This window comes from Arachis ipaensis, chromosome B7 (assembly GCF_059453495.1).
Source record: "Arachis ipaensis isolate K30076 ecotype BB chromosome B7, ASM5945349v1, whole genome shotgun sequence".
In the NCBI taxonomy this organism is placed as follows: domain Eukaryota; kingdom Viridiplantae; phylum Streptophyta; class Magnoliopsida; order Fabales; family Fabaceae; genus Arachis; species Arachis ipaensis.
Window position 1 is genome coordinate 124,016,543 of NC_142442.1, and position 70,367 is coordinate 124,086,909.

The window sequence follows — 70,367 nt, forward strand, 5'->3', positions numbered from 1 at the left end:
ATGAGAACCTGAAGGAACAAGTTCGGGTTATTGCTCCCGAGGCCGTCCTGACCCTCTTTAGCCTAGATAACGTTGTCAGGGATGGCAAGATTGTCCCTGATGACGAGGATGATGATGATGTTGAACCTCCCCCTGTGTCCTCTGCCAAGGTGTCAACTCCTGCTGTTCCTGCCGAGGTCGGCCCTCCCGCTTCTGATCCTGACTGTCAGATCTTAAACCGGGATGATGGTACTGTAGATGTTGTTCCTCTCCAGACTCGCCCTCCGTCTCCTCGGACTGATGCTGCTAGAAAGTCTTCTGACCCTTAGCCCATTTATTCTGGATATTTACGTAGTTGGCCCGGCTTGTGGGCTTTTTAAACTCTTTATGTTTTGTTAACTGCTGGTACTTTCTCGTTGCTTGCCTAGCAACTTTTTGTTTTGACAAACAAAAGTAACTTTCCAGCTTTTGAGGTAGATTTTGGTGGCCTCTGAAGCTTTATAACTTTGTAGATTATATCATGCTTTTGCACTTAACTTGGTATCTTTTTGTTTTCTGAGGATGTTGGAACCCTGCCGCTCGTCCTCTTCGGATTTGCTTTATTGTTTGTAACTTGGATCTTTTGAGGTTATGGCTATGTGGGTCCAACTTGTTTTTTGGTTTTCTCGCTTTTGCTCGTATTTCTGACGATTTATAACCGATTTCTTCAAGTTGGTCCTCCAAGTTGTTTTGGTAGTCCTTTGTCCCGTCTTTCTCAGGGGTTACCTTTGTAACTTGCTTTATAGTAGGGCAACTTCTTTACATCGTCCTTTTCTAAGTTATTTTTGTAATCCTCTTTCTTGGATCTTTGTCAGATCTCTTTCAGGAATTGCTTTTATAACTTTTTAGTAGTAGGAGTTCGATTTCGTTATGTCGATCTCCTTTAAGTTATTTTTGTAGTCCTCTTTTTTGGACCTTTGTCAGGTCTCTTTCAGGGATTACTTTTATAACTTCTTAGTAGTAGGAGTCCGACTTCGTTATGTCGGTCTCCTTTAAGTTATTTTTGTAGTCCTTTTTTTGGACCTTTGTCAGGTCTCTTTCAGGGATTACTTTTATAACTCCTTAGTAGTAGGAGTCCGACTTCGTTATGTCGGTCTCCTTTAAGTTATTTTTGTAGTCCTCTTTTTTGGACCTTTGTCAGGTCTCTTTCAGGGATTACTTTTATAACTCCTTAGTAGTAGGAGTCCGACTTCGTTATGTCGGTCTCCTTTAAGTAATTTTTGTAGTCCTCTTTTTTGGACCTTTGTTAGGTCTTTCAGGGACTACTTGTATAACTTTTTCATTTTGGGCCGACTTTGTTATGTCGGGCCCTTCTAAGTTAAAGTAATTCTCTTTAATAGGGTTGGCCAGACCTCTTTCCAGGGTTTACTTATAACTTGGGTTGACTTGGTCCAACTTCCTAACGTCGGCCAGTCTTTAAGTTATTATTTTAGCAATCCGTAAGACCTCGTCAGGTTCTTTTTTAGATCACTTTCGATAACTTCTTACATTATTCTGTGTTCATCTTTGCCGATTTGTAGAAAGTGGTTGTCATCTCTATATCGTCTTTTGGGTGAATCGCGTTTTCACCTTTATCGGACGGTTATCTTTATCGTGATCGTGCAGTGAAATTGTTTTTCACTTTCTGCCGATCTGTTGCTTTATAATCGGACGATGAATGCTTCAAATTAATGCGTCTTGAAATCTTGTAGAATATCTAAAATATATATTTTATTCAAAGGAAAGTGCAAATATATACATGTGGGAATTTGTCATCCTTTTACGTCGAATAGTGTTTGAGTCTCAACTTGGTGCCTCATTAAAAAACCTTTTCAGGAAAAAGAGTGCATCTAATAGTGAGATCTTTTACTTTTCTAGCTGTAGTACCTTCTTAGGTTGCAGGCGTGCCATGATCTGGGAAGCTCTCGTCCATCGAGTTCGGACAGTCTGTAATAGCCCTTCCCAAGTACTTTTACAACTCGGTAGGGTCCTTTCCAGTTTGTTGCCAACTTTCCTTCTCCTGGTCGAGTTGTTCCAATATCATTTCGGATTAGGATGAGATCATTCTCCGTGAAACTTCTTGGCACTACCTTTTGATTATATCTGGAAGCCATTCGACATTTTAGTGCTTCTTCCCTGATCCGAGCTCTTTCCTGGATTTCAGGTAGTAGGTCGAGTTCTTCCTTCTGAAGTTGAGAGTTGGCTTCTTCATTGTAGTGGACTACTCTGGGTGACCCTTCCTCAATCTCTACTGGGATCATTGCCTCCACTCCGTATACTATTCGAAAGGGTGATTCATTTGTCGTGGAGTATGGCGTTGTTCGATATTCCCATAGGACTTGCGGAAGTTCTTCGGCCCAAGCTCCATTTTCATCTTGTAGTCTCCATTTTAACCCAGCCAATATGACTTTGTTGGCAGCTTCGGCCTGTCCATTGGCTTGAGGGTGTTCGACGGAGGTGAACTGGTGCTTTATATTCAAGTCGGCTACTAGTCTCCTGAAACCTGCGTCTGTGAATTGAGTGCCATTGTCTGTGGTGATGGAGTATGAAACCCCGAACCTCGTGACAATGTTCCTGTATAGGAATTTCTGGCTTCTTTGAGCGGTGGCATTGGCTAGGGGTTCTGCCTCAATCCATTTTGTAAAATAGTCTACTCCGACTATGAGGAATTTTACTTGTCCTGATCCCTGGGAAAAGGGTCCGAGAAGATCAAGTCCCCATTTTGTAAATGGCCAGGGCGAGGTTACACTGATGAGCTCTTCTGGCGGGGCGATGTGGAAGTTGGCATGTTTCTGACATGGTGGACATGTCTTTACAAATTCTATAGCTTCTTTCTGTAGGGTTGGCCAATAAAATCCCGCTCGGAGTACTTTTTTGGCGAGAGCTCGTGCTCCGAGATGGTTGCCGCACACGCCGCCGTGTACTTCTTCTAGCACTTCCTTTGTGTTGTTGGTCGGCACACATTTTAGTAGCGGTATTGAGATCCCTCTTTTGTACAGGACGTTGTTTATAATAGTGTAGTACTGTGCCTCCCTTTTTAATTTTTTCACCTCTTTTTCCTCTGTGGGGAGCGTTTCTGCTTTGAGGTAGTTAATTATGGGGGTCATCCATCCTTGGTCCTGACTTGTTATGGCTAGGATTTTCTCTTCCGAAATTGATGGGTTCTGTAGCATTTCCTGGATGAGGCTTTTATTGTTGCCCCCTGGTTTGGTGCTGGCTAGTTTTGAGAGTGCGTCAGCTCGGGAGTTTTGTTCGCGGGGCATGTGGCAGATCTTATATTCTTGATGAGCAAAAATTGTTGTCGGTAAGGAATTTCACAAAAGATTTACGTTGCAAGTATAGCTCCAAACCAACAAACAACTCTCACATCAAATTAAATTTTAGGTTGTCACAAGTACAAACCCCAAATAAGAATTAACCGGAGTATTTAGACTTCGGATCGTCTCACAAGGAATTGCAATGAAGTGTTTAATTATTGGCTATGAAGATGCAAGGGGGGTTTGATTTGGAATTTGACAAGAAAGTAAATGACAAGAAAGTAAATGAACAATTAACTAATAAAGAAATGAAAAGTACTCTTGGCTAGACATAGGTAATTGAGATCACCATCCTTGTCAACAAACCATATATTGATAACTATGAGAGGCCAAGCACATTAAGTCTACTTCCAAAAGTCTTAAGTACGTAATATCTACTCCTAGACTTGAAGTACGTCAAATGGCTTTGATCACATCAACCCATAAGTCCCAACCTACCTACTAATTAGATTAGTAGTGGGTTGGCATCAATGAGTATCAAATTGATCCCCAAGGGTTCTCAAATCACCAAATCATTGAGACCCAGTGACTCAAGGTCACTCAATTCCCTTAGCCTAGGCCAAGAGTAAAGAGAAATACTCAAAAACTAGTGTAAACATTTTATCAAACATTTAGAGTGTAAGAAAAGTAAACATCATAAAATGCTAGAATTAATGAAACCCATAACTATCATAAGCAAGAAATCCATAATAACAAGCAAGATAAATATCAAGAGACATGGAAATATAAAATTGCATCAAAAGAAATTGAGATCCAACAATGTTCATAAACATAAAAGAGTGCAAAATGAGTAATTAACAAGTAAAACTAGAAGATCAAAGATGTAATAATAAGAAATTAAGAGTGAAAGCTAAATCAAAACAAGAATTGAAAATTGGATTTGAGAAAATTAAACCTAAACTATCCTAAATTCTAGAGAGAAGAGAGAGCTTCTCTCTCTAAAACATGATGAAAACTAAACTATGACTACTTGGTTCATTCCTCCTTCAATCCTTGGGTTCAATAGCATCAGAAATGGGTTGGATTGGGCCCAAAATGAGCTGCAAAATCGCTGGGGGCGATTTCATTAAAGTGGACCCATGGCAGAATCGGCGCGCGCGTACATGGCGCGTGCGCGCCCCTGAACGCGAAGCAACATATGGCAAAATTTATATCATTTCGAAGCCCTGGATGTTAGCTTTCCAACGCAACTGGAACTGCCTCATTTGGACCTCTGTAGCCAAGTTATGGTCATTTGAGTACGAAGAGGTCAGACTTGACAACTTTACGGTTCCTTCATTTCTTCATGAGTTCTCCCACTTTGCATGCTTTTCTCCTCACTTCTTCCATCAAATACTTGCCTTATGAACATGAAATCACTCAAAAAAACATATCAAGGCATCGAATGGAATTAAAGTGAATTAAAATCATCAATTTTAGGGCCTAAAAAGCATGTTTTCACATTTAAGCACAAATCAAGGGAGAATTGCAAAGCCATGCTATTTCATTGAATAAGTGTGAGAAAATGTGATAAAATCCCCCAAAATAAGCACAAGATAAACCACAAAATCGGAGTTTATCAAATCTCCCCACACGTAAACTAAGCATGTCCTCATGCTAAGAATAAAGAAGGACAAGAAAAGGGGTATGAACATTTATTCAATGCAAACTAACTACATGCAATCTATCTATATGCAATCTATCTACATGAATGCATCCACTTAGTCAAAATAAATCAATTCCCAAGAATACACATACAAACACAAGGGCTAAGGCAATAGCAATCACTCAACCCACAATTGAATTGAATTATTAAAAAGATTTTACAAACTTGCAAGAAAAGAGATGATCATGGGTGGAAACATGTAATTGAGCAATCGAACCCTCACCGGATGTGTATCCGCTCTAGTCACTCAAGTGTATGGGGTTGATTCACTCAATTCTCCCCTAATCATGTTTTCCAAGATTTGTTTTTCATCTAACAATCAACAATTATTCAATGCATGCATACATTCATCATGAGGACTTATTCATAGGTTGTAATGGGGCTAGGGTAAAGGTAAGATGCATATGGTCAAGTGAGCTTGAAATTTGAATCTTTGATTAACCTAGGCTCTCGCTAAACACATATAACAACCTATACAATTCTAATACACAACCTAGCTACCCATGATTCCCACTTTTTCACATACTCATGCATTCTCTTTAATTCACATTCCATATGCATTGATTTTTATTGAACTTTACTTTGGGGCATTTTTGTCCCCTTTTTATTTCTTTTTCTCTTTTCTTTTTTTTTCTATATTTTTTTATCATTTTTTTGTATATACAAACGTATCAATGCATATGATTTTACATATGGTGCATGAATATGTACCCAATTTCCAATATTTTTAACAAAAATAAAAATTACACTTTTACCTCAACCAATGTCCCAAGTTTCCCATACCCAAATGATACACACTCTCACTAGCCTAAGCTAATCAAAGATCCAAATTAAGGACATTTATTATTTTTCACTTAGGGGTAGTGATGTGCTAAAATTAAGAACGAAAGGGATTAAATAGGCTCAAATTGGCTAACAATGGTTGATGAAAGGTAGGCTATTTGGGTGAGTGAGCTAAATGAATTGATGGCCTTATCATATAAATGCATGTATACATGGAATAATGGACATATAGAATTAAACAAATCAAAGATTACAATCATAGGAAGAGAATAATGCACACAAGAATGAAAATAAGTGGTTATATATGATGTAACCACACAGTTAGGCTCAAATCTTACATGCTTGTGTTCTTAGCTCAAAAATCATGTTCCACAAAGTATATAATTCAAGTAAGTTCTAAAAAAATTTTTTTTTTCAATTGGGGTGCCCTATAGATAAAATTCTTGGAAAATATCATGATTTTGACTAAGCTTATTGATGCCAGGGCATTTTGGCCAGTTTCACTGACCTTTTCTTTACTGTTTTTAGGGTAGTTTCATGCATTTCCTTAGGAAATAAGCTAGTTTTGGGTAGATATTCACTTACATCTTGATTCAAGTATACATTGTGCACTTTACATGATTTCATGAGGATTTTGCATGAATTTAAGGACAAATTGGATGTTGCATTTCCCATGACTTGGACTAGAACTTTGAAGCACTTTATTGCTTGATTTCAGGACAAAGGAAGCAAAGAAGAACCACATTAGTGGCTATGTTAGTTACACTAACGTTAACACTAACGTGGAATGGGAGTAACTTGCAAAGTTAATGAGAAAAGTAATTGCCAATAACGCTCTCGAATCCATCATTACCCACGTTAAGAGTCACGTTAACTAACTTAACGTGAACTCTAACGTGGAAGAAAGGAAATGGAGCCAACGTTAGTGACACTTAACATTATCACTAACGTTGGACCAAGCTCATAAGTGGCCACGTTAGTTGCCACGTTAACTTAGTTAACGTGGCCTCTAACGTTAAGAAGTAAAGGGGAAGCCAACGTTAGTGACATTCAACTTTGTCACTAACGTTGGCCAAGTCACAATAAGCCACGTTAACTTCCACGTTATTAACCTAGTTAACGTGGAAGCTAACGTGAGGAGACAAAGTGGTCGACAACGTTAGTGACACCAAACATTGCACTAACGTTGGAAGGAACCCACACAAGCCCCAATAAGCCACGTTAACTCCCAACGTGGGAGTTAACGTGAAGAAGGGAGGTGATCGCCAACGTTAGTGACACCCAACATTGTCACTAACGTTGGAATTAGCCCACATAAGCCACTATGAGCCACGTTAACTCCCACGTTAACTTAGTTAACGTGGAAGCTAACGTGGATAAGGGAATGATGAGCCAACGTTAGTGACACTCAAATTTGTCACTAACGTTAGAGATGGCTAGCATTGCCACGTTAGAAGCCACGTTAACCTAGTTAACGTGGACTCTAACGTGAGAAATAGAGGCACATTGGAACGTTAGTGACAATGGTAAGTGTCACTAACGTTCTCGAAGGTTGGCAAGCCTACGTTAAAAGAGCCACGTTAACTAAGTTAACGTGGACTCTAACGTAGGGAAGGGGGAGACTTCTCAACGTTATTGGGAAAGGCAAGTCCCAATAACGTGTGCGAAGGACAAAAAGGCAACGTTAGTGCCACTAACGTTGAAGATAACGTGGCTCTTACTTGGGTGAGGAACGTTAGTGAAAAAGGTGATTGTCAATAACGTTCTCGAACCCATATTTTCACTGAACGTTAACACCACTAACGTCCTGAGCTAAAGTCTCTGCCCACTTCACACTTTCTCTCTGCAAGTAAAGCCAAGCCCAATGAAGAAGAGAACTGCTTCAAACTCAAGATCCAAAGGCCCATACCCAAGACTTGAAGAGCCAACTAGAAGAACAGAAGAGTAGTATATATAGGAGTAGCTTTCAATTAAATTGGGGAGTTGGAAATTATAGGGAGCCTCTTGGCATAGAACTACTCTCTGTATTTTACTTTCTCTGCACTTCTAGTTTCATCATGTATTCTCCATTTTTGTTTTTATTTTCCAGAGCTATGAACAACTAAACCCCTTTCATTGGGTTAGGGAGCTCTGTTGTAATTTGATGGATCAATACTAGTTTTCATTATTCTTCTTCTATCTATTCTCTTGATTTTACTTGAAAGCTTTCGATCTTCATCCAATTGGGAAGTTATCTTGGAAAAGAAGCTATTCATACTTGGATCTCTTCTGAACTTTGAAAGAGGAATAAAGAGATCATGCTAGAAATGCTTTCTCATGCTGGACCAAATTGGGTTTGGATGGATATGTGACTATAATCCTCTCAAAACTTGATTTGGAAAATGCATGTGGTATAATCAGTGACCATACTTCATCTCTTCTCATGAGCAATTGACCAAGGAATTGGCTATTGATCAAGATTTGAGAGATTGAATTACAAGAAATTGTAATTCAATCACTTAAGATTGCCAAGGAGATCAATGAGTTCATTGATTGAGGAAGAGATGAAAATGAAATTGATCCGGAGAATGCAACATCTCCTAAGCCCAATGAACTCCCCATTCCTGATCTTACCCATTCTCTTTAATTTCTGTCATTTACTTTTATGAGCAATTTTCCTATTCCCATTTAAGATTCTGCAATTTACTTTCCGTCATCTACATTCAGCTCTTTATTTCTAGCATTTACTTTTCTGTTATTTACTTTCCCGCCATTTAATTTTTTGCAATTCTCAACTCAAATTCTGATTCGCTCAACTAGAACATTCCTCTAATTAAAGTTGCTTGATCAATCAATCCCTGTGGGATTCGACCTCACTCTATTGTGAGTTTTTACTTGATGACAAATTCGGTACACTTGCCGAAGGAAATTTGTTGCGAGACAAGTTTTCCGTGCATCAAGTTTATGGCGCCGTTGCCGGGGATTGATTGTGCATCAACAATGATTAAATTAGAGGATAACTAGATTGAGCATTTTATTTTTGTTTGATTTAATTTTCTGTTTGAGTCATTTACTTTCTGTTTTAGTTAATTTCTTCCCCTCCCCCTACTTTTTCTTTGTTATTTACCATTCATTTCACTAACCCACTAACTCTTTGATATATTGCATCACTCACACTAATAGTAATTCTGACAGATATACTTTTTGCACCTATTCTCTTTGCTTGTACTTGTTGGTTGTATGACAGGGAGAAGAAGCGGGGCTTCAACTTCCTTTGATTCTGAACCTGAGAGAACCTTCCTTAGACTAAGGAGGGAGGCAAGAGAAAAATGTGTAGTTGGTGCTGAAGAAGAGGAGAAACACTTTGAGGAATACTTTGAACCAAACATGGAAAAAAACATGGAAAACCATCATGAAGAAGAGACTCACAACCATGGCGTAAGAGGTCGAGCAAATCATGCTGGGGAGGATAGAAGAGTTTTAGGCTCTTACATTAATCCAAACCCAGGAAACTGTGGAAGTAGCATTCAAAAGCCAACCATCCATGTCAACAATTTTGAACTAAAACCACAGCTCATCACCCTTGTTCAAAACAACTGTTCGTTCGGAGGAAGTTTCCAAGAAGACCCCAATCAATATCTAACCACCTTTCTGAGAATATGTGACACAGTGAAGTCTAATGGTGTTCATCCTGACGCCTATAGACTGCTCTTATTTCTATTCTCACTCAAGGATAAGGCAACCAAGTGGCTGGAGTCTTTCCCAAAGGAGAGCTTGACAACTTGGAAAGATGTGGTGAACAAATTCTTAGCAAGATTTTACCCCCCTCAACGAATCAATAGGCTAAGAGCTGAGGTCCAAACTTTTAGGCAACAAGATGGTGAGACTCTATATGAAGCATGGGAGAGGTTTAAAGACCTAACAAGGAGGTGCCCTCCAGATATGTTCAATGAATGGGTGCAGCTGCACATTTTCTATGAAGGGCTCTCTTATGAGTCAAAGAAGGCCATAGACCATTCATCTGGAGGATCTTTGAACAAGAAGAAGACCATTGAGGAGGCCATAGATGTCATTGAAACTGTAGCAGAGAACGACTACTTCTATGCTTCCGAAAGAGGGAACACAAGAGGAGTAATGGAGCTAAACAATGTAGATGCTCTGCTGGCCCAAAACAAGCTCATTACCCAGCAGCTGGCTGACCTCACCAAGAAGATGGAGAGGAACCAAGTAGCAGCAATCTCCACTTCATCAACAAACCAAGAAGGAGTGAATGAAGAAACAGAGGGTAGTCAGGAGCAAGCCAACTACATTGGGAATTCACCTAGGCAAAACCATGATTCATACTCCAAGACCTACAACCCTGGATGGAGGAATCACCCAAACTTTGGGTGGGGAAATCAACAAGACCAAAGCCTTGATCAAAGACGCCCAAATCCCAACAATGCAAGCCACCAACACTTCACATCTAGACCATATCAACACCCCAATAACAACACCTCTCCACATCCACATCAAAACCAAAATAACTTACCTCATCCTTCCACCTCTAATCCCGATCTACAATCATTTGATGACAGACTCTCAAGGATTGAGAATCTACTTGAAGGCATAGGCAAGGAGATTCAAGACAACAAGGTGTTCAAGGAGGAAGTGCAAACCAGTTTCAAGAACCAGGGAGACACAATCAAGAGGTTGGAATCTCAAGTGGGGTATCTCTCTGAGCAAATTCCCAAACCCACAGATGGATTCCCAAGTGACACAGAGAAGAATTCGAGAGGTGAAACAAAGAAAGTAAGATGGGAAGATTGTAAGATGGTCACTATAAGTGATAAGGAGACTGAGGACAAGCCAAGCAAGCTGTCAGAACAACCTGACGATACCTCAATAGAGAAGAAGGAAAAAGATCATCAAGAACCAGAAATCTCACAACAGGAGCTGCTGAGACTCTACGCACCTTTTCCCCAACTGCTCAATGGTGCTGTAGAGAAGAGAATATACTCAAGGTTTCTAGATTTGTTTGCATCTCTGCATGTCAACATACCATTCATCAATACTATTCAACAAATGCCCGCAGACATCAAGTATATGAAGGAGCTGCTTCCCAGGAAAAGCTCAATCAAGGGAGGCCAAACTATAGTGATGAACAAGGAGTGCAGTGCCCTCATTCAACCACAGTTGCCTACGAAAAGAAAAGATCCAGGGAGTTTTCATGTCCCCTGTGCCATAGGGGAAACAATGTTTGATAGAGCACTCTGTGATTTGGAAGCAAGCATCAACTTAATGCCCTTATCCCTGGTGAAGAGGTTGCAGATCAATGAGATATTGCCCACAGATGTAGTCATCAGGCTGGCTGACAAAACTCAAAAACAAGCAATAGGGGTAGTGGAAAATGTGTTGTTAAAGGTTGGGAAATACTTTCTTCCCATAGACTTTGTCATCTTGGACATGGAAGAGAGTCACACTCACCCAATCATATTGGGAAGACCATTCCTAGCTACAGCCAGAGCACTCATAGATGTGGAGCGAGGGGAGCTAATATTGAGGATCCATGATGAATGACTCAGCTTTAATGTCTTCAAACTCTCACAAGAAGCAGACCAAAAAAACAAAGAACCAAGCAAAGATCATAATGAGATGCTGACAGAGGAAGTAAGCACTGAAGCACAACTAGCCCATCTGGGAAAGCCCTTGGTTGATGAACAAGGAAATAAGTAGTTGTCACAACTCAAAGAAAAGCTGGAAGAACCTAAACCACCAGAGACATGTGAAGACAACAACAAAATTCCCTTAGAAGAAGAAGTCACCAAGAGCAAGGCAACATCAAAAGGGACAAAGAAGAAGGTACCAAGGGGGTGGAGGAACAAGAAGATCCCTATAGAAGACTTCTCTCCAGGAGATAAAGTGATCTCAGCTTACTTCCCAGATATCCCCCCTAATCTCCCCACTGTACCATCTCAGTTACCTAAGGTCTTCACTATCAACAAAGTTCTCTCCTTGGAACATGTAGAGATCATTGATACAACCAATGGATATAAGTCCAAGGCAAGAGGGGAGGACTTGAAGCATTATCAACCTCCCTGATGAAAGAGAAATGTCAAGCTAGTGACGCTAAAGAAGCGCTTCATGGGAGGCAACCCATGTTTTATGAGCTTTTACTAGTGAATAAGTCAATATTCATGAATTCCAACCCAAACTTGACAAACACTTGGTGAAATCCTTATATTGCAGTATATAGTGAAGAACAAGTTTGGTGTTCAAAGCGGGCCAAGAAAGCATGAATGCAACTGAGAGCATGCTAGTCTTGGAGCTTTGAACAGAACTTTTCATCACAGTGCTCCAAACTAAGTTTGGTGTCACCCCATGGTGCCACCAATGTGCATATAAGGATACACAGTTAGTTAGTTAGTTAGAGTTCATGAATAAACAAAATCTTTTCTTCTTTTTATTATTTTAGCCGTAAAGTTTAAATACTTTTTAGGACATTAATTTTTCTTATTTTATAGGGAAAAGGAGAGGAGCATTGAAGGAGATTGATTGGACAATTGAATGAGAAAGGCTCGACCACTTCATGAAGAGGGACTACACACTTGTCTCAAGAAGGAATGCATTGGAAAATGTTGCCATGCAACATTGAAGAAAGGAGACTCTTGAAGACCGAATCAATATCTCTCATAAAATGATGATCCTTGTCCTTTCTCCATGCACAACCCCAACCGTCCATCAAGCAACAATTCCATCAATCCACACCCTCCATTCACTCACAATCTCCATATATAAGTGAGTCCTAGTGCATACTTACCCCTCACACTCAAATTCCCACTCTCCACACTTCACACTTTTGGCGTCCAAAACCTCTTCATCACACCTCATCCTAACCAACCAAATTCTTCATCCATCCTTACCTTCAAATCTCCTCACACAGCAACTCAAATTCATGGCATCATCAAGCTCCAAGAGGCAAAAAAGGAAGGAACCAATGGAGAGCATTCCTTTCGATGAGAAGAGATTCAAAACTGCCTTCCATGAACGAGAATTTGAGTGGATCAAGCTCAAAAAGGTATTGCCCGAGTTAACCTTCCAATTCAATGAAGACGAATGCCCACAGATTCGGGAGAAAATTAAAAAAAGAGGGTGGCAAAGGCTCACTAATCCAGAGGGAAAGATCAATGGAAACCTCATCAAAGAGTTCTACGCAAATGTGGTGAGAGAAGACAAAACCAGGGCCCCAACCTTCAAAAGTTATGTAAGAGGAAAGGAGGTGGACTTCAGCCCAAATGCTATAACAAGAGCTCTTCACCTGAAATCACCACATTTTGATGAGCCCGGTTATCATGCAAGGATAAGTAAAAGCCAAGACAATGATGAGCTCACTGAGATCGTGACTGACATCTGTGTTATAGCAGCTGACTGGGAGAGGTATGGAGATGGGAGACCCCGGTTCATCAAAAGGGGAGACCTTAGCCCGGAAGCCAAGGGGTGGTTTGAACTCGTGAGGAGGTCTATCCTCCCGGCTACAAATAATTCAGAGGTCAATATTAATCGAGCAACTATGGTACATTGCCTAGTACAAGGTGGAGAAATCAATGTGCATGAACTTATAGCTGAAGGAATTCAAGATTCAGCTGAGAAGCTTGAATCAGGTGCCAGACTTTGGTACCCCAGCACCATTTTCAGATTATGCAAAAAGGCCAAGGTGGTCTTTGAGGATAGCAATCCAGACTGGGTGAACCCTGGGAGGCTAATGACAATCCAGCGTATGGTCTATACTACACCTGCTCAGCAACAAAGAAGGCCACAAATAGGGAAACTAAAAGCAAAAGAAGGAGCTCACCAAGAGAAGTCTCATCAGGAAGAATATCAACAAGAAGAGCATCCTTACCCAGCCGACTTGAATATGAATCACCTTCTAAAAGCCATTGAAGATTTGGGGATGAGACATATGAAAGGACAAGAGCAAATACTAAACCTTCAGTCCAACTGGATGAGCCAACAAGAAGAGTGGCAGAAACAACAAATGGAGCAACAACAGGAACAATACTCCCAGCTCACTCAAGCCATCCACCAAGTTACTGAGAGGCAAGAACGTCAAGATAAGCATTTGCAGGAACTCAATCAGCGGCAAATAGCTCAGATGAAAGCATTCAATGAGTTCACTATACTTAATGAAGGACGGCAACTACATAGGGAGGAGTTCAACGTAAACACTCAAGCCAAGTTGAACTACATGTCTAGTAATATGCATCATCTACACTATGCCATCCCTACATATGATGAGGTCCAAAAAGATTTTGTAGAACAAGAAGAGAGGAAGGTGAAACAGCAGAAGGAAACACTCAAGAAGAAGATGGAAGATGGTGGTTTCTGGAAGAAGCTGATTGGAAAAAGCAAAGGGAGTGGGAGTACGAGCAATCAAGAGGGACACAAGGAGGACAAGCAAGGAGGAGAGCATGGGCAACCACATGAGTAAAAGGTGGTGGAGTTCCTTCTTTGGTCCATCTTTCTCTATGCTTTAAATAAGAAAGATCTTGTATGAAATAGAACTTGCTTCCATGTTAGTTTAAACCTTTTTTCAATTCTGTCTTTTAAGTTTTTGTGTTGAAAAGGTCTATGTTTGCTGGTCTTTATGTCACTGCACCCTTACTTTGCTTACTTGTATGTTTGTCCCTTTAAATCGAATGAAAAGAGAATGAGTGTTTTTAAAAGACCAGAGAGGAGTTCATACTATGGAATAAGTTCATGAGTTTATGGTATAGTCATAAGTTAGCTAAGTTGGTTCAACCACAAGGTGGGAGGACAACTATCTGTCATAAATACTATACTTGAGACACACCCCATGAGACTAGCTAAATAAGAAGATCCTAATAAGAAAAAGGGAAAGAACAATCAAAGTTGAGGAATAAAAGAAAAAGAACAAGCAATAAGGCTAGGCACCAATGATTTTTAATCTTGAGGCATGTGTTTGTGGTGCTCCTGTGTGAGGGATCTACTTGGATGAATAAGCTCTTAGGGGTGCCTTATCACTTGGTAACTTGGGTTAACTAACTCGGGATTATCAGCTGAAAGTCCACTATTAAGAGTAACCCTCAATACAGAACATTTAGTAACCCAAAGAGGTGCTGGACACTAAGATCTCAAGAAAAGAAAATAAATAAACTATGTGCCTGTGGTGTGTATGTATGGGGGAGAGACTTGAGCAAGTAAGTCCTTAGGGGTGCTTCAACACCTAGCACCTTGAACCAACTGGTTCGGGAGTGTTGGTTGAAAGCTTATTTTAAAGAGTTGCCCCCTTACAGAGCACTTAGCTTAAGAACAAAAATAAGTCCTGAAATAACAACAAAATGATCAATGAATAAAAGTCTCATGGGATGCAATCACAGTGAGTATTCTAGGACATGATAAAGGTCTGAAAGCCAGGAATGAACCTAAGTTGCTATGCATGAAACCACCATAAAATCAGGGACATGACTTCCACAAGAATGACTCATTTCTCTTGGCATTCCATTCATCATTCTCTTGTTCCAGTACTTGCTTAGGGACAAGCAAGCTTTAAGTTTGGTGTTGTGATGCCAGGGCATTTTGGCCAGTTTCACTGACCTTTTCTTTACTGTTTTTAGGGTAGTTTCATGCATTTCCTTAGGAAATAAGCTAGTTTTGGGTAGATATTCACTTACATCTTGATTCAAGTATACATTGTGCACTTTACATGATTTCATGAGGATTTTGCATGAATTTAAGGACAAATTGGATGTTGCATTTCCCATGACTTGGACTAGAACTTTGAAGCACTTTATTGCTTGATTTCAGGACAAAGGAAGCAAAGAAGAACCACATTAGTGGCTATGTTAGTTACACTAACGTTAACACTAATGTGGAATGGGAGTAACTTGCAAAGTTAATGAGAAAAGTAATTGCCAATAACGCTCTCGAAGCCATCATTGCCCACGTTAAGAGTCACGTTAACTAACTTAACGTGAACTCTAACGTGGAAGAAAGGAAATGGAACCAACGTTAGTGACACTTAACATTATCACTAACGTTGGACCAAGCTCATAAGTGGCCACGTTAGTTGCCACGTTAACTTAGTTAACGTGGCCTCTAACGTTAAGAAGTAAAGGGGAAGCCAACATTAGTGACATTCAACTTTGTCACTAACGTTGGCCAAGTCACAATAAGCCACGTTAGCTTCCACGTTAACTAGGTTAACGTGGAAGCTAACGTGAGGAGACAAAGTGGTCGACAACGTTAGTGACACCAAACATTGTCACTAACGTTGGAAGGAACCCACACAAGCCCCACTTAGTTAACGTGGAAGTTAACATGAAGAAGGGAGGTGATCGCCAACGTTAGTGACACCCAACATTGTCACTAACGTTGGAATTAGCCCACATAAGCCACTATGAGCCACGTTAACTCCCACGTTAACTTAGTTAACGTGGAAGCTAACGTGGATAAGGGAATGATGAGCCAACGTTAGTGACACTCAACTTTGTCACTAACGTTAGAGATGGCTAGCATTGCCACGTTAGAAGCCACGTTAACCTAGTTAACGTGGACTCTAACGTGAGAAATAGGGGCACATTGGAACGTTAGTGACAATGGTAAGTGTCACTAACGTTCTCGAAGGTTGGCAAGCCTACGTTAAAAGAGCCACGTTAACTAAGTTAACGTGGACTCTAACGTAGGGAAAGGGGAGACTTCTCAACGTTATTGGGAAAGGCAAGTCCCAATAACGTGTGCGAAGGACAAAAAGGCAACGTTAGTGGCAACGTTTGTGCCACTAACGTTGAAGATAACGTGGCTCTTACTTGGGTGAGGAACGTTAGTGAAAAAGGTGATTGTCATTAACGTTCTCGAACCCATATTTTCACTGAACGTTAACACCACTAACGTCCTGAGCTAAAATCTCTGCCCACTTCACACTTTCTCTCTGTAAGTAAAGCCAAGCCCAATGAAGAAGAGAATTGCTTCAAACTCAAGATCCAAAGGCCCATACCCAAGACTTGAAGAGCCAACTAGAAGAACAGAAGAGTAGTATATATAGGAGTAGCTTTGAATTAAATTGGGGAGTTGGAAATTATAGGGAGCCTCTTGGCATAGAACTACTCTCTGTATTTTACTTTCTCTGCACTTCTAGTTTCATCATGTATTCTCCATTTTTGTTTTTATTTTCCAGAGCTATGAACAACTAAACCCCTTTCATTGGGTTAGGGAGCTCTGTTGTAATTTGATGGATTAATACTAGTTTTCATTATTCTTCTTCTATCTTTTCTCTTGATTTTACTTGAAAGCTTTCGATCTTCATCCAATTGGGTATTTATCTTAGAAAAGAAGCTATTCATACTTGGATCTCTTCTGAACCTTGAAAGAGGAATGAAGAGATCATGCTAGAAATGCTTTCTCATGCTGGACCAAATTGGGTTTGGATGGATATGTGACTATAATCCTCTCAACACTTGATTTGGGAAATGCATGTGGTATAATCAGTGACCATACTTCATCTCTTCTCATGAGCAATTGACCAAGGAATTGGCTATTGATCAAGATTTGAGAGGTTGAATTACAAGAAATTGTAATTCAATCACTTAAGATTGCCAAGGAGATCAATGAGTGCATTGATTGAGGAAGAGATGAAAATAAAATTGATCCGGAGAATGCAACATCTCCTAAGCCCAATGAACTCCCCATTCCTGATCTTACCCATTCTCTTTAATTTCTGTCATTTACTTTTATGAGCAATTTCCCCATTCCCATTTAAGATTCTGCAATTTACTTTCTGTCATCTACATTCAGCTCTTTATTTCTAGCATTTACTTTTCTGTTATTTACTTTTCCGCCATTTAATTTTCTGCAATTCTCAACTCAAATTTTGATTCGCTCAAATAGAACATTCCTCTAATTAAAGTTGCTTGATCAATCAATCCCTGTGGGATTCGACCTCACTCTATTGTGAGTTTTTACTTGACGACAAATTCGGTACACTTGTCGAAGGAAATTTGTTGCGAGACAAGTTTTCCGTGCATCACTTATTATATACATATGCAAAATAAGAAAATGCAACTAAGAATCCTAAAATGAAATGAAAAAGTGTTGGGATTAGAAACTTGTTACTGAAAACGTCGAGTGGTCGGACGACCTCCCCACACTTAAAAGTTTGCACCGCCCTCGGTGCACTAAAATTGAGCAAGGGAGTACCGCGACTTTCCGAGTTGCCACCTTCAGCTGGTAGGTCAACCGGTTGCTGCGTGTTCTTCCTTCCGCTTCCATTTTTGCTTATGGTGTATCGATCATGAAAAATAAGATAAACAACGTAAGATGAGAAAGTACAAAAGCAAAGAGGCATGAATTATTGGAATGAGGTAAGAACCACTAGAATGGAGTGAGTGAATTAGTGTGACATTGATGAAAAATAAGTGTGTGAGTTCTAAAATTGCGCGCGTTTTAGACTTCACGCACATTAGTACAAAAAGTTATGTCACAATTACATAAAAGAGAGCATGCACTTCACTCATTCTAGTGTACTTGAGATACTTTAAAAGACTTGTAGGTTAAAACAACCCAACAAGTAGTGAAGAAGCATAAGAGCATTCAAGCAACAATCAAGCAATTGTGAAATTGGATAATGCATAGGCATTGATTGATGTGTAAGTGGACTTAATGAACATAATGGTATATGAAACTTACACCACAATCAATGACACCTATTGAAGTTGTTGCAATACCTAAGTGACATAGAAGTGGAACACATGAATGCTATGGAACTTAGAGAAAAGAATATAGAAGTGAAAATCAATCACATAGCGAGCATCGTCCACAAAGCTTGAAAAGCTCAAAAATATGTCACTAGGTAAGCTTCCGATCCAATTTCACAATTCCACAATCTCAATGCATGAAATAGGTGATGATCAATTAGAACAAGCATCCTAAAAAAAATGCATTGATAATGTACAATTGCCTAACAATAGATGACGAATGCATGGTGGCCAAAACATGCAATTCAAAAGAGTTAAGAAGCTTAAAGGCAATGTCACATGTACTTGGTATTCACAAATGTTCAACATGAAAATCCAAAACCAAGTAATAAATTGTAACCTCAACAAAGGAATCCAACCATGGCAATAACATAATGATGTTAAACTAACATCCTATCAGTAATAAGCAGCAGTAAATAGTAAACAAGATTAGTAATCCAACACTTATAATGGAAAACAAAAATTAAACTAGCTAACTAACTAGAAGAAATGGTATTACATGATGTTTGTTAGTGTTGGATGATGTTTGAAGGGTGGAAAGAAAAGAAGAGAAAAGAGAAGAAGGAAAGAAATGGAAAGAAGAGAAGAAAAGAAGGTGAGTGAAACAGGGCAATCCATGCATGCGCGTCATGTGCGCGTAAGCGTGGATTGATGAAATGGAGGCGGCGCATACGCATACATGGCGCGTCCGCGTCGATGGCTTATTTTGAGAGGGGCGCGTACGCGCAAGGTGCGCGTGCGCGTGCCTTGGGCACAAAGTTGGCACACGTCAGGCACAACTCTCGGGTGAATGTATGGAGGGGTGGAAAAACTCAATCCACGCGTACGCGTACATGGCGCGTCCGCGTGGATGGCTGAAATTGCTTGATTCACGCGTACGCGTGGAGTGTGCGTGCGCGTGGGTGGTGCTCTGTTTTTCAAAATTTTTCTATGCTTTTGCACCAAACCAAGCATTCCAAACCTCCAAACAACTACCAAAACATCATAAAAACTTATTTAACCTACTAGACTCCCAATTAAACTAAACTAATCAAACAAAACATGAAATTAAACTTATATTACCAATATTTACAAAGAGGAAAAGGGAAAGATGTTACCATGGTGGGGTGTCTCCCACCTAGCACTTTTGTTTATTGTCCTTAAGTTGGACTTATGGGGAGCTCTTCATCAAGGTGGCTTGTGCTTGAATCCATCCTTGAACATCCACCAATGCTTGGACTTCCATTGTGCTTCATCATTCAAAGTTAATAACTCCAAGCTTTGATGGAGCTCTTCACAAACCATAGGCTCCCAAAGTTGATCTTCCTTGCGCGATCCGGGATCCCACACTTTGTTTTCACACCCGTCCTTGAGTTGATCATGGTGATTTCCTTCGGGTGGCAAGAGAGATGAATTCTCATGGAAGCACCAAACTATCCTCCTAGACCCATCCAATTGAGCACTAGTCCAACCTTTACTCCTTGAAGCTTCAACCATAATGAGCCTAGACTTACAACGCCAACCACGAAACATCTTTCTTTTACGCTTCATCCCACAAAGCATCCTAAGTTGACCATCCGTTTCAAGCAAGCCATATTCGAGTGGGATAATAAAGATAATAGAAATAAGTTTCATCCACTCAAATGAAGGTGTAGATGGCAACCTAGGCAAAGGTGATTCCAAAGATCTTGATAAGGCGTATTCAATTCCCATCCTCCCTTTTCTAAGGACTTCCACCTCTCCACAAGATCTCTTAATTTCAATCCTTTGTTCAATAATTTTATCTAAACATTTTCTCTTACTCAAATCACAAATGGGAGGACAAGAGAGATTACCTCCATATTTCTTTCTATCTCTTTGGGAGAAAGTTCTTCATGCTCAAAGGATTCTTCACCACTAAGACTTGATGCTTGATCTCCATCACTAAGGGAACTCAATTCTTGCTCTATCTCATTCAAGGCTTCATATGGAATATGCCTTGGAAGGTGTGCACTTTCCTCCCTAGCATCAATTTCAATCATCTTGGATGGGTTTTCTTCAACTCTATGTTCCCAAGGAGGTTCCGCATCTCCTAAGTCTTCAACCACTTCTTCCTCTTCTTCAATAATCTCTACCTCCTCCTCTTGTTGCATTTCTTGCTTTAACTCCTCTTCTTCACCTTGGAGCTTCAAGTTCACTCCCTCACTAAGCTTCTTCGTTGCCTCTCCACATTCGTCAATGGAAGTGCCTTGGTTGCTTAGGCTTAGTCGGGAGGAGGCCATATTGCTAACGGCTTCCACTAGCATAGCCATCTTGGCTCCTAGATCTTTAAAATTCTTTTCATCCTCCTCTTATCGCCTTAAGATATGGGATTCAAGATCCCTTAATTCTAGCATACAGGCTTCATCGGGAGGTGATGGTGGAAGAGAGAGTTCATTGTTTAGGGGAAAGGTATTATAGTTGGAAGGTGGTTCTTCTTGATAGAGTTATGGTGGAAAGTAGAGTTCATCTTGTGGTTGAAAATTTGCATGCATTGGAGGTGGTTCTACTTGGTAATAGTATGGAGGGGGTGGCTCTTGAAAATGTTGATGTTGGAGTGGTGGTGGCTCTATGTGTGGTTCATATGGCTCATATGATTGTTGGTATGGTGGGTATGGATTAAGGTCATATGAAGATGGTTGGTGAAAGGTGGCGTGTGAGTATGGTTGATGGCTATGTTGAGGATATGGCTCATAGGTATATAGTGGTGGTTCTTGAAAGTCACAAGGGGATTCACCATAACCATTGGATTGGTATGCATTATAGAATGGCTCCTCTTCATAGTGCATTGGTGGAGGTTGTTGCCATGAGGATTGATCATATGCATATGGCTCCTCCCACCTTTGATTGTCCCATCCTTGATACACATCTTCATTGAAGTTCCCATTTCCTACAACATAGTTGTAATCACACTCATAGTCAAAGTGAGAATTCATAGTGAAAAGTGAAAATAAGAAATAAGAGCTAACAAGAAATAATGAAACAAAGTCCTAAAACTAGCAAAAACTAACAAGCAATCCAAAAATCAAGCTATTCACAATATTCACATATATACAATAACCAATAACATAACACCATTGCAACTCCCTGGCAACGGCGCCATTAATTTGATGAGCAAAAATTGTTGTCGGTAAGGAATTTCACAAAAGATTTACGTTGCAAGTATAGCTCCAAACCAACAAACAACTCTCACATCAAATTAAATTTTAGGTTGTCACAAGTACAAACCCCAAATAAGAATTAACCGGAGTATTTAGACTCCGGGTCGTCTCACAAGGAATTGCAATGAAGTGTTTAATTATTGGCTATGAAGATGAAAGGAGGGTTTGATTTGGAATTTGACAAGAAAGTAAATGACAAGAAAGTAAATGAACAATTAACTAATAAAGAAATGAAAAGTACTCTTGGCTAGACATAGGTAATTGAGATCACCATCCTTGTCAACAAACCATATATTGATAACTATGAGAGGCCAAGCACATTAAGTCTACTTCCAAAAGTCTTAAGTACGTAATATCTACTCCTAGACTTGAAGTACGTCAAATGGCTTTGATCACATCAACCCATAAGTCCCAACCTACCTACTAATTAGATTAGTAGTGGGTTGGCGTCAATGAGTATCAAATTGATCACCAAGGGTTCTCAAATCACCAAATCATTGAGACCCAATGACTCAAGGTCACTCAATTCCCTTAGCCTAGGCCAAGAGTAAAGAGAACTACTCAAAAACTAGTGTAAACATTTTATCAAATATTTAGAGTGCAAGAAAAGTAAACATCACAAAATGCTAGAATTAATGAAACCCATAACTATCATAAGCAAGAAATCCATAATAACAAGCAAGATAAACATCAAGAGACATGGAAATATAAAATTGCATCAAAAGAAATTGAGATCCAACAATGTTCATAAACATAAAAGAGTGCAAAATGAGTAATTAACAAGTAAAACTAGAATATCAAAGATGTAATAACAAGAAATTAAGAGTGAAAGCTAAATCAAAACAAGAATTGAAAATTGGATTTGAGAAAATTAAACCTAAACTACCCTAAATTCTAGAGAGAATAGAGAGCTTCTCTCTCTAGAATTCTACCCTAAAACATGATGAAAACTAAATTATGACTACTTGGTTCATTTCTCTTTCAATCCTTGAGTTCAATAGCATCAGAAATAGGTTGGATTGGGCCCAAAATGAGCTGCAAAATTGCTGGGGGCGATTTCATTAAAGTGGACCCATGGCAGAATCGGCGCACGCGCGTACATGGCGCATGCGCGCCCCTGAACGTGAAGTAACATATGGAAAAATTTATATCATTTCAAAGCCCCGAATGTTAGCTTTCCAACGCAACTGAAACCGCCTTATTTGGACATCTGTAGCTCAAGTTTTGGTGATTTGAGTGCGAAGAGGTCAGACTTGACAGCTTTACGGTTCCTTCATTTCTTCATGAGTTCTCCCACTTTGCATGCTTTTCTCCTCACTTCTTCCATCCAATACTTGTCTTATGAACATGAAATCACTCAAAAAAACACATCAAGGCATCGAATGGAATTAAAGTGAATTAAAATCATCAATTTTAGGGCCTAAAAAGCATGTTTTCACATTTAAGCACAAATCAAGGGAGAATTGCAAAACCATGCTATTTCATTGAATAAATGTGAGAAAATGTGATAAAATCCCCCAAAATAAGCACAAGATAAACCACAAAATCGGGGTTTATCAATTCCCCGAGTTGTCCGAGCTGTTCCTTGGTTTTATCCAAATACTTTTTCATGGTGGGATCTTTGGCTTGATAGCTCCCTGTTATCTGCGAGGTGACTACTTGTGAATCGCTGTAAATGTTGAGTTTTTGAGCTCCAACCTCTGTAGCCAGCTTCAAATCGGCTAATAATGCTTCATATTCCGCCTGGTTGTTTGAGGCCGGGAACCCGAACTTGAGGGAGAGCTCAACTTGGGTTCCTTGGTTGCTTTCTATTATCACGTCTGCGCCGCTTCCAGTCTTATTTGAAGAGCCGTCCACGTAGAGATTCCATTTTGTGGGGGGTTTTCAAGGTGTCTGTGAATTTTGCGATAAAATCGGCCAGATGCTGTGATTTAATGGCCGTCCGAGCTTCATATTGAAGGTCAAATTCTGATAACTCGACTACCCATTGTAAAATTCTGCCTGCTAAATCCATTTTTTGCAGTATTCCTTTTATGGGCTGGTTGGTTCGAACCTTAATGGTGTGAGCCTGGAAGTACGGGCGAAGTCATCGAGATGTTAGGATGAGAGCATAGGCAAAATTTTCTATCTTCTGGTAGTTCAGCTCGGATCCCTGTAGTGCTTTGCTAATGAAGTAGACGGGTTGTAGCCCACTTTCGTCTTCTCTGACTAGTGCTGAGGCTATTGCCCGGTTTCCTACTGCGAGATATAATATGAGCAGTTCTCCTTCTCGTGGTCAAGATAAGATAGGCGGTCGTCCTAAGAACTCTTTGAAGTCTTGGAAGGCTTCTTCACATTCTGTCATCCATTCGAACTGCTTTCCCTTTCTTAAGGTAGCATAGAAGGGGAGAGATCTTATCGCTGCCCCTGCTAAGAATCTGGATAGGGCAGCCAATCTCCCGTTGAGTTGTTACACTTCTTTGACACAAGTGGGGCTCTTCATGTTGAGTATGGCTTGGCATTTATCCGGGTTTGCTTCAATTCCTTTTTGTGTGAGCATGAAACCTAGGAATTTGCCTGCTTCTACCGCAAAGGTGCATTTTGCAGGATTGAGTCGCATGTCGTGCCTCCTTATAGTGTCGAACACTTGAGTCAGGTCAGACAGTAATGTGTTTTCGCTTTATGTCTTTATTAACATGTCGTCCACATAGACTTCCATGACTTTTCCGATGTGGTCTGAGAAGACTTTGTTCATCAGCCTTTGATAAGTAGCACCCGCGTTCTTGAGACCGAAGGGCATCACGATATAGCAGTAATTTGCTTTCGGCGTTAAAAATGATGTCTTTTCTTGATCTGGTGGATGCATGGGGATTTGGTTGTATCCCGAGTATGCGTCCATAAATGAGAGGTATCTATATCCGGAGGAAGCATCTACCAGAGCATCGATACTTGGGAGTGGGTAAGGATCTTTTGGGCAGGCTTTGTTGAGATCGGTGTAATCAGTACACATTCGCCACTTCCCATTTGATTTTTTCACCAAGACGACGTTGGCTAACCATAGTGTATACTTGACTTCTCTTATGAATCCTGCCTCCAGTAGTGCCTGTACCTTCTCTTCCACAGCTTGGGATCGCTCTGGCTCAAGTTTTCTTCGTCTCTGCTGCACCGGCCGAGATCCTGGATAGACCGCCAACTTGTGGCACATTAGCTTGGGATCTATGCCTGGCATGTCTGCGGCTTTCCATGCGAATAGATCAACATTATCGCGTAAGAATTGTATCAGTAATTCTTTTGAGTCTCCTCTTAGGATTGTTCCGATATTAGTTGTTTTGTCCGAGGTGTCTCCGATCTGAACCTTCTCTATCTCGGCTTCTGGCTGCGGACAGAGTTCCTCTCGTCGCTGCACTCTGCCAAGCTCAATTGTATGAAACTCCTCTCCTCTGCCTCTGAGGTTTAGACTTTCGTTATAACAGCGGCGCGCCATCTTTTGATCTGCTTTTATTGTAGCTATCCCTTCTGTAGTTAGAAATTTCATGCATAGATGTGGGGTCGAGACTATTGCGCCGAGTTGATTGAGCATTGTCCGACCTATTAGAGCATTGTAGGCTGAACTTACGTCGACCACAATGTAGTCTATTTTGAGGGTCCTGGATTGGTTCCCTTTTCCGAAGGTTGTATGTAGTGATATGTATCCTAATGGTTGTACCGGGGTATCTCCCAGTCCGAACAGACTGTTCGGGTATGCCTTAAGCTCCTTGTCTTCTAAACCGAGTTTGTCGAAAGCTGTTTTGAATAAGATGTCGGCGGACCTTCCTTGATCTATTAATGTGCGATGGAGATTGGCGTTTGCCAGTATGATGGTAATGACCATGGGGTCGTCGTGTCCTAAGATGATTCCAGATGCGTCCTCTTTAGTGAACGTGATTGCAGGGATGTCGGGTGCTTCCTCCTTTCCTTCGACATTATATACTTCTTTGAGATATCTTTTACGAGATGATTTGGAGATTCCTCCCCCTGCGAATCCGCCATGTATCATGTGGACGTGTCTTTCTGGTGTACGGGGTGATTGCGCAGTTCGTCCGATATCTTCGTCCCTTCGTCTCTTTCTTTGATCATCATCTCGGGTTGCTAGAAACCGATCTAGTTTTCCTTCCCTCACCAACTTTTTTATGATGTTCTTTAAATCGAAGCACTCATTGGTGGAGTGACCTTGCACTCGATGGTATTCACAATACTCATTCCGATTTCCTCCTCCTCTTTTGCCTTTGAGTGGCCGAGCTGGGGGTATTTTCTCCGTGTGGCAGACTTCTTTGTATACATCAACTAGGGATACCTTGAGAGGAGTGTAATTGTGGTATTTTTTATTTTCTCCCCTTGCCGATCTTCTTTCCTTTTGGATTCCTTGTCTTCATCTCAGTAGGGGACCCCGGATTTGGAGGTTTCTCCCAACCGAGCATTTTTTTTCCATGTTGATGTATTTTTCTGCTCGCTCCTGTACTTCGTCTAAGGAGGTAGGGTACTTCTTTGATATAGATTGGCTAAAAGGTCCCTCCCGTAGGCCGTTGATGAGTCCCATGATGGCGGCCTCTGTTGGTAAGCTTTGAATGTCCATGCATGTTTTGTTGAATCTCTCCATGTAGTTGCGGAGGCTCTCCCGTTCTCCTTGTTTGATCCCTAGTAAACTGGGGGCATGCTTGGCCTTATCTTTCTGGATGGAGAATCTGGCCAGGAACTTTTTGGTCAGGTCGTCAAAGTTTGAGATGGACTTTGGAGGTAAGTTGTTGAACCATCTGATTGCTGTCTTCGTGAGAGTTGTTGGAAAAGCTTTGCAGCGAACGGCATCTGAGGTATCGGTAAGGTACATTCTGCTTCTGAAATTGCTGAGATGATGGTTGGGATCTGTGATGCCATCATACAAAATCATATCCGGGAGCTTGAAGTCTTTTGGAATTTTGGTTTTCATGATTTCCCTGGTGAATGGATCTTGTTCTTTGCGTGGATTTTCCTCAGGAGTGGTCCAAGGAGCTTTTGATTTGAGATCGGCTTCTAATTGCTGTAGTTTTTCTTCCAATTCTCGACGTCACCGTACCTCTCTTTGCAGATCCTTTCCGATCTCCCGTTGTTGTTGGGTTTCTTTCTCAAGTTGCTTTAAGCGATCTTGAAGTACTTCTATTGCTCCCGGATTTGGTGAGCTTTTGTCTCCGTTGGATTCCGGAGCATCCTTCAATGTAGTGTCCACGTTCTTGTGCGGTGTTCTATTTTCTAGATCTGAGTCATGGTCGTTGTCATGGCCGTCCGCCATGGTGTTGGGATGACTTCCAGGTTCCCCGGCAATGGCGCCAATGTTCCGAGGGTTACCTGAAACTAGAGGTTGATCTCGGATGAGATCTTCTATACTGTTCGGAGATGGTGTGTCCGGCTGGCTGGTGACGGCCGGAGCTGTTGTGTCCGACTTGTTGGACTTGCTGTACTACTGATCCTTGGCCACCGGAGGGTGGGGGGTACCTGCAAGAGACTCTGATGCTTAAGTTAGCACGGGTATTAAGCAGGTTTATTGTAGAATCAGAGTATGAGTTATACCTGGGTGCTTGATGAGCGGATAATTTATACGCTTTTTGACATTGTTTTTAGTATGTTTTTAGTAGGATCTAGTTACTTTTAGGGATGTTTTCATTAGTTTTTATGTTAAATTCACATTTCTGGACTTTACTATGAGTTTGTGTGTTTTTCTATGATTTCAGGTATTTTCTGGCTGAAATTGAGGGACTTGAGCAAAAATCAGATTCAGAGGTTGAAGAAGGACTGCTGATGCTGTTGGATTCTGACCTCCCTAAACTCAAAGTGGATTTTCTGGAGCTACAGAACTCGAAATGGCGCGCTTTCAATTGCGTTAGAAAGTAGACATCCAGGGATTTCTAGCAATGTATAATAGTCCATAGTTTGCCCAAGTTTAGACGACACAAACTGGCGTTCAACGCCAGTTCTCTGCCCAATTCTGGCGTCCAGCGCCAGAAACAAGTTGCAAAGTGGAGTTCAACGCCCAAAATGGCACAAAAGCTGGCGTTCAACTCCAAGAATGACCTCTCCATGTGTAGACTTCAAGCTCAGCCCAAGCACACACCAAGTGGGCCCCGAAAGTGGATTTATGCATCAATTACTTACTTCTGTAAACCCTAGTAGCTAGTTTATTATAAATAGGACCTTTTACTATTGTATTAGACATCCTGGATTGTATTTTGATCCTGTGATCTCGTTTTGGGGGCTGGCCATCTCGGCTATGCCTGGACCTTTCACTTATGTATTTTCTATGGTAGAGTTTCTACACTCCATAGATTAAGGTGTGGAGCTCTGCTGTTCCTCAAAGATTAATGCAAAGTACTACTATTTTCTATTCAATTCATCTTATTTCGCTTCTAAGATATTCATTCGTACTTCAACCTGAATGTGATGAACGTGACAATCATCATCATTCCCTATGAACGCGTGCCTGACAACCACTTCCGTTCTACATTAGATTGAATGAGTATCTCTTAGATCTCTTAATCGGAATCTTCGTGGTGTAAGCTAGAATGATGGCGGCATTCAAGAGAATCTGGAAGGTCTAAACCTTGTCTGTGGTATTCCGAGTAGGATTCAATGATTGAATGACTGTGACGAGCTTCAAACTCGCGATTGCTGGGCGTAGTGACAGACGCAAAAGGATAGTAAATCCTATTCCAGCATGATCGAGAACCGACAGATGAATAGCCGTACCGTGACAGGGTGCGTTGACCATTTTCACTGAGAGGATAAGATGAAACCATTGACAAGGGTGATGCCTCCAGACGTTTAGCCGTGCCGTGACAGGGCATTTGGATCATTTTCCCGAGAGAAGACCGAAAGTAGCCATTGACAATGGTGATGTATCACATAAAGCCAGCCATGGAAAGGAGTAAGACTGATTGGATGAAGACAGCAGGAAAGCAGAGGTTCAGAGGAACGAAAGCATCTCTATTCGCTTATCTGAAATTCTCACCAATGATTTACATAAGTATTTCTATCCCTATTTTATTAATTATTTTCAAAAACCCCATTACTATTTTATATCCGCCTGACTGAGATTTACAAGGTGACCATAGCTTGCTTCATACCAACAATCTCCGTGGGATTCGACACCCTTACTCACGTAAGGTATTACTTGGACGACCCAGTGCACTTGCTGGTTAGTTGTGCGAAGTTGTGAACCATGGTATTGGCATCATGTTTTTGGCGCCATTACCAGGGAAAGAAAGAGCGATGAATTTTACATAATTAAAGTGTAATCACAATTTCTACGCACCAAGTTTTTGGCACCGTTGCCGGGGATTGTTTGAGTTTGGACAACTGACGGTTCATCTTGTTGCTCAGATCAGGTAATTTTCTTTTTGTTTTCTCTTCAAAAATTTTTCAAAAATCTTGCAAAAATTTCTCCTTTGTTTTCGAAAAAAAAATTTAATAAAAATGTTTTCAAAAATAAATTATTCTATGGCTTCAAAACTTTCAAGAATGAATGCTAGAGTTTCATGGTAACATGTTGAATCCTATCTGGCTGAAAAGCCATACCCAAACTCCTTTGGGATTGGTCTTCAACTAATCACCTCAATGGATGTAAATCCATTCTAAAGCTTGAATGGCTATTAAGCCATGTCTGACCCTTTGATTGGAGCTTTAGACTAAAGAGCACAAGATTCCTGGAATTCATATTAAAGATTTTGAAATCCTTATTTTTGTTTTTCAAATAATTTTCGAAAAAAAATACAAAAAAAAATTAGAAAATCATAAAAATCAAAAATATTTTTTGTGTTCTTGCTTGAGTCTTGAGTCATGTTATAAGTTTAGTGTCAATTGCATGTGCATCTTGCATTTTTCGAAAAAAATCATGCATTCATAGTGTTCTTCATGATCTTCAAGTTGTTCTTGGCAAGTCTTCTTGTTTGATCTTTGCATTTGCATGTTTTGTGTCTTTTCTTGTTTTTCATATGCATTCTTGGATTCTTAGTGTCTAAGCATTAAAGAATTCTAAGTTTGGTGTCTTGCATGTTTTCTTTGCATTAAAAATTTTTCAAAAATGTGTTCTTGATGTTCATCATGATCTTCATAGTGTTCTTGGTGTTCATCTTGACATTTATAGCATTCTTGCATGCATTCATTGTTTTGATCCATAACTTTCATGCATTGCATCATTTTTCTTGTTTTTCTCTCTCTTCATTAAAAATTCAAAAATAAAAAAAAATATCTTTCCCTTTTTCTCTCTCAAAATTTCGAAAATTAGATTTGACTTTTTCAAAATTTTTAAAATCTAGTTGTTTTTATGAGTCAAATCAAATTTTCAATTTAAAAATCTTATCTTTTTCAAAATCTTTTTCAAAAATCAAATCTTTTTCATTTTTCTTAGTTATTTTTGAAAATTATAAAAATATTTTTCAAAAATCTTTTTCTTATTTTTATATCAAATTTTCGAAAATAACAATAACAATTAATGTTTTGATTCAAAAATTTCAAGTTTGTTACTTACTTGTTAAGAAAGATTCAAACTTTAAGTTCTACAATCATATCTTGTGATTTCTTGTGAATCAAGTCATTAATTGTGATTTTAAAAATCAAATCTTTTTCAAAAACTAATTTCTATCATATCTTTTCAAAAATATTTTCCTTATCTTATCTTTTTCAAAATATGATTTTAAAATATCTTTTCTAACTTCCTATCTTCTTATCTTTTCAAAATTGATTTTCAAAATTTGTTTCAACTAACTAACTAACTTTTTGTTTGTTTCTTATCTTTTTCAAAACCACCTAACTAACACTCTCTCTCTAATTTTCGAAAATATCTTCCCTCTTTTTCAAAATTTCTTTTTAATTAAACTAATTATTTTATTTTTATTTGAATTTTCAAAAAAACTATTAACCCTTTTCAAAATTAATTTTCGAAAATTACTAACCTTTTTCAAAAACTATTTTCAAAAATCACTAACTCTTTTTCAAAAATTATTTTCGAAAATTCCCCTTCTCTCTCATCTCCCTCTATTTATTTATTCATCTACTAACACTTCATCTCACCCAAATTCGAACCTTCTCTTCCATCTGTGTTCGAATTTCTTCTTCTTCTTTTCTTCTAACTCACACTGGGACCTCTATACTGTGGTAAAAAGGACCCCTATTATTATTATTTTTCTGTTCTCTCTTTTTCATATGAGCAGGAGCAAGGACAAGAACATTCTTGTTGAAGCAGATCCAGAACCTGAAAGGACTCTAAAGAGGAAACTAAGAGAAGCTAAATTACAACAATCCAGAGAGAACCTTTCAGAAATTTTCGAACAGGAAGAGGAGATGGCAACCGAAAATAATAATAATGCAAGGAGAATGCTTGGTGACTTTACTGCACCTAATTCCAATTTACATGGAAGAAGCATCTCCATCCCTACCATTGGAGCAAACAATTTTGAGCTGAAACCTCAGCTAGTTTCTCTGATGCAGCAGAACTGCAAGTTTCATGGACTTCCATCTGAAGATCCTTTTCAGTTCTTAACTGAATTCTTGCAGATCTGTGATACTGTTAAGACTAATGGAGTAGATCTTGAAGTCTACAGGCTCATGCTTTTCCCTTTTGCTGTAAGAGACAGAGCTAGAGTGTGGTTGGACTCTCAACCCAAAGACAGCCTGAACTCTTGGGATAAGCTGGTCACGGCTTTCTTAGCCAAGTTCTTTACTCCTCAAAAGCTGAGCAAGCTTAGAGCTGATGTTCAAACCTTCAGACAGAAAGAAGGTGAATCCCTCTATGAAGCTTGGGAAAGATACAAGCAGCTGACCAAAAAGTGTCCTTCTGACATGCTTTCAGAATGGACCATCCTGGATATATTCTATGATGGTTTATCTGAGTTATCAAAGATGTCATTGGATACTTCTGCAGGTGGATCCATTCACCTAAAGAAAACGCCTGCAGAAGCTCAAGAACTTATTAACATGGTTGCTAATAACCAGTTCATGTACACTTCTGAGAGGAATCCTGTGAGTAATGGGACGTCTATGAAGAAGGGAGTTCTTGGAATTGATACTCTGAATGCCATATTGGCTCAGAATAAAATATTGACTCAACAAGTCAATATGATTTCTCAGAGTCTGAATGGAATGCAAGCTGCATCCAACAGTACTCAAGAGGCTTCTTATGCAGAAGAAGCTTATGATCCTGAAAACCCTGCAATAGCAGAGGTGAATTACTTAGGTGAACCTTATGGAAACACCTATAACCCATCATGGAGAAATCATCCAAATCTCTCATGGAAGGATCAAAGGCCTCAACAAGGCTTTAATAATGGTGGAAGAAACAGGTTTAGCAATAGCAAGCCTTTTCCATCATCCACTCAGCAACAGACAGAGAATTCTGAACAAAATACCTCTAATTTGGCAAACCTAGTCTCTGATCTATCTAAGGCCACTGTGAGTTTCATGAATGAAACAAGGTCTTCCATTAGAAATTTGGAAGCACAAGTGGGCCAGCTGAGTAAAAAGATCACTGAAATCCCTCCTAGTACTCTCCCAAGCAATACAGAAGAGAATCCAAAAGGAGAGTGCAAGGCCATTGACATAAGCACCATGGCCGAACCTGTGAGGGAAGGAGAGGATGTGAATCCCAAGGGGGAAGACCCCCTGGGACGTCCAGTGATCAATAAGAAGCTTCCCTCTGAGGAACCAAAGGACTCTGAGGATCATCTAGAGACCATAGAGATTCCATTGAACCTCCTTATGCCATTCATGAGCTCTGATGAGTATTCCTCTTCTGAAGAGAATGAGGATGTTACTGAAGAGCAAGCTGCCAAGTTCCTTGGTGCAATCATGAAGCTAAATGCCAAATTATTTGGCATTGATACTTGGGAAGATGAACCTCCCTTGTTCATCAATGAACTAAGTGATCTGGATCAACTGACATTGCCTCAGAAGAGACAGGATCCTGGAAAGTTTATAATACCTTGTACTATAGGCACCATGATCTTTAAGGCTCTGTGTGACCTTGCTTCAGGGATAAACCTCATGCCCCTCTCTGTAATAGAGAAATTGGGAATCTATGGGGTGCAAGCTGCTAAAATCTCATTAGAGATGGCAGATAATTCCAGAAAACAGGCTTATGGACAAGTAGAGGACGTGTTAGTAAAGGTTGAAGGCCTTTACATCCCTGCTGATTTCATAGTCCTGGATACTGGAAAGGAAGAGGATGAATCCATCATCCTAGGAAGACCTTTCCTAGCCATAGCAAGAGCTGTGATTGATGTGGACAGAGGAGAATTGATCCTTCAATTAAATAAGGACAACCTTGTGTTTACAACTCAAGGATCTCTCTCTGTATCCATGGAGAGGAAGCAGAAAAAGCTTCTCTCAAAGCAGAGTCAACCAAAGCCCCCACAGTCAAACTCTAAGTTTGGTGTTGGGAGGCCACAACCAAACTCTAAGTTTGGTGTCAAACCCCCATATCCAAACTCTAAGTTTGGTGTTGGGAGGTCTCAACAAAGCTCTGCACATCTGTGAGGCTCCATGAGAGCCCACTGTCAAGCTATTGACATTAAAGAAGCGCTTGTTGGGAGGCAACCCAATTTTTATTTATCTAACTATATTTTTCTTAGTTATATGTCTTTATAGGTTCATGATCATGTGGAGTCACAAAATAAATATAAAAATTGAAAACGGAATCAAAAACAGCAGAAGAAAAATCACACCCTGGAGGAAGCACCTGCCTGGCGTTCAACGCCAGAACAGAGCATGGTTCTGGCGCTGAACGCCCAAAATGGGCATCATCTGGGCGCTGAACGCCAGAATTGCACCCTGGAGAGGAGCTGGCGCTGAACGCCCAGAACAAGCATGGTTCTGGCGTTCAACGCCAGAAATGGCCAGTAAATGGGCGTTGAACGCCCAAAATGGGCACCAACCTGGTGCTGAACGCCCAGAGTTGCGTGCAAGGGCATTTTGCATGCCTAAATTGGTGCAGGGATGTAAATGCCTTGACACCTCAAGATCTGTGGACCCCACAGGATCCCCACCCACCTCACCCTCTCTCTCTCCATTCATGGTCATCCCTTCTGTTTCCATTCACCACTCACATCCATACACACATCCCTCCATCTCCTCCATATCTTCTTCTTCTTCTTCTATTCTTTCTTCTTTTGCTCGAGGGCGAGCAACGTTCTAAGTTTGGTGTGGTAAAAGCATAAGCTTTTTGTTTTTCCATAACCATTAATGGCACCTGAGGCCAGATTGCTTCCACCTCTGAGCCATGAGAGATGGAAAGATTCATCTCACAAGCCCATCACTAAGAAAAGGATGGAGCACACAAGAGAGCACATTCATGGATCTCAACAGGCACATGAAGAAGCTCATCATCAAGAAACCCCTGAGATACCTCAAGGGATACATCTTCCTCCACAAAACTATTGGGAGCAAATCAACACCTCCCTAGGAGAATTAAGTTCCAACATGGGACAACTAAGGGTGGAACATCAAGAGCACTCCATCATCCTTCATGAAATAAGAGAAGATCAAAAAGCAATGAAGGAGGAGCAATAAAGACAAGGAAGAGACATAGAAGAGCTCAAGGACATCATTGGTTCCTCAAGAAGGAAACGCCACCATCACTAAGGTGGATTCATTCCTTGTTCTTATTTCTTCTGTTTTTCGTTTTCTATGTTATGTACTTATCTATGTTTGTGTCTTCATTACATGATCATTAGTAGTTAGTAACTTTGTCTTAAAGTTATGAATGTCCTATGAATCCATCACCTCTCTTAAATGAAAAATGTTTTAATTCAAAAGAACAAGAAGTACATGAGTTTTGAATTTATCCTTGAACTTAGTTTAATTATATTGATGTGGTGACAATGCTTCTTGTTTTCTGAATGAATGCTTGAACAGTGCATATGTCTTTTGAAGTTGTTGTTCATGAATGTTAAATATGTTGGCTCTTGAAAGAATGATGACAAGGAGACATGTTATTTGATAATCTGAAAAATTATAAAAATGATTCTTGAAGCAAGAAAAAGCAGCAAAAAGCAAAGCTTGCAGAAAAAAAATAGGCGAAAAAAAAATAGAAAGAAAAAGCAAGCAGAAAAAGCCAAAAGCTCTTAAAACCAAGAGGCAAGAGCAAAAAGCCAATAACCCTTAAAACCAAAAGGCAAGGGCAAATAAAAAGGATCCCAAGGCTTTGAGCATCAGTGGATAGGAGGGCCTAAAGGAATAAAATCCTGGCCTAAGCGGCTAAACCAAGCTGTCCCTAACCATGTGCTTGTGGCGTGTAGGTGTCAAGTGAAAACTTGAGACTGAGCGGTTAAAGTCAAGGTCCAAAGCAAAAAAAAAAGAGAGTGCTTAAGAACCCTGGAAACCTCTAATTGGGGACTTTAGCAAAGCTGAGTCACAATCTGAAAAGGTTCACCCAATTATGTGTTTGTGCATTTATGTATCCGGTGGTAATACTGGAAAACAAAGTGCTTAGGGCCACGGCCAAGACTCATAAAGAAGCTGTGTTCAAGAATCATCATACTGAACTAGGAGAATCAATAACACTATCTGAACTCTGAGTTCCTATAGATGCCAATCATTCTGAACCTCAATGGATAGAGTGAGATGCCAAAACTATTCAAGAGGCAAAAAGCTATAAGTCCCGCTCATATGATTGAAGCTATGTTTCATTGATAGTTTGGAATTTATAGTATATTCTCTTCTTTTTATCCTATTTGATTTTCAGTTGCTTGGGGACAAGCAACAATTTAAGTTTGGTGTTGTGATGAGCGGATAATTTATACACTTTTTGACATTATTTTTAGTATGTTTTTAGTAGGATCTAGTTACTTTTAGGGATGTTTTCATTAGTTTTTATATTAAATTCACATTTCTGGACTTTACTATGAGTTTGTGTGTTTTTCTATGATTTCAGGTATTTTCTGGCTGAAATTGAGGGACTTGAGCAAAAATCAGATTCAGAGGTTGAAGAAGGACTGCTGATGCTGTTGGATTCTGACCTCCCTGCACTCAAAGTGGCTTTTCTGGAGCTCCAGAACTCGCAATGGCGTGCTTCCAATTGCGTTGGAAATTAGACATCCAGGGCTTTCCAGAAATTTATAATAGTCCATACTTTGCCCAAGTTTAGATGATGTAAACTGGCGTTCAACGCCAGTTCTCTGCCCAATTCTGGCGTCCAGCGCCAGAAACAAGTTGCAAAGTGGAGTTCAACGCCCAAAATGGCACAAAAGCTGGCGTTCAACTCCAAGAATGACCTCTCCACGTGTAGACTTCAAGCTCAGCCCAAGCACACACCAAGTGGGCCCCGGAAGTGGATTTATGCATCAATTACTTACTTCTGTAAACCCTAGTAGCTAGTTTATTATAAATAGGACCTTTTACTATTGTATTAGACATCCTGGATTGTATTTTGATCCTGTGATCTCGTTTTGGGGGCTGGCCATCTCGGCCATGCCTGGACCTTTCACTTATGTATTTTCTACGGTAGAGTTTCTACACTCCATAGATTAAGGTGTGGAGCTCTGCTGTTCCTCAAAGAGTAATGCAAAGTACTACTGTTTTCTATTCAATTCATCTTATTTCGCTTCTAAGATATTCATTCGCACTTCAACCTGAATGTGATGAACGTGACAATCATCATCATTCCCTATGAACGCGTGCCTGACAACCACTTCCGTTCTACATTAGATTGAATGAGTATCTCTTAGATCTCTTAATCGGAATCTTCGTGGTGTAAGCTAGAATGATGGCGGCATTCAAGAGAATCCGGAAGGTCTAAACCTTGTCTGTGGTATTACGAGTAGGATTCAATGATTGAATGACTGTGACGAGCTTCAAACTCGCGATTACTGGGCGTAGTGACAGACGCAAAAGGATAGTAAATCCTATTCCAGCATGATCGAGAACCGACAGATGAATAGCCGTGCCGTGACAGGGTGCGTTGACCATTTTCACTGAGAGGATAAGATGAAACCATTGACAAGGGTGATGCCTCCAGACGATTAGTCGTGCCGTGACAGGGCATTTGGATCATTTTCCCGAGAAAAGACCGAAAGTAGCCATTGACAATGGTGATGTATCACATAAAGCCAGCCATGGAAAGGAGTAAGACTGATTGGATGAAGACAGCAGGAAAGCAGAGGTTCAGAGGAATGAAAGCATCTCTATTCGCTTATCTGAAATTCTCACCAATGATTTACATAAGTATTTCTATCCCTATTTTATTAATTATTTTTGAAAACCCCATTACTATTTTATATCCGCCTGACTGAGATTTACAAGGTGACCATAGCTTGCTTCATACCAACAATCTCCGTGGGATTCGACCCTTACTCACGTAAGGTATTACTTGGACGACCCAGTTCACTTGCTGGTTAGTTGTGCGAAGTTGTGAACCATGGTATTGGCATCATGTTTTTGGCGCCATTACCAGGGAAAGAAAGAGCGATGAATTTTACATAATTAAAGTGTAATCACAATTTCTGCGCACCAGTGCTCCAGTGTATTTATAGTAGTGTGGGCTGACCTTTCTGATAAGATAAGTTAGTTATCTTATCTTATCTTATCTTATTTTGGGTGAAGTCAGCTTTATCTTCAAGGGAACCGCCTTTATCTTTATAGGCTTGGATTGCCTTTGGATGTGGGTCGTGTTCCTCTATTTGGGCCCTTTGTTGGGCTTTCTTGTCGATTTGGCCGACCTCTTTGAGAAGAGGTCGGATAGCCTGACCTGAAGAGGTCGGTCGCTTTGTCGCCAATCATCCCAGGTCGGGTAGCGCGACCCGGGGTATGAACACCTACCCATTGCCAGCCCTATTTCCAGTCTCTCCTCGTGAACGCGTACGACCCCATCTAAGAGTAGCCATTAGGGTTCCTGTCTACACCAAACAATCGATATCAAGGTGATCAGTCTCAATATCAAAAGCCTAGTGCTTCAATTATGCCAAAAAGGCACTCACAAACAAGTATGCTATGCAATATCAATGAGATAACCAAAATAGCATAAAAAAAGACACAGAGTATGCATTGAAGCCCAATCGGTCCAACCCTCAGGCTCACGAGGACGAACCGCTCTGATACCACTAAATGTAATACTGGTGCACGAAATTGTGATCTCAGGCAACGGCGCCAAAAACTCTGTATGCACGTCTTAATAAAATCGTTTTTCATTCACAACTTCGATACAACTAACCAGTAAGTGCACTGGGTCGTCCAAGTAATAAAACCTTACGTGAGTAAGGGTCGATCCCACGGAGATTATTGGTATGAAGCAAGCTATGGTCATCTTGTAAATCTCAGTCAGGCGGATAATAATTGATTATGGAGTTTTCGAAAATAAATAATAAATAGACAGAAAATAAAGATAGAAATACTTATGTATATCATTGGTGAGAATTTCAGATAAAGGTATAGAGATGCTTTCGTCCCTCTGAACTTCTGCTTTCCTGCTGTCTTCATCCAATCAGTCTTACTCCTTTCTATGGCTGGCTTTATGTAAGGACATCACCATTGTCAATGGCTACTTTTCATCCTCTCTGGAAAATGGTCCGATACGCTGTCACTGCATGGCTAATCATCTGGAGGTATCACCATGGTCAATGGCTGCATCCTATCCTCTTGTGAAAATGGTCCAAATGCTCTGTCACAGCACGGCTAATCATCTGAGGTTCTCAATCATACTGGAATAGGATTCACCCTCCTTTTGCGCCTGTCACTACGCCCAGCACTCGCGAGTTTGAAGTTCGTCACAGCCATTCAATCCCAGAATCCTACTCGAAATACCACAGACAAGGTTTAGACTTTCCGAATTCTCATGAATGCCGCCATCAATCTAGCTTATACCACGAAGATTCTGATTAAGAGATCCAAGAGATAATCATTCAATCTAAGGTGGAACAGAAGTGGTTGTCAGGCACGCGTTCGTGGGGGAATGATGATGATTGTCACGTTCATCACATTCATGTTGAAGTGCGAATGAATATCTTAGAAGCGGAATAAGTTGAGTTGAATAGAAAAATAATAGTACTTTGCATTAATTCATGAGGAACAGCAGAGCTCCACACCTTAATCTATGGAGTGTAGAAACTCTACCGTTTGAAAATACATAAGTGAAAGGTTCAGGCATGGCCGAATGGCCAGCCCTCATGATCTAAGAACCAGAAGTCCCAAGATGTTTAAAAATAATAGTAAAAAGTCCTATTTATACTAAACTAGTTACTAGGGTTTACAGAAGTAAGTAATTGATGCATAAATCCACTTCCGGGGCTCACTTGGTGTGTGCTTGGGCTGAGCTTGAATGTTACACGTGCAGGGGCTCTTTCTGGAGCTGAACGCAGGTTGTAACGTGTTTCTGGCGTTCAACTCTGGTTTGTGACGTGTTTCTGGCGTTTAACTCCAGACAGCAGCGTAGAACTGGCGTTCAACGCCCTTTTACGTCGTCTAAACTCGGCCAAAGTATGGACTATTATATATTGCTGGAAAGCCCTGGATGTCTACTTTCCAACTCAATTAGAAGCGCGCCATTTTGAGTTCTGTAGCTCCAAAAAATCCACTTTGAGTGCTGGGAGGTCAGAATCTAACAGCATCAGCAGTCCTTCTTCAACCTCTGAATCTGATTTTTGCTCAAGTCCCTCAATTTCAGCCAGAAAATACCTGAAATCATTGAAAAACACACAAACTCATAGTAAAGTCCAGGCATGTAAATTTAACATAAAAACTAATGAAAATATCCCTAAAAGTAACTAGATCCTACTAAAAACATACTAAAAACAATGCCAAAAAGCGTATAAATTATCCGCTCATCAAATACCCTAATTACCCTAAGCCTTACCTCGCGTAGTAAAGCAAATGAATCAAAGGTTACGACAATTCTAAAGCTTGTACATATTTATATAGAAAGAAATAATATATTCTAAAAGCCCGATGAAGGATTTAAGCCCAAAAACAGAATTCGAAAAGCGCAAAATGTACTCACGAAGCTACACCAAACGAGGCACAAGATATACGTACAGATATCTAGGTATATGTATATAGATATATCAAAAGATAATAATATAGAGTTTAAGCCAGCTAGTTACATACAAACATACAGAGTTTAGACAGATAAAATAGCTTATACAAACTTCCTCTCAAAGTAAGCCTCTAGGCCAAAGATAAATACAAAAGTGAGATATCTTAAACAAAATACTCAAAAGACTTCAAAACAAGATAGAGATCCTCCGCTCTGTCACCACCAAAGCAACTCACCGAGGTGGGTTGCGACCTGCATCTGAAAAATAACAACAGAATATAGTATGAGAACCGGAGGTTCTCAGTATGGTAATAATGTCCAGTGATGTAAGATATAAGACTCCGAGATGCCAGAGGCAATCCTAGAACTTCATATCCATCACAAGATTCATCTTAAAGCAAAACTAAAACATTAAAACATAACATGAAACCATAAAATTAAAGAGGTATTCTAACTTAGTGGATTTCTAATCTAACAACTCTCCGCTGACCCACAGCCTTCACCAGCCTATCCTCCATGCAATCCCATCGCCACCGCCTTCCGAACCTCCTCAATCCCAGTAGAATACACAATTAATACAACGCAAGCAAAACACAAGTATAAGCATATATGTCAAGTAATTCAAATAGGCACTTAGGCATGTTATACAATTAGGTAAACAATACAAGTCGGCAAAGCAAACAAACAGATAGCATATGTACATGATATGAATGCCTGTCCTATAAACTGTGATATCACATTGTCGGTTCAACTGCTAACCCAACACACCTCCATGGAGATGTCGCCCTTCGGTATCATACTGGCAACCCCTGAGATATCGTGCCCAGAACACGGTCCAGGATATAGTGCCTGCACACTCTAGTGATCCGAAGGGATACGAGCGGGATACTCTTGCCACAGACCTCACAGCTCAACGTAAGCGGGATTAACTACCGTCCTTACACCGCCGCTGCGACCTCGACAGGCGGGATTAACTGCCGTCCCTGCCAGGTGCATAGCGTCTCATAATTCTCAGTATAAAACAATGATTCAGTGGTTTTCAGAAAATCATTTCTATTTAGTACTCAATAATTCACCACTTTCATAATTCATTCAAAACTCATTAGTTCACCACTTTCACATTTCATTGTCAACAATCACCAATACCATACGCTGCCTTCTCACTCAACCAAAACCGTCCTCAGTACTCCAGAAACCTAAGCCTCGGTCCTCTAACTTTTTACCAGAAATACCTAATTAGATTCACCTAGGACTTTCTCTATGTTTTGACATCCAAAAATAAGCCAAAGAGTCTTAGATAAGTGTCACAAAAGTTTATAAGCTTGCCGGGAAGGTGAAACAGTTAAGAACAAGGTTTTTATTGAAAAATAGGACAGTGTGCATACGCATAGGGGTGTATGTACGCACGCCCAAGAGGATTTTCAAGAAGTGTGCGTACGCATAGAGGTGTGCGTACGCACAGGAGTAAAAATTTCCAATTATGAGCTTGAATGTTATACGTGCAGGGGCTCTTTCTGGAGTTGAACGCCAGGTTGTAACGTGTTTCTGGCATTCAACTCTGGTTTGTGACGTGTTTCTGGCGTTTAACTCCAGACACCAGCGTAGAACTGGCGTTCAACGCCCTTTTACATCATCTAAACTCGGCCAAAGTATAGACTATTATATATTGCTGGAAAGCCCTGGATGTCTACTTTCCAACGCAATTAGAAGCGCGCCATTTTGAGTTCTGTAGCTCCAGAAAATCCACTTTGAGTACAGGGAGGTCAGAATCCAACAGCATCAGCAGTCCTTCTTCAACCTCTGAATCTGATTTTTGCTCAAGTCCCTCAATTTCAGCCAGAAAATACCTGAAATCACAGAAAAACACACAAACTCATAGTAAAGTCCAGGCATGTGAATTTAATATAAAAACTAATGAAAACATCCCTAAAAGTAACTATATCCTACTAAAAACATACTAAAAACAATGCCAAAAAGCGTATAAATTATCCGCTCATCACAACACCAAACTTAAATTGTTGCTTGTCCCCAAGCAACTGAAAATCAAATAGGATAAAAAGAAGAGAATATACTATAAATTCCAAACTATCAATGAAACATAGCTCTAATCAGATGAGCGGGACTTGTAGCTTTTTGCCTCTTGAATAGTTTTGGCATCTCACTTTATCCGTTGAGGTTCAGAATGATTGGCATCTATAGGAACTCAGAGTTTAGATAGTGTTATTGATTCTCCTAGTTCAGTATGTTGATTCTTGAACACAGCTACTTTATTAGTCTTGGCCGTGGCCCTAAGCATTTTGTTTTCCAGTATTACCACCGGATACATAAATGCCACAGACACATAATTGGGTAAACCTTTTCAGATTGTGACTCAGCTTTGCTAAAGTCCCCAATTAGAGGTGTCCAGGGTTCTTAAGCACACTCTTTTTTTTTTTTGCTTTGGACCTTGACTTTAACCGCTCAGTCTCAAGTTTTCACTTGACACCTTCACACCACAAGCACATGGTTAGGGACAGCTTGGTTTAGCCGCTTAGACCAGGATTTTATTCCTTTAGGCCCTCGTATCCACTGATGCTCAAAGCCTTGGGATCCTTTTTATTTACCCTTGCCTTTTGGTTTTAAGGGTTATTGGCTTTTTGCTCTTACCTCTTGGTTTTAAGAGCTTTGGCTTTTTCTGCTTGCTTTTTCTCTCTATTTTTTTTTTTCTATTTTTTTTTTCTGCAAGCTTTATTCTTTGCTGCTTTTTCTTGCTTCAAGAATCATTTTTATGATTTTTTAGATTATAAATAACATGTCTCTTTGTCATCATTCTTTCAAGAGCCAACATATTTAACATTCTTAAACAACAACTTCAAAAGACATATGCACTGTTCAAGCATTCATTCAGAAAACAAAAAGTATTGTCACCACATCAATATAATTAAACTAAGTTCAAGGATAAATTCGAAACTCATGTACTTCTTGTTCTTTTGAATTAAAACATTTTTCATTTAAGAGAGGTGATGGATTCATATTCACTTACTTTAAGGCATAGACACTTAGACACTAATGATCATGTAGTAAGACACAAATATAAATAAACATAAAGCTCAAAAATCGAAAAACAGGAATAAATAGACAAGGAGATTAAGGAATGAGTCTACCTTAGTGAGGATGACATCTTTCTCTTCTTGAAGAACCAATGGTGCTTTTGAGCTCCTCTATGTCTCTTCCTTGTCTTTGTTGCTCCTCCTTAGTGATTTTTGGTATTTCTATCCTCAGTTGCTCCCAATAATTATGTGGGGAAAATGTATCCCCTGAGGTATCTCAGGGATCTCTTGATTTGCAGTCAAATGTTCTACCACTGAGCTATAGATCCTTTACATTAATTTCTCCATTTCCCATGACTTGGAGGTGGAAGCTTTTGTCTTCCCTTTTCTCTTCTCTCTTTTTTTTTTTTTTTTTTTGAGGTTTCTCTGGCCTTAGGTGACATCAATGGTTATGGAAAAGCAAAATAAGCAATGCTTTTACCACACCAAACTTAGAATGTTGCTCGCCCTCGAGCAAAAGAAGAAAGAATAGATGAAGAAGAAGATGTGGAAAAAAACTAGGATTATTAGGAGGGAAGGTGGGGATCCTGTGGGGTCCACAAATCTTGAGGTGTCAAGGATTTACATCTCTACACCAATTAGGCATGTAAAATGCCTTTGCATGCAATTCTGGCATTTAAACGCCGAACTGATGCTTGTTCTAGGCGTTCAACGCCCAGATGCAGCATATTTCTGGCGTTGAACGCCAGCCAGATGTTGTTTCTGGCGTTCAGCGCTAGCTCTTCCTCAGTGTGCATTTCTGGCGTCTGAACGCCAGGATGCTGCTTGTTTCTGGCGTTCAACGCCAGAAACATGCTCTGTTCTGGCGTTGAACGCCAGACAGATGCTCCTTACTGGCGTTTGAACGCCAGTGAACTCCTCCTCCAGGGTGTGCTATTTTTTTATGTTGTTTTTGATTTTTCTTCAATTTTTTCAGTTGTTTTTGTGACTCCACATGATCATAAACCTATGAAGACATATAACTAATAAAAAATATAATTAGATTAATAAAAATTGGGTTGCCTCCCAACAAGCGCTTCTTTAATGTCAATAGCTTGACAGTGGGCTCTCATGGAGCCTCACAGATGTTCAGAGCATTGTTGAGACTCCCCAACACCAAACTTAGAGTTTGGATATGGGAGTTCAACACCAAACTTAGAGTTTGGTTGTGGCCTCCCAACACCAAACTTAGAGTTTGACTGTGGGGGCTCTGGTTGACTCTGTTTTGAGAGAAGCTTACTGTGCCTCTTTTCCATGTTTACAGAAGGATGACCTTGAGTTTTAAACACAAGGGAGTCCTCATTCAATTGAAGGACTAGTTCGCTTCTGTCAACATCAATCACAGCTCTTGCTGTGGCTAGGAAGGGTCTTCCAAGGATGATGGATTCATCCTCATCCTTCCCAGTATCTAGGACTATGAAATCAGCAGGGATGTAAAGACCTTCAACCTTTACTAACACATCCTCTACTTGTCCATAAGCCTGTTTTCTTGAATTGTCTGCCATCTCTAATGAGATTTTAGCAGCTTGCACCCCAAAGATTCCCAGTTTCTCTATTACAGAGAGGGACATGATGTTTATCCCTGAACCAAGGTCACACAGAGCCTTTCCAAAGATCATGGTGCCTATGGTACAAGGTATTAGGAACTTTTCAGGATCCTGTTTCTTCTGAGGCAATGTCAGTTGATCCAGATCACTTAGTTCATTGGTGAACAAGAGAGGTTCATCTTCCCAAGTCTCAATACCAAATAATTTAGCATTCAGCTTCATGATTGCACCAAGGTACTTGGTAACTTGCTCCTCAGTAACATCCTCATTCTCTTCAGAAGAGGAATACTCATCAGAGCTTACGAATGGCATAAGGAGGTTTAATGGAATCTCTATGGTCTCTAGTTGAGCTTCAGATTCCTTTGGTTCCTCAGAGGGGAACTCCTTATTGATCACTGGACGTCCCAGGAGGTCTTCCTCCTTGGGATTCACGTCCTCCTCCTCTTTTGTGGTTTCGGCCATGATGGTCATTTCAATGGCCTTGCACTCTCCTTTTGGATTTTCTTCTGTATTGCTTAGGAGAGTACTAGGAGGGATTTCAGTGACTCTTTTACTCAGCTGGCCCACTTGTGCTTTCAAATTTCTAATGGAGGACCTTGTTTCATTCATGAAACTCACAGTGGTCTTAGATAGATCAGAGACTAAGTTTGCTAAATTAGAAGTATTTTGTTCAGAGTTCTCTGTCTGTTGCTGAGTGGATGATGGAAAAGGCTTGCTATTGCTAAACCTGTTTCTTCCACCATTATTAAAGCCTTGTTGAGGCCTTTGTTGATCCTTCCATGAGAGATTTGGGTGATTTCTCCATGAGGGATTATAGGTGTTTCCATATGATTCACCCATGTAATTCACCTCTGCTATTGCAAGGTTCTCAGGATCATAAGCTTCTTCTTCAGAAGCTGCCTCTTGAGTACTATTGGATGCAGCTTGCATTCCATTCAGAATCTGAGAAATCATATTGACTTGCTGAGTCAATATTTTATTCTGAGCCAATATGGCATTCAGAGTATCAATTTCAAGAACTCCCTTCTTCTGAGGCGTCCCATTACTCACAGGATTCCTCTCAGAAGTGTACATGAACTGGTTATTAGCAACCATGTCAATGAGTTCTTAAGCTTCTGCAGGCATTTTTTTTAGGTGAATGGATCCACCTGCAGAAGTATCCAATGACATCTTAGCTAATTCAGACAGACCATCATAGAATATATCCAGGATGGTCCATTCTGAACGCATGTCAGAAGGACACTTTTTGGTCAGTTCCTTGTATCTCTCCCAAGCTTCATAGAGGGATTTACCTTCTTTCTGTCAGAAGGTTTGAACATCCACTCTAAGCTTACTAAGCTTTTGAGGAGGAAAGAACTTGGCTAAGAAAGCCTTGACCGGCTTATCCCAAGAGTTCAGGCTATCCTTAGGTTGAGAGTCCAACCATATTCTAGCTCTGTCTCTTACAGCAAAAGGGAAAAGCATGAGCCTGTAGACTTCAGGATCTACTCCATTAGTCTTAACAGTATCACAGATCTGCAAGAATTCAGTTAAGAACTGAAAAGGATCTTCATATGAAAGTCCATGAAACTTGTAGTTTTGTTGTATCAGAGAAACTAATTGAGGTTTCAGCTCAAAATTGTTTGCTCCAATGGTGGGGATGGAGATGCTTCTTCCATTTAAATTAGAATTAGGTGCAGTAAAGTCACCAAGCATCCTCCTTGCATTATTATTATTTTCGGCTGCCATCTCCTCTTCCTGTTCGAAAATTTCTGAAAGGTGCTTGCTGGGTTGTTGTAATTTAGCTTCTCTTAGTTTCCTCTTCAGAGTCCTTTCAGGTTCTGGATCTGCTTCAACAAGAATATTCTTGTCCTTGCTCCTGCTCATATGAAAAAGAGGGAACAGAAAAATAATAATAATAATAGGGATCCTTTTTGCCCAGGTATAGAGGTTCCCTTAGGTGAGTGGAAGAAAAGAAGAGTAGAAGAAAAGAAGAAGAGAAAATCTGAACTCAGAGAAAGAGAGGGGGTTCGGATTTTTGGTGAGTGAGGAAGAGATGTTAGTAGATAAATAAATAAACAGAAGGAGATGAGAGAGAAGGATTTTCGAAAATTATTTTTGAAAAAGAGTTAGTGATTTTCGAAAATAGTTTTTGAAAAAGGTTAGTAATTTTCAAAAATTAAAATCAACAATTAAAATAATTAGTTAATTAAAAAGAATTTTTTGAAAAAGAGGGAGATATTTTCGAAAATTGAGAGAGAGAGTTAGTTAGGTAGTTTTGAAAAAGATAAGAAATAAACAAAAAGTTAGTTAGTTAGTTGAAACAAATTTGAAAATCAATTTTGAAAAGATAAGAAGATAAGAAGTTAGAAAAGATATTTTAAAATCAAATTTTTGAAAAAAAAAAAGATATGATTTTGAAAAAGATAAGATTTTTAAATTGAAAATTTGATTTGACTCATAAGAAACAACTAAATTTTAAAAAGTTTTGAAAAAGTCAACTCAAATTTTTGAATTTATGAGAGAAAAGAGGGAAAGATATTTTTTTTATTTTTGAATTTTTATGATGAGAGAGAAAAACATAAAAATGATGCAATGCATGAAAATTTTTAGATCAAAACAATGAATGCATGCAAGAATGCTATGAATGTCAAGATGAATACCAAGAACACTTTGAATGTCAAGATGAACACCAAGAACATATTTTTGAAAATTTTTATATGCAAAGGAAACATGCATGACACCAAACTTAGAAATCTTTAATGCTTAGGCACTAAGAATTCAATAATGCATATGAAAAACACCATACAACACAAAACAAGAAAACATCAAGATCAAACAAGAAAACTTACCAAGAACAACTTGAAGATCATGAAGAACACTATGAATGCATGAATTTTTCGAAAATTTTATGCAAACTTTAAAACATGCAATTGACACCAAACTTGAAATTGACTCAAGACTCAAACAAGAAACACAAAATATTTTTTATTTTTTTTTATTTTCTAATTTTTTTTGGTATTTTTCGAAAATTAATTTGTGAAAGAAAAATAAGGATTCCAAAATTTTTAATATGAATTCCAAGAATCTTTGTACTCTTAGTCTAAAGCTCCAATCTGAGGGTTAGGCATGGCTTAATAGCCAGCCAAGCTTTAGCATGTAACATCAGGACATACTGCTCATTACTTATCAAATTAACTTGCCTCTATGTTGATGGTTGGAAGCCCCTATCCAAAAGAATTAGACATGGCTTTACAGCCAGCCAGGCTCCAACATTTTTCATGAAACTCTAGAATTCATTCTTAAAAATTTAGAATAATTTTCGAAAACAGATGAGGAATTTTTGAAAGATTTTTGAAAAAAAAAGTTTTTGAAAACTTTTTGAAAATAAAATAAGAGGAAAATTACCTAATCTGAGCAACAGGATGAACCGTCAGTTGTCCAAACTCGAACAATCCCCGGCAACGGCGCCAAAAACTTGGTGCACGAAATTGTGATCTCAGGCAACGGCGCCAAAAACTCTGTACGCACGTCTTAGTAAAATCGTTTTTCATTCACAACTTCGATACAACTAACCAGCAAGTGCACTGGGTCGTCCAAGTAATAAAACCTTACGTGAGTAAGGGTCGATCCCACGGAGATTGTTGGTATGAAGCAAGCTATGGTCATCTTGTAAATCTCAGTCAGGCGGATAATAATTGATTATGGAGTTTTCGAAAATAAATAATAAATAGACAGAAAATAAAGATAGAAATACTTATGTATATCATTGGTGAGAATTTCAGATAAAGGTATAGAGATGCTTTCGTCCCTCTGAACTTCTGCTTTCCTGCTGTCTTCATCCAATCAGTCTTACTCCTTTCTATGGCTGGCTTTATGTAAGGACATCACCATTGTCAATGGCTACTTTTCATCCTCTCTGGAAAATGGTCCGATGCGCTGTCACTGCATGGCTAATCATCTGGAGGCATCACCGTGGTCAATGGCTGCATCCTATCCTCTTGTGAAAATGGTCCAAATGCTCTGTCACAGCACGGCTAATCATCTGAGGTTCTCGATCATACTGGAATAGGATTCACCCTCCTTTTGCGTCTGTCACTACGCCCAGCACTCGCGAGTTTGAAGTTTGTCACAGCCATTCAATCCCAGAATCCTACTCGGAATACCACAGACAAGGTTTAGACTTTCCGAATTCTCATGAATGCCGCCATCAATCTAGTTTATACCACGAAGATTCTGATTAAGAGATCCAAGAGATAATCATTCAATCTAAGGTGGAACGGAAGTGGTTGTCAGGCACGCGTTCGTGGGGGAATGATGATGATTGTCACGTTCATCACATTCATGTTGAAGTGCGAATGAATATCTTAGAAGCGGAATAAGTTGAGTTGAATAGAAAAATAATAGTACTTTTCATTAATTCCTGAGGAACAGCAGAGCTCCACACCTTAATCTATGGAGTGTAGAAACTCTACCGTTTGAAAATACATAAGTGAAAGGTTCAGGCATGGCCGAATGGCCAGCCCCCATGATCTAAGAACCAGACGTCCCAAGATGTTTAAAGATAATAGTAAAAAGTCCTATTTATACTAAACTAGTTACTAGGGTTTACAGAAGTAAGTAATTGATGCATAAATCCACTTTCGGGGCCCACTTGGTGTGTGCTTGGGCTGAGCTTGAATGTTACACGTGCAGGGGCTCTTTCTGGAGTTGAACGCCAGGTTGTAACGTGTTTCTGGCGTTCAACTCTGGTTTGTGACGTGTTTCTGGCGTTTAACTCCAGACAGCAGCGTAGAACTGGCATTCAACGCCCTTTTACATCATCTAAACTCGGCCAAAGTATGAACTATTATATATTGCTGGAAAGCCCTGGATGTCTACTTTCCAACTCAATTAGAAGCGCGCCATTTTGAGTTCTGTAGCTCCAAAAAATCCACTTTGAGTGCAGGGAGGTCAGAATCTAACAGCATCAGCAGTCCTTCTTCAACCTCTAAATCTGATTTTTGCTCAAGTCCCTCAATTTCAGCCAGAAAATACCTGAAATCACAGAAAAACACACAAACTCATAGTAAAGTCTAGGCATGTGAATTTAACATAAAAACTAATGAAAATATCCCTAAAAGTAACTAGATCCTACTAAAAACATACTAAAAACAATGCCAAAAAGCGTATAAATTATCCGCTCATCAAATACCCTAATTACCCTAAGCCTTACCTCACGTAGTAAAGCAAATGTTAATCAAAGGTTACGACAATTCTAAAGCTTGTACATATTTATATAGAAAGAAATAATATATTCTAAAAGCCCGATGAAGGATTTAAGCCCAAAAACAGAATTCGAAAAGTGCAAAATGTACTCACGAAGCTACACCAAACGAGGCACAAGATATACGTACAGATATCTAGGTATATGTATATAGATATATCAAAAGATAATAATATAGAGTTTAAGCCAGCTAGTTACATACAAACATACAGAGTTTAGACAGATAAAATAGCTTATACAAACTTCCTCTCAAAGTAAGCCTCTAGACCAAAGATAAATACAAAAGTGAGATATCTTAAACAAAATACTCAAAAGACTTCAAAACAAGATAGAGATCCTCCGCTCTGTCACCACCAAAGCAACTCACCGAGGTGGGTTGCAACCTGCATCTGAAAAATAACAACAGAATATAGTATGAGAACCGAAGGTTCTCAGTATGGTAACAGTGTCCAGTGATGTAAGATATAAGACTCCGGGATGCCAGAGGCAATCCTAGAACTTCATATCCATCACAAGATTCATCTTAAAGCAAAACTAAAACATTAAAACATAACATGAAACCATAAAATTAAAGAGGTATTCTAACTTAGTGGATTTCTAATCTAACAACTCTCCGCTAACCCACAGCCTTCACCAGCCTATCCTCCATGCAATCCCATCGCCACCGCCTTCCGAACCTCCTCAATCCCAGTAGAATACACAATTAATACAATGCAAGCAAAACACAAGTATAAGCATATATGTCAAGTAATTCAAATAGGCACTTAGGCATGTTATACAATTAGGTAAACAATACAAGTCGGCAAAGCAAACAAACAAATAGAATATATACATGATGAATGCCTGTCCTATAAACTGTGATATCACATTGTCGGTTCAACTGCTAACCCAACACACCTCCATGGAGATGTCGCCCTTCGGTATCATACTGGCAACCCCTGAGATATCGTGCCCAGAACACGGTCCAGGATATAGTGCCTGCACACTCTAGTGATCCAAAGGGATACGAGCGGGATACTCTTGCCACGGACCTCACATCTCAACGTAAGCGGGATTAACTACCATCCTTACACCGCCGCTGCGACCTCGACAGGCGGGATTAACTGCCGTCCCTGCCAGGTGCATAGCGTCTCATAATTCTCAGTATAAAACAATGATTCAGTGGTTTTCAGAAAATCATTTCTATTTAGTACTCAATAATTCACCACTTTCACAATTCATTCAGAACTCATTAGTTCACCACTTTCACATTTCATTGTCAACAATCACCAATACCATACGCCGCCTTCTCACTCAACCAAAACCGTCCTCAGTACTCCAGAAACCTAAGCCTCGGTCCTCTAACTTTTTACCAGAAATACCTAATTAGATTCACCTAGGACTTTCTCTATGTTTTGACATCCAAAAATAAGCCAAAGAGTCTTAGATAAGCGTCACAAAAGTTTATAAGCTTGCCGGGAAGGTGAAACAGTTAAAAACAAGGTTTTTATTGAAAAATAGGACAGTGTGCGTACGCATAAGGGTGTACGTACGCACGCCCAGGAGGATTTTCAAGAAGTGTGCGTACGCATAGAGGTGTGCGTACGTACAGGAGTAAAAATTTCCAATTATGCTCATTCGCACAATGCGTGCAAATGCCCTCAACAGAGTGCACCTTCCAACGTGTGCATACGCACAAGGCTGTTCGTGCGTGCAGCTTGCAAAACTTCATTGGTTGTGTGTGCGCACAGAGCGTGCTAGCGCTCCCAACAGTAGCCATATCCCCGTGTATGCGTGCGCACATTTTCAAAAATACACGGGGTGTGCGTGCGCACAGGGCTGTGCGTGCACACACAAACCAGAAATCACAAATTCTGCAACATTCACAGAATTTAGATTTCAGACACCAACTTTTAACGATCATATCTTTCTCTACAAAATTCAGATTTCCACAAAATATATACCATTTTAAAGCTTTTTAAATTATCTTTCATTTTATATAAAATGCAATCAATTTCAGGAACTGTAGCTCAAGAATGATCAGTCAAAGTTCACTAAAAATCCATTTTTACCAAAGTTTCCTAAATTCTCAACTTACCAACATTTCCAACAAAACCACTCCAAACTCCAATATACCTCATAACTTACCTTTTGTGCCATAAATCACCATTTACACCAATTTCCATTCACATTATACATTCATCAACCTCAATTTATCAATTATTTTACACTAAAATATTTTTCACCCAACACAATCACCCATCATCATTATATCACCACAATCATCATGATCAATCTCAATCTAAATCTTCAACACCATATTGTCAATATCAACATCACAATTCATCAAAATAACCCAAATCATCAAATCATCATACATCATCATACAACAATTCCAACAACCAATTTAATTCAATACTATCCTATGGGTCTCTAGCCTAAATGTCCAGAAATATTATATATTACATAGAGAAAACCGAAACCATACATTGGCTGATTCCCAATATGCACTAAAACCCAATTTGAGTGCAATCAAGCTTCCAAACACAACCAAGCCACCAATTCAACTCCAAAGCTCCAAGTAAATGCCAATAATCACAACTTCAAGATATATATACACGTAATTCATAGCTAATTAACATAGGGATCATCATAATCATAATTTCACAAGGGTTAAGAACAACTCACCTTACCCAATAGTTTTGGAAGCAAAACCCAATAGATTCCTCAAGCTAGATTGATCCTAAACACATCAAAACACCAAAATCTCAAAAATCCCAAACACTAGATTTTTGGATTTTTGAAGGAAATTCTAAGAAGGGATTCGCAATTTCCTTACCAGTTTCTTGGATGAGTTTTGTAGAGCTCTTTGTGGTGATCGCGTGGCCACAAACAATGCGGTGATCGGAGCTTCGTAGCTCAAGTTATGAGCTTGGGAAGTTTGAGATGAATAGTGTTAATGGAACCCTCTTCTCTCTTCTGTTCTTAGCTGTGTTGTGTTGTGTTTATGGCTGATGGGTTCATTAATGGAGGGTTATATATGTTGGGCTTGGGCCCAACTTGGTCCCGGTCTAACTCGTTAGCATTTTTGGTCCGTTTGGCTCAATTTCGGGCCAAACCTTTTTAATTAATGCCCGGTTTTTCGACTTTAAATATTTTCCCAAGGTTTTCTACTGTTTTTAATTATTCTCACACACTACCGAACAGACTTAAACTGGTTCGGTCGGTTCATCTGCCGGTTCAAGTTTTTATGCGGTTTTTCGCAGAAAATTAAATTTTTTGACTCAGATAAATCTACTGAGTCCAAAATCATATTTAATGTCCCTAATTCTCACTCTAAATTTTCGAAACCCAATCTGGGCAATTTAATTATTTAATTGAATAATTAATTAATCTCGATTCTTACAGAAGGAGCTTGTATCCCCTAACCACAGGCCTATAGAGGCTTAAATTTCTGATTTTTTTTTCAGGAGGATTTCTCTTATCCTTATCTCTTTGTTATCATAAATATTATTTTTTGAAATTGCAGAGGAACTACCTCTAAGGGGTTCCTTTTTTCATTAAAGACCTTGTTTATAAATATCATGCTAACTTAATTTTTCTACTTGAAGCTCGTATTTCAGGACACAAAGTGGAAGCTACTATCAAGAAGCTAGGGTTCGATTCTTGGTGTATTAGTGATGCTGGTGGTTTTGCGGGAGGTATTTGATGCCTTTGGAACAAGTCTCTTTGAAATATCAAACCTGTGCTTATTGAGAAATAGTTTGTGCACATGAAAGTTAGATATGAACAAGGAGAACCATGGTGGCTTACTGCTATTTATGGTAGTCCTCATGTAAGGAATAGAAGCGGCCTTTGGAATAAGTTAAAATATTTAGCTATGGGAATTAATGGCCTTTGGTGTCTTGGAGGGGATTTTAACTCGATCATCACTTTGGAAAATATTGGGAAAAATTCTAATGTTTCACAAGATACCAACAAATTCATTAGTTGCATGAGGAATTGTAATTTAAATTCCTTAGACTTCTCTGGTCCACCATACACTTGGCAGAGAGGAAAAGTCAAGAGAAGACTGGACAGATTCATCTGTAACATTAATTTTTGTAGTTTGTTTTCGACAGCAACGGTTAAACACCTTCCGAAGCTCAAATTTGACCACTTTCCACTTCTCCTAGATTTCAACATTGCCACTATACAAGGTGGGGAGAGACCTTTTTTGTTTGCTGGCACCTTGGTTAATTCATGAAGATTACAATCTGGTAGAGCAGAGTTGGGACAATCAAGGAAACCTTTTGGATAATATTTCAGTTTTTATGGGTAATGCCAAATATTGGAATATCCACACTTTTGGCGATATTTTTCAAAAGAAGCGTAGACTCTTCATGAGGCTGGATGGTATTAATCACAACCTCTCTTTCAGCACGAATCCCTTCTTAAAAAAGCTATAGAAGGATCTTTGGAAGGAGTATGAGATTATTACTATTCAGGAGGAAAGCTATTGGTAACAGATGTCTAGGTATAATGTGATAAATTTTGGCGATAAGAATTCTAAGTACTTCCACCAGAAAGCTAATGGAAGAAGACGGATAAACAAAATCCTTACCTTAAAGAATGATGAGGGAAGTTGGATTGAAGATGTGGATATTCTTAAGGCTATGGGAGCCTCTTTTTTCAAATATTGATATTCACCTGATCAATACAATCCTGATTTGCCTATATTTTCTATTGTAGGTCGGTTTCCTATTATCTCAGAGGAAGGAAAGCAACAACTTGTAAGAGAAGTCACAATGGAGGAAATAAAGCTGACAGTCTTTAGTATGGGAAGTTGGAAAGCTCCAGGAAGCGATAGGCTACCTGCCAAGTTTTTCCAACATTCTTGGAGCATTATGGTTGAGTCCCTTACCAAGTGGATAAAGTTGATTTTAGAGAGCCTGAGAATATAGCTCACGTCAACCGGACTCTTATCTCTATTATACCTAAGATCCATTTCCTTGAAAATTTTACTCATTTTAGGCCTATTAGTCTCTGTAATGTGTGTTATAAAATTGTTACTAAAATTATTGCTGACATATTGAAACCTTACTTGGACAGTCTGATTGCTAATACCCAAGCTAGCTTTGTCCCAGGCAGAGTTAGTGTAGATAACATTTTAGTTCCGCAGGAAGATGTTCATACTATAAGGACCAGGAATAAAGGCATGGGACTTATGGCCATAAAGATAGATTTGGAGAAGGCGTATGACAAATTAAACTAGCTATTTATTATTGACATGCTTAGGGATATTGGAATACCGGAGGAAATTGATACGTTCATTAATCTTTGTATTTCGTCTCCTAGCATGAGCTTTTTTTGGAATGGATCTTCTTCTGAGGCTTTCACACCATCCAAAGGAATAAGACAGGGAGATCTCCTCTCACCCTATATTTTTGTACTTTGTGTTGAAATACTATCACATCTTATCCTTTCTTTTATTGAAAATAAAAAGCGGAAACCTATAAAGTTGTCTGGGAATAGTCCTAATCTTTCTCATCTTTGTTTGCAGATGACATAGTCTTTTTTCCGCAAGTTAACTGGGACCAAGTTGGTGTTGTCAAAGAGGCACTAAAAATCTTCTACAAATCTTCAAGACAAAAAGTCAGCCTCAACGTGCATTTGCTTTTCCAAAAATGTGAACCACAATATCAGAGAAGAGCTTAGCCGGGAACTAGGGATACCCCTCACTAGAAATCTGGGAAAATACTTAGGTGTTCCGCTGATCCACGAGAAGTGCGGTAAACAACATTTTCAACATATCATTGACAAGATGCAAGCCAATCTCTCTAGTTGCAATATGAAGACCTTATCCATAGCAGAAAGAGCAATGCTTGCTCAGTCTATTTTGTCTTCTATTCCAAGCTATGTTATGCAAACTATGAAAGTTCCAAACAAAATCTGCAACAAGATTAATAAGATTTTTGTCAGGATTTTTTTTTTTTTGGGTTTGAGTGATCAAGATAGGAAAATTCACCCTCTTAACTGGGACACCGTGTGTAAACCGAAAGATCAAGGCGGGTTAGGCATTTGCAAAGCTCAAGAAACAAATAACATTTTTCTCATGAAAGTTGCTTGGGGGCTTATGACGAAATCTGATAGTTTGTGGGTTAAAGTTTTCAAAGCCAAGTACAGATGTGGTGAGTACTTGATTCCTAAAGTCCATCAAAAAGCTAACTGCTCAAACGCTTGGAAAGGAATCATGAAAGTCTGGAACCATTTTCAAAGGAATTTAATCTGGAGAATTGGTGATGGACAATCTATTGCAGTTTGAACTGATTATTGGATTCTTGGAATTACCAGCCTAAAAGATGTATCTTTATGTCCTGTCGCTGCAGATAGACTTGTTGAGAAGCTCTCAAGTTTTACTAATGGGGATGGGGAATGGAATTGGGAGATGATAAACAGCTATTTCCCTGAAGATATTACTAATATAATTCACACTCTAAAAGCTGCTCACAACTCGCTTCGTGTGGACTGTATTAGCTGGCTACCCTCTACTAATGGAGAATTTTCTATTAAATCAGCATATTCTACTTATTACAGTGAAGATGGAGAATCCGACACTAATTTCAAATTGTGTTGGAAAATCAAAGTTCCTCAAAGATTAAGAGCTTTCACTTAGATAATCTACCATAATGCACTTCTTACAAATGCTAAGAGAAGGACAAGAGGTCTTACTATGGTTGAAAGTTGCCCCAGATGTCCGGATCAAGAAGAGACTCTACTTCATGTGCTGCGCGACTGTCCTTATGCAGTGTCTGTACTAGCAGGTCACCCAGTGTTCTTCTCCGAGGTTTCTTTAATCAACCTTTGCAAGATTTGTTAAGGATAAATCTCTTCAGGATCACTCAAAAAATTAGTGGGACCCCTTGGCCCACCTTCTTTATTACTGTCTACAACAATATTTGGAAAGCCCGGAATGAATTAATCTTCAATTCGAAAAATTCTACCGCTTTCATCTGCATAATCTATCTAGTTATTTGGCAGAGTAGTAGAACAATTTGATGAACCTCATAGAAAGCAGTAAAAAAATTCTCAACAAAAAAATTCTCAACCCCACTAAAGCTTACCTAGTCGGTTGGGAACCTCCAGTATATGGGTGTATAAAGCTAAATGTTGATGGATTAGTCATCCAACCCGCTAGTTTTGGAACCTGCGACGGCCTCCTTTGTAACGGAGATGGAAACCTCATGGCGGGTTTCATGATATGAGGATTGGAAAAGTCACCATAACATCTGCAAAAATTTGGGCCATCTACATCGGGATGAAGCTAGTTGTTCCGAGGGTTACCTGAAAGTGTAGGTCGATCTCAGATGAGATCTGTTGTTGTGGTCGGAGCTGCCGTGTCCGACTTGTTGGAGCTGGTGCCGCTGATCTTTGATCACCGGAGGGTGGTAGTACCTGCAAGAGACTCCGATGCTTAAGTTAGCATGGGCTTTGAGCATGTACTTTTGTGTAGAATCAGAGTATGAGTTATACCTGGGTGCTCCAGTGTATTTATAGTAGTGTGGGGTGTCCTTTAAGATAAGTTAGTTATCTTATCTTATCTTTTAGGGGAACTGCCTTATCTTTCTAGGCTTTGCCGCCTTTAGAATGGGCTGCGTTCCTTCATTTGGGTCTGCTTGGGCCTCTATGGCGATTTGGCCGAACTCTTTAAGGAGAGTTCGGGGGCGACCCAACCTGAAGAGGTCGGTCGCTCTTGTCTTCAATCAGCCCGGGTCGCATAGCTTGACCCAGGGTATGAACAGTGCCCCTGCTCGAGTTCGATCTTTCCCTTGAGGTCGTGTCTTTAGACTTCGACCCCTTTGAGGAAGTCGTGCTCGAGCATTTTGCCTTTAGTCGATCTCCTGTATAACTCCTGCTGGGACTCCTTGAATGCAAAACGCTTTCTTTCTTTTTCTTTTTTAATTGTAGCGTGCGTTGTGCTTCCTTGAGAACGTGCAAGGGTTTAAAAGCTCATTAATTTCCCTTCGCCGTTTTTTCTTTTCCCTCTTTTGCATTTTGAAATTTTAAAGAATCACTTTCAATTTCTTCTTTCCCTTCCTTTCTTTGTTCATTTCTTGCTTAACTCTTCTGACTTTATGCCCTCAAGTCTTTCTACCTCTTCTACTTCTCGAAAAAGGCGCTCTGCTTGTTTGCTTCTATCTGGGTGGTCATCGTTCTTGCTCCTTCTTCTGCGGGTCGGTATTTTTCTTGTACTTTGATAATCGTTCTTATGCATGCTTTTACTGTTGCGTTCTTGCAAAGTTTTGATTTTATTGAGTTTGCTTTTGAGAAGCTTGATTCTTTCTGTAAAAGATTGAATCTTTGTGCCTGATTGATGTTGTGACTTTTCTCTGCTGCTCCTGTTTTGAGGAAAATGTGCACCTTCTAGGTTTTTGGTGGTTTTGCTTTCGTAGGGATTTTTTGCTTGTTGCTGTTCCTGTCGCTTTCTACCCTTGCATGGTAGTTTTTGTTTGAACTGTTGGTAGAAAAAGGTTGGAGCTTTTCTTGACGATTCTTTGTGTGGTCTTGTGATGATGATGGTCTTTTGCTATTTGTATGGAGAGATGTTACCAGAAGATGATTGATCTCTTTGTGTTTTTTATTTGAGAGGTGTTGGGGCTGGTTTAGGGCACAGATTGTCGACTTCCCTTTTCTGGGTTATTGCCTTGTTGTTGCCTCCAAAGGGTGCCCCTGGACTTTAGTGTTGGTCCTTCACTTTTTGCGAGTACTGAGGTTTCCCTTTTGCTGCCATATCTGACATTTGCTGATTGCTTTTTATTGTCCGAGTTGTTTCCTTATTGCTCGAGTTGTTTGGTAGTGACCATTTTTACTTTTTCTTATTGTAGGGATAGTTGACCTATGTCTTCATGAAAAAATATTGTCGAGATATCTTCGAAAGTTCCCGCTGGTATGGCCGATTGGCTGGACTCAATAGTTCTAATGTGTGTGACCGTAGCTAACCTGAGTACTGTGTAAGACTTAGGAGGTTCCACAGGATTTGTAGTGATAGGGACAAAGAGAAGAATTATGAGTTGGTGTTGCCTGACCCTGAGGAGAAGGTTAGTTTTCCTTCCTTAACTCAGGGAGAACGGCCATTTTTCTATGCTTATGACTACTTTTTTAGTCAGTTGAATATCACCATCCCTTTTTCCACTTTCAAAACTGACCTGTTGTGGTCTTGTAATGTGGCCTCTTCCCAGCTCCATCCGAACTCGTGGGGTTTCATAAAGATTTTTCAACTGTTGTGTCAGTAATTGGGTGTCTGACCTACCCAGACTCTCTTTCTATATCTTTTTGTGTTGACAAAGCCTGGGGTAGCTAAGAAGAAAGCCTCTTGGATTTCTTTCCGAGCTACTCAAGGAAAGAAAGTATTCTCTATGTATGATGAGTCCTTTTGTGATTTCAAGAACTATTACTTCAAGGTCTGAGCTGTTGAGGGTGCTCGGCCCTTCTTTTTAGATGAAAATAATGAACCCACCTTCCCTTTGTCGTGGCAAAAGGATCCAGTAGTAGTTAAGTATTCTTGGGAGAGCTTAAGCGAGTTAGAACAAGCCTTTGTGGGTGTGTTAGAGGAGAACTGGGGGGAGCCTCCTCACCTGGATACGAAGAGATTTCTGGGAGATCCTTCCCTCCTCCGTGCTGAACTGGGTAGTGGCCGACTTCTTTTTCTGACAACTTTCTTTTTTGTCTGTTTGCTGATTTATCCCTTTTTTACTTGTAACTTGGGTTTGCTGGTTTCTTTTTTAGAAATGGTGAAGTCTATGGACTCCATGAAGGCCTTCCATCGGGCTAAGAAGGCGACAGCTGCACAGAGTCTGACAGCGAAGACCTCTGGAGAAGGATCCTCCCTACTGCCTCTGAAGAAGCCGACCTCGGATGCTTCTGGGCCGAGGAAGGTCATTCTGACTCCTCAGGTCCGGACAGTTCCTTCTGATGTAGTTCAACCAACTTTTGGTGCTGCCTTCTCTCCTACTGCTGTTGGTCCTCTCCCAAAACGACAAAAAACTGTTGGTTCTTTTGATCTGAATAGCAAGGATTTCGATGCTGTGGGTTTTGCTGACGAGCTGATTGCTCCTCACGGTAGGATTCCTTTGGACGATGTGTCACTTCTTCATCATATGGATTTTGTTGTGGGTAGTAGCATCCGGGTTGCCAACATTGGGGCGGCCCTTTCCCGGATTATTAAGGAGTCTTCTGTCCATGCTACTAGGGCTTTCATGGAGGAAGCCAAGGCTGAGTATGATCGGGTTAAGGGTTTGAAGGATGAGCTCAACACCAAGGTTGCAAAGTTTGAGATTGACGTGGAAAGGGAGAAATCCCGAGCTACTGCCGCTGAGGCTTCTGCAAATCTGGTTGAGGAGGCGGCAAAAAAATATAAGGAGAGTTATACTCGCACTTATGGCGAGCTGCTGGAATTTAAGGAAAGGCTTGAGTCTACCCAGGCCAATTATGCCAAGCTCCAGGGTTATCTGGTGGGCAGTGTGACTGATGAATATGAGAACTTGAAAGCCCAAATTCGAGTTCTGGCCCCTGAGCTCGACCTGACTCTTTTTAGTTTGGATAATGTGGTCGAGAATGGCAAGATAGTGCCTGCCCCTGACGATGAGGATGAGAGTCCTCCTCCTCTTTTATGTTTAATCGGACGAGGGGTGGGATCTTTTCAGTGTTGCATATCTCTCTGTATACATCCACAAGGGACACTCTGAGCGGAGTGTAGTTGTGGTACTTTTGAGTTTTTTTGGCAGGATGATCCTCCTTTTTCCTGGACTTTTTATCCTTATCTCGCGGTGGGTGGGAGAATCCGGATTTTGAGGTTTCTCCTAATCGAGAATTTTCCTCCATATTGATATATTTTTCTGCCCGTTCTTGTATCTCGTTCAGAGATGTTGGATTTTTTTGGATATTGAGTGGCTAAAAGGTCCCTCTCTCAGGCCGTTGATGAGCCCCATGATGGCTGCTTCTGTTGGGAGACTTTGTATGTCGAGACATGCTTTGTTGAACCTTTCCATGTAGCTGAAAAGGCTTTCTCGATCTCCTTGTTTAACTTCCAGTAAGCTTGGAGCGTGTTTGGTTTTGTTCTTTTGGATGGAGAACCTGGCAAGAAACTTTTTGGCTAGGTCGTCAAAACTTACGATCGATCTTGGAGGCAAATTATCTAACCACTTTATTGCTGTTCTTGTCAGGGTAGTCGGGAAATCTTTGCATCGAATTGCATCTCGAGGCGTCTGTGAGATACATCCTGCTTCTGAAATTGCTGAGATGATAGCTTAGATCTAAGGTACCATCATATGGAGTCATGTCAGGAGCTTTGAAGTCCTTTGGGACTTTAGTTTTCACGATCTCTTTAGTGAATGGATCTTGATCCTTGCGGGTGTTATCTTCATGGTTGGAATGAGCAGCTTTGGTTTTGAGATTGGCCTCGAGCTTTGCAAGCTTGTCCTCTAGCTCTCGGTGACGTCTCGCTTCTCTTCAGAGGTCTCTCTCGGCCTCCCGCTGATGTTCAGTGATGAGCGGATAATTTATACACTTTTTGGCATTGTTTTTAGGTAGTTTTTAGTATAATTTAGTTAGTTTTTACTATGTTTTTATTAGTTTTTAAGCAAAATTCACATTTCTGGACTTTACTATGAGTTTTTGTGTTTTTCTGTGATTTCAGGTATTTTCTGACTGAAATTGAGGGACCTGTGCAAAAATCTGATTCAGAGGCTGAAAAAGGATTGTAGATGCTGTTAAATTCTGACCTCCCTGCACTCAAAATGAAGTTTCTGGAGCCACAGAAACCCGATTGGTGTGCTCTCAATCACGTTGGAAAGTAGACATCCAGGGCTTTCCAGCAATATATAATAGTTCATACTTTTCCCGAGTTTTGATGATACAAACTGGCATTCAAACGCCAACTTCATGCCCTATTCTGAAGTTAAACGCCAGAAACAGGTTACAAACCAGAGTTAAATGCCAGAAACAGGCTGCAACCTGGCGTTTAACTCCAAGAGAAGTCTCTACACATGTAAAGATCAATGCTCAGCCCAAGCACACACCAAGTGGGCCCCAGAAGTAGATTTCTGTACTATCTGCACTTAGTTACTCATTTTCTGTAAACCCTAGTGACTAGTTTAGTATAAAAACTACTTTTAGTGATTTATTTCGAATCTTTTGATCATTTTTGAGATTATCTTTGTATCACTTTTGATCATTGATCACGTTTAGGGGGGCTGGCCATTCGGCCATGCCTGGACCACTTTCACTTATGTAATTTTCAACGTTGGAGTTTCTACACCTCATAGATTAAGGTGTGGAGCTCTGCTGCTCCTCATGAATTAATGCAAAGTAATATTGTTTATCTATTCAAGTCAAACTTATTCCTATTCTAAGATATTCGCTTGCACTTCAACATGATGAATATGATGATCCGTGACAATCATCAATATTCTCAACCTATGAACGCGTGCCTGACAACCACTTCTGTTCTACCTTAGATCAAGTGTGTATCTCTTAGCCTCCATTCCGAAAGATCGGAGTCTTCGTGGTATAAGCTAGAATTATTGGCAGCCATTCCTGAGATCTGGAAAGTCTAAACCTTGTCTGTGGTATTCCGAGTAGGATCTGGGAAGGGATGACTGTGACGAGCTTCAAACTCGCGAGTGTTGGGCGTAGTGACGGACGCAAAAGGATCAATGGATCCTATTCCAACATGATCGAGAACCGACAGATGATTAGCCGTGCGGTGACAGCACATTTGGACCATTTTCACTGAGAGGACGGGAAGTAGCCATTGACAACGGTGATGCCCAACATACAGCTTGCCATGAAAAGGAGTATGAATGATTGAATGAAGGCAGTAGGAAAGCAGAGATTCAGAAGGAGCAAAGCATCTCCATACAATTATCTGAAATTCTCACCAATGAATTACATAAGTATCTCTATCTTATTTTATATTTTATTTATATTTTAATTATCAAATCTCCATAACCATTTGAATCCGCCTGATTGAGATTTACAAGATGACCATAGCTTGCTTCAAGCTGAAAATCTCCGTGGGATCGACCCTTACTCACGTAAGGTTTATTACTTGGACGACCCAGTGCACTTGCTGGTTAGTTGTGCGGAGTTGTGAAAAAGAATTGAGATTATGAACGTGCGTACCAAGTTTTTGGCGCCGTTGCTGGGGAATGAACAATCACGATTTCGTGCACCAAGTTTTTGGCGTCGTTGCCGGGGATTGTTCGAGTTTGGACAAATGATGGTTCATCTTGTTGCTCAGATTAGGTAATTTTATTTTAATCTTAAGCTTTTTGTTTTTATTTTTTTTATTTTCAAAAAATTTTCAAAAAAAAAAATTATTCTATGACTTCATAATTTTTAAGAATGAATTCTAGAGTTTCATGATGATTTGTTAAAGTCTGGCTGGCTGTGAAGCCATGTCTAATCTTTTGGACTGAGGTTTCAACTTATCATCACAAGAGCTTGTTGATTTCTATCAATCTTGCTGTTGAATGTAATGATCTGGTAAAGCTTGGCTGGCCATTGGCCATGTCTAGTGTTTTGGACCGGAGCTTTCACTGAAAGCTTGGCTGGCTAGTAAGCCATGTCTAATTCCTGGACCGGAGTTTTAGACTAACATTGCATGATTCCTAGAATTCTCATTAGAAATTTTGAAATTCTTATTTTCTTTTTCCAATTAACTTTTGAAAAATACCAAAAAAAATTAATAAAATCATAAAAACCAAAAATTTTGTGTTTCTTGTTTTAGTCTTATGTCAATTTTTAAGTTTGGTGTCAATTGCATCTTTTTAATTTTTCTTTAAATTTTCGAAGAACACCTGCATGAAACTGTTCTTCATAATCTTCAAGTTGTTCTTGATGATTTTCCTTGTTTGATCTTTACATTTTCTTGTTTTGTGTCTTTTCTTGTTTTTCATATGCATTTTCAATTTATTAGTGTCTAAACATTGAAAATTTCTAAGTTTGGTGTCTTGCATGTCTTTCTTTTCTTAAAAATTTTTTAAAATTATGTTCTTGATGTTCATCATGATCTTCAAAGTGTTCTTGGTGTTCATCTTGACATTCAAAGTGTTCTTACATATTTTTCTTGTTTTGATTCATAATTTTTATGTCTTGTGTCTTTTTTGTGTTTTTCTCTCTCTTCATTAAAAATTCAAAAAATCAAAAAATATCTTTCCCTTATTCTTCTCATAAAATTCGAATATTTGAGTTGACTTTTTCAAAAATTTTTAAAATCTAGTTGTTTCTTATGAGTCAAATCAAATTTTCAATTTAAAAATTCTATCTTTTTGAAATCTTTTTAAAAAATAAAATCTTCTTCATTTTTTCTTTTATGATTTTCGAAAATTTTAAAAATAATTTTCAAAATCTTTTTCTTAATTTCATTTCATAATTTCATAATCTTTACTAACAATTAATGTGATTGATTCAAAAAATTTTAAAGTTTGTTACTTGCCTATTAAGAAAGGTTCAATCTTTAAATTTTAGAATCATATCTTTTAGTTTCTTGTTAGTCAAGTAATCAACTTCAATTTTCAAAATCAAATCTTTTTGAATTTTTTTTTTCAAATCTTTTTCAAAACTTAATTTCAAAATCTTTTCTAACTTCTTATCTTTTCAAAATTGATTTTCAAAATCTTTTTCAATTAACCACTTGACTTTTTGTTTGATTTTAAAATTCTTATCTTTTTCAAAACTATCTAACTACTTTCCTCTCTCTGATTTTCGAAAATCACCAACTATTTTCTCAAAAATCTTTTTAATTAAGTAATTTATTTAGTTTTTAAATTTTATTTTATTTCTTCTCTTAATTTTCGAATTATAACTGATTTTTAAATAAAAACAAAAATATTTTCCTTCTCTTTTTAATTATTTTCGAAAACTCTCCCTCTCATCTCTCTCTATTTATTTATTCATCTACTAACACTTCTCTTCTACTCATAATTTGAACCCCCTCTTTTTCTCTGTGTTCGAATTTTTCTCTTCTTCTTCTTCTATTCTTCTCTTCTTCTACTCACATAAAGGAATCTCTATGCTGTGATATAGAGGATTCCACTTCTTTTCTGTTCTCTTCTTTTTCATATGAGCAGGAACAGGGATAAAGACATTCTTATTGAAACTGATCCTGAACCTGAAAGGACTCTTAAGAGGAAACTAAGAGAAGCTAAAGCACAACCCTCTGGAGAGGACCTGACAGAAATTTTCGAAAAAGAAGGAGACATGGCCGAACCCAATAACAATGGTGGAGATGCAAGGAAGATGCTTGGTGACTTTATTGCACCCTCTTCTAATTTCTATGGAAGAAGCATCTCAATTCCTGCCATTGGAGCAAACAACTTTGAGCTTAAACCTCAATTAGTTTCTCTAATGCAACAGAATTGTAAGTTTCATGGACTTCCATTGGAAGATCCTCATCAGTTCTTAGCTGAATTCTTGCAAATCTGTGACACTGTCAAGACCAATGGAGTTGATTCCGAGGTCTACAGGCTTATACTTTTCCCTTTTGATGTAAGAGACAGAGCTAGAACATGGTTGGATTCACAACTTAAGGAAATCCTGAACTCTTGGGATAAGCTGGTCAGTACTTTCTTGGCCAAATTCTTTCCACCTCAAAAGATGAGCAAGCTTAGAGTGGAAATCCAAACCTTCAGACAGAAGGAAGGTAAGTCCCTCTATGAAGCTTGGGAAAGATATAAGCAACTGATCAAAAGGTGTCCTACTGACATGCTTCCAGAATGGAGCATCATATGTATATTCTATGATGGTCTGTCTGAGTTGTCAAAAATGTCATTGGACCATTCTGCAGGAGGATCTCTTCATCTGAAAACCCCTGCAGAAGCTCAGGAACTCATTGAAATGGTTGCAAATAACCAGTTCATGTACACCTCTGAGAGGAATCCTGTGAACAATGGGACGCCTCAGAAGAAGGGAGTTCTTGAAATTGACACTCTGAATGCCATATTGGTTCAGAACAAAATATTGACTCAGCAAGTCAATATGATTTCTCAGAGTCTGAATGGATTGCAAGCTGCATCCAACAGTACTAAAGAAGCATTTTCTGAAGAAGAAGCTTTTGATCCTGAAAACCCTGCAATGGCAGAGGTGAATTACATGGGAGAACTCTATGGAAACACCTATAATCCTTCATAGAGAAATCATCCAAATTTCTCATGGAAGGACCAGCAGAAGCCTCAACAAGGCTTCAATAATAATGGTGGAAGAAATAGGTTTAGCAATAGCAAATATTTTCCATCATCTTCTCAGCAACAGACAGAGAATTCTGAACAGAGCCATTCTGGCCTGGCAACCATGGTCTCTGATCTATCCAAGACCACACTAAGTTTCATGAATGAAACAAGATCCTCCATTAGAAATTTGGAGGCACAGGTGGGTCAGCTGAGTAAGAAGATTACTGAAACTCCTCCCAGTACTCTCCTAAGCAATACAGAAGAAAACCCCAAGAGAGAGTGCAAGGCCATAACAATAACCAACATGGTCGAACCTGGAGAGAGTGAGGAAGACGTGAGTCCTAGTGAGAAAAGCCTCATGGGACGTCCTCTGGACAGAAAGGAATTTCCCTTTGAGGAACAATAGGAATCTGAGGCTCATACAGGAACCTAGAGATTCCATTGAACCTCCTTCTGCCATTCATGAGCTCTGATGACTATTCTTCCTCTGAAGAGGATGAAGACACCATTGAAGAGCAAGTTGCTAAGTATCTAGGAGCAATCATGAAGTTGAATGCCAAGTTATTTGGTACTGAAACTTGGGAGGATGAACCCCCTTGTTCACCAATGAACTGAGTACATTAATGAGGCAGACATTACCTCAGAAGAAATCGGATCCCGGAAAATTCTTTATACCTTGTACCATAGGCACCATGACCTTTGAAAAAGCTCTGTGTGACCTGGGGTCAGGGATAAACCTCATGCCACTCTCTGTAATAGAGAAACTGGGAATCTTTGAGGTACAAGCTGTAAGAATCTCACTAGAGATGGCAGACAAATCCATGAAACAGGCTTATGGACTAGTAGAGGACGTGCTAGTGAAGGTTGAAAGCCTTTACATCCCTACTGATTTCATAATCATAGACACTGGGAAGGATGAGGATGAATCCATCATCCTTGGCAGACCCTTCCTAGCCACAGCAAAAGCTATGATTGATGTTGACAGAGGAGAGTTGGTCCTTCAGTTGAATGAGGACTACCTTGTATTCAAGACTCAAGGTTCTCCTTCTGTAACCATGGAAAGGAAGCATGAAAAGCTTTTCTCAATACAGAATTAAACAAAACCCCCACATTCAAACTCTAAGTTTGGTGTTGGGAGGCCCCAACCAAGTTCTAAGTTTGGTGTTGAGAGGCCACAACACTGCTCTGATTATCTGTGAGGCTCGATGAGAGCTCACTGTCAAGCTATTGACATTAAAGAAGCGCTTGTTGGGAGGCAACCCAATGTTATTTAATTATATCTATTTATTTTCCATTGATATTTTATGTTTTCTTTAGGTTGATGATCATGTGAAGTCACAAAAATAACTGAAAAATCAAAAACAGAATGAAAAATAACACTAAAAATAGCTCACCTGGAGGAAGAGCTTACTGGCATTTAAACGCCAGTAAGAGTAGCAGAATGGGCGTTAAACGCCCAGTCTGGCACCATTCTGGGCATTTAACACCAGAAACAGGCACCAGACTGGCGTTTAACGCTAGAACAGAGCATCTACTTGGCGTTTAACGCCAAGAATGGGAGAAAAGATGGTGTTAAACGCCAGAAACAAGCAGCAACCTAGTGTTTAACGCCAGACGTGCACTCTAGGGGCGTTTTGCACGCCTAAATGGAGCAGGGATGCTAAGTCCTTGGCCCCTCAGGATCTGTGGACCCCATAGGATTCCCACCTACCCCACCTCTTCTTCTCTCCTCTTCACACCCTTTCATAACACTCTTCCCCAAATACCCTTCACCAATCAAATCCATCCACTCTTCCCCAAAAACTCCACTACCTCCAAATTCAAAATCCTTTCCCTCCCAAAACCCAACCCTAATACACGAAACCTAACCCTTCCCCCACCCCTATATAAACCCCTCAACACTACTTCAATTTCACACATCACAAACACTTATTTCCCCCCTTGGCCGAATACACACTTCTCATTCATCTCCTCCATTTTCTTCTTCTTCTACTATTTTCCTTCTTCTTTTGCTCGAGGATGAGCAAACCTTTTAAGTTTGGTGTGGTAAAAGCATTACTTTTTGTTTTTCCATAACCATTAATGGCACCTAAGGCCAGAGAAACCTCAAGAAAGAGGAAAGGGAAGGCAATTGCTTCCACCTCTGAGTCATGGGAGATGGAAAGATTCATCTCAAAAGTCCATCACTAAAAAAAATATGGAGCAAACAAGAGAGCCCACTCATGGACCTCAACAAGAGCATGAGAAAATTCTTCATCATGAAATCCCTGAGATGCCTCAAGGGATGCACTTTCCTCCACAAAACTATTGGGAGCAAATTAACACCTCCCTAGGAGAATTGAGTTCCAACATGGGACAACTAAGGGTGGAGCACCAAGAGCATTCCATCCTCCTCCATGAAATTAGAGAAGATCAAAGAGCTATGAGGGAGGAGCAACAAAGGCAAGGAAGAGACATTGAGGAGCTAAAGCACTCCATAAGATCTTCAAGAGGAAGAACTAGCCGCCATCACTAAGGTGGACCCGTTCTTTAATTTCCTTGTTCTTTATTTTTCTGTTTTTCGTTTACTATGCTCTATGTTTATTTATATTTGTGTCTTTATTACATGATCATTAGTGTCTAGTGTCTATATCTTAAAGTTATGAATAATTCCATGAATCCTTCACCTTTCTTAAATGAAAAATGTTCTAAAAGCAAAAGAACAAGAAGTACATGAATTTCGAATTCATCCTTGAAATTAGTTTAATTATTTTTGATGTGGTGACAATACTTTTTATTTTCTGAATGAATGCTTGAACAGTGCATATGTCTTTTGAATTTGTTGTTTATGAATGTTAAAATTGTTGGCTCTTGAAAGAATAATGAAAAAGGAGAAATGTTATTGATAATCTGAAAAAACATAAAATTGATTCTTGAAGCAAGAAAAAGCAGTGAAGAACAAAGCTTGCGAAAAAAATTGGCGAAAAAAAAAGAAAAAAAGGAAAAAGAAAAAGCAAGCAGAAAAAGCCAAGAGCTCTTTAAACCAAAAGGCAAGAGCAAAAAGCCAATAACCCTTTAAACTAAAAGGCAAGGGTAAAAAGGGTCCAAGGCTTTGAGCATTAATGGATAGGAGGGCCCAAAGGAATAAAATCCTGGCCTAAGCGGCTAAACTAAGCTGTCCCTAACCATGTGCTTGTGGCGTGAAGGTGTCAAGTGAAAAGCTTGAGACTGAGCGGTTAAAGTCATGATCCAAAACAAAAAGAGTGTGCTTAAGAACCTTGGACACCTCTAATTGGGGACTCTAGAAAAGCCGAGTCACAATCTGAAAAGGTTCACCCAGTTATGTGTCTGTGGCATTTATGTATCCGGTGGTAATACTGGAAAACAAAGTGCTTAGGGCCACGGCCAAGACTCATAAAGTAGCTGTGTTCAAGAATCAACATACTAAACTAAGAGAATCAATATCACTATCTGAATTCTGAGTTCCTATAAATGCCAATCATTCTGAACTTCAAAGGATAAAGTGAGATGCCAAAACTGTTCAGAGGCAAAAAGCTACTAGTCCCGCTCATCTAATTGGAGCTAAGTTTCACTGATACTTTGGAATTTATAGTATATTCTCTTATTTTTATCCTATTTGATTTTCAGTTTCTTGGGGACAAGCAACAATTTAAGTTTGGTGTTGTGATGAGCGGATAATTTATATGCTTTTTGGCATTGTTTTTAGGTAGTTTTTAGTATAATTTAGTTAGTTTTTACTATGTTTTTATTAGTTTTTAAGCAAAATTCACATTTCTGGACTTTACTATGAGTTTGTGTATTTTTCTGTGATTTCAGGTATTTTCTGGCTGAAATTGAGGGACCTGAGCAAAAATCTGATTCAGAGGCTGAAAAAGGACTGCAGATGCTGTTGGATTCTGACCTCCCTGCATTCGAAATGAATTTTCTGGAGCTACAGAAACCCAATTGGCGCGATCTTAATTGCGTTGGAAAGTAGACATTTAGGGCTTTCCATCAATATATAATATTCCATACTTTGCTCGAGTTTTGATGACGCAAACTGGCATTCAAACGCCAACTTCCTGCCCTATTCTGAAGTTAAACGCCAGAAACAGGTTACAAACCAGAGTTAAACGCCAGAAACAGGCTGCAACTTGGCGTTTAACTCCAAGAGAAGTCTCTACATGTGAAGCTCAATGCTCAGCCCAAGCACACACTAAGTGGGCCCCGGAAGTTGATTTCTGCACTATCTGCACTTAGTTACTCATTTTCTGTAAACCATAGTGACTAGTTTAGTATAAAAACTACTTTTAGTGATTTATTTCGAATCTTTTGATCATTTTTGAGATTATCTTTGTATCACTTTTGATCATTGATCACGTTTAGGGGGCTGGCCATTCGGCCATGCATGGACCACTTTCACTTATGTAATTTGCAACGGTGGAGTTTCTACACCTCATAGATTAAGGTGTGGAGCTCTGCTGCTCCTCATGAATTAATACAAAGTGCTATTGTTTTTCTATTCAAGTCAAGCTTATTCCTATTCTAAGATATTCGCTTGCACTTCAACATGATGAATATGATGATCCGTGACAATCATCACTAGTCTCAACCTATGAACGCGTGCCTGACAACAACTTCCGTTCTACCTTAGATTGAGTGTGTATCTCTTAGCCTCCATTCCAAAAGATCGGATTCTTCGTGGTATAAGC

General features: G+C 39.6%; 3 non-coding genes across 3 annotated transcripts; 1 reads left to right on the forward strand and 2 right to left on the reverse strand.

Annotated features, from left to right (window-relative positions):
* Nucleotides 1–9,561: 9,561 nt before the first annotated feature.
* LOC148553998 (small nucleolar RNA R71) lies at nt 9,562–9,668 on the reverse strand. Its single transcript, XR_015892876.1, has one exon. It is a non-coding gene; the product is annotated as a small nucleolar RNA R71 (small nucleolar RNA).
* Nucleotides 9,669–31,348: 21,680 nt separating this feature from the next.
* On the reverse strand, nt 31,349–31,456 carry LOC148553999 (small nucleolar RNA R71). Its single transcript, XR_015893397.1, has one exon. It is a non-coding gene; the product is annotated as a small nucleolar RNA R71 (small nucleolar RNA).
* Nucleotides 31,457–45,472: 14,016 nt separating this feature from the next.
* On the forward strand, nt 45,473–45,576 carry LOC148554000 (small nucleolar RNA R71). The gene has a single exon (XR_015892942.1). It is a non-coding gene; the product is annotated as a small nucleolar RNA R71 (small nucleolar RNA).
* Nucleotides 45,577–70,367: the final 24,791 nt, after the last annotated feature.